General features: G+C 52.7%; 4 protein-coding genes across 4 annotated transcripts; 2 read left to right on the top strand and 2 right to left on the bottom strand.

Annotated features, from left to right (window-relative positions):
* Positions 1–6,717: 6,717 nt before the first annotated feature.
* UQCRQ (ubiquinol-cytochrome c reductase complex III subunit VII) lies at positions 6,718–7,553 on the bottom strand. The gene is made up of 2 exons (XM_080698185.1): positions 7,309–7,553; positions 6,718–6,835 (listed from the first exon to the last, which is right to left on the bottom strand). The coding sequence occupies exons 1-2, from the start codon at positions 7,460–7,462 to the stop codon at positions 6,741–6,743; spliced, it is 249 nt and encodes an 82-aa protein (XP_080554311.1). The 5' UTR covers positions 7,463–7,553; the 3' UTR covers positions 6,718–6,740.
* Positions 7,554–12,034: 4,481 nt separating this feature from the next.
* GDF9 (growth differentiation factor 9) lies at positions 12,035–15,310 on the top strand (the record flags this gene model as incomplete). The annotated part of the gene is made up of 2 exons (XM_080698179.1): positions 12,035–12,236; positions 14,373–15,310. Exons 1-2 carry the CDS (start codon positions 12,107–12,109, stop codon positions 15,308–15,310), a joined length of 1,068 nt encoding a protein of 355 aa, XP_080554305.1. The 5' UTR covers positions 12,035–12,106.
* A 22,065-nt stretch (positions 15,311–37,375) lies between these two features.
* Positions 37,376–40,491, top strand: SHROOM1 (shroom family member 1; the record flags this gene model as incomplete). Its single annotated transcript, XM_080699356.1, is given in 8 exon segments — positions 37,376–37,996; positions 38,081–38,130; positions 38,282–38,325; positions 38,328–38,544; positions 38,959–39,498; positions 39,560–39,728; positions 39,807–40,073; positions 40,159–40,491. Coding segments are annotated over 8 exon segments (2,241 nt in total).
* A 12,552-nt stretch (positions 40,492–53,043) lies between these two features.
* SOWAHA (sosondowah ankyrin repeat domain family member A) lies at positions 53,044–54,660 on the bottom strand (the record flags this gene model as incomplete). Its single annotated transcript, XM_080699357.1, has 1 exon — positions 53,044–54,660. The coding sequence occupies one exon, from the start codon at positions 54,658–54,660 to the stop codon at positions 53,044–53,046; it is 1,617 nt and encodes a 538-aa protein (XP_080555483.1).
* Positions 54,661–69,674: the final 15,014 nt, after the last annotated feature.

The raw sequence follows: 69,674 nt of genomic DNA on the forward strand, positions 1-69,674 counted from the left end.
ATATCTACACACAAGGAGGAGTCGCTGCAGGTGTCCAGGCCATGGGGAGCACGGACGTGAACCATGAGTAGTTTGGGCAGTCCTCACTTAAGTGCCCTGGGCACGGTCACCAGCCCTGTGGCCAGGCCGGAGAAGAGGAGGCTGCGATGGACCTCAGAGCCCGAGACCGGCTGGGAGTGACCCCGAGCTCTTTCCCCTGCTGGTCCTCTTGGGCCCCGGAGCTGAGCCCGGAGGGAGGGGGACACACTGTCTAAACTGTGAAACCATTGAGAAGCAGGCGTAGATACCAACCCATCTAACCTCAAGCAGAAGGGCAATCATCAAGTCAAACGGCAGACATGCTGGCGAGGATGCCGGAAATAGGAACTCTTCTTGTTCGTTTTTTCTGTGGGTCTGGGGATGGAACCCAGGGGCATTCTACCTCCGAGCTTCACCCCCTGCCCTATTTTTTATTCTTTATTTTGAAACAGGGTCTCACTGAGTTGCAGAGGCCTCACTAAGTAACCGAGGCTGAACTCTCCTACACTGCTGGTGGGATTGCAAATTTGTGCAGCCGCTATGGAGATCAGTGTGGTGAGTCCTCAGGAAACTGGGAATGGACCCAGCATAGGATCCGGCCATAGCACTCCGGGTGCCTTCCCAGAGGGGCCAGAATGAGAGCATGACAGTAACATATGCACCCCATGTTCAGGGCAGCACAGTTCACAGTGGCCAAACTATGGAACCCACCTAGGTGTCCATCAACTGTGAATTAATTACAAAATTATGGCTGTGCACACGATGGAATTCTACTCAGTAATAAGGAAGAACAAAGTTATGTCATCTGAAGGAGAATGGACGGACCTGGAGATATGTTAATGAGATGAGCCAGGCCCAGAAGGTGAAAACATGTTTTCTCATACGTGGAAGCTGGGGAGGAATCAGGATACCAGAGGGACCCCAGGTAGTGGAGAAGAAACCTATGTGGAGCCAGGGAGGTGGTCTAGCGGAATGGGGGGGCAGGACTGAGGACCAGTGAAGGAATTACCACCATCATGTGTGCCTGTGTGAAAATACCCATGTAGCCGGACGTGGTGGCGCACGCTTGTCATCCCAGCATTCGGGAGCTGAGACAGGAGGACCATGGTTTGCAGACAGCCTCAGCTACCTAGTGAGGCCCTCTGCAACTCAGTGAGACCCTGTTTCAAAATAAAGAATAAAAAATAGAGCTGAGGGTGTAGCTCAGAGGTAGAATGCCCCTGGGTTCTATCCCCAGTGCTGGGGAAAAAAAATCCAAACCCAGCTAACCGGCCCTACAAATGCAAGGCTAGTTAGCCGTCCCTCCCATCTTCCCCGAGGTTGGACATGATGACCCCGGGTAGGGGACTAACGAGGCACTTTTGCAGGATCAGGGAGAGGCTGTGCAGTGACGTAGTGGACACTGAGTAAGAACAGCAATCTATGAGATAAGCCGACTCCAGGCGTGGGTCCTGGAGCCCGCTGGGTCTGCGGCTGGGCCAGCCTGCACTTACCCAGCCAGCAGCAGCTGCAGCCCATCCAAGGACGGCTTCTACCCTCGTCCTCGCGTCTGTCTTCCTGTGCTCCAAGCCTAACTAACTAGACTCGTGAGCTTGTTTCTTTTGTGTGTGTGGCACTGGGGATGGAACCCAGGGACGTTTTACCTCCAAGCTACACCCCCAGCCCTGTTTTATTTTTTACTTGGGAACAGGGTCTCACTAAGTTGCTGAGGCCATTCGTGAACCTGGGATCCTCCGGTCTCAGCCTCCCAAGTATTGGGATTATAGGTGTGCGCCGCCATGCCTGGCTCTTTGGTGTTAATTTCCAAGCCAATATCACAATCAAGGAAAGAGCCAGAAGCCCCCATTCAGCCTCCCGGTTGCAACCTCGTGAGCCTCGGGGCTGAGATCTCTCTTCCGTGCCTAAAAGAACTGTCAGGTAGCTGGGAATCCCAGCACTTGGGAGGCGGAGACAGGAGGATTGCAGGTTTGAGGCCAGTGTGCAATCACTTAGTGAGACCCTGTTTCAGAATAAAAATGACAAGGGCTGGGGTTAGTTCGGTAGAAGCCCAAAATTCAAGCCCCAGTACCACAAACAACAACACAAAAGCCAAAAGAGGCTGGGTGTGATGCACGCTCATCATCCCAGCACTCCGGAGGCTGAGACAAGAGGATCGCGGTTCGAGGACAGACGCAGCTACTTAGGCCCTTCACAACTCAGTGAGACCCCGTTTCGAAATAAAAAATAAAAAATAGGGCTGGAGGTGTAGCTCGGAGGTCGAATGCCCCAGGGTTCCATCTCCAGTACCACAAAAACAACCAAAACAAAACAAAATAGAAAAGAAAGGTCTCTTCTGTGGGAGGAACTAGTGCTGCGGAAAGTACCCAGCACCCGTCCATAGGAAGCTGTTGCCGTCCTATTTTAACTAAACATGGACTAAAAGTCAGACGCGCTTAGCTGAAGTGACTGCAATTAGCCACAGCCAGCGGGAGACTGTGAAGGTCCATTTTCGGAGGCTAAACATGTTTTAAAGTTCATGGGAAGCCAGGTGTGGTGGCGCACGCTTGTAATCCCCGCGCTCGGGAGGCTGAGACAGGAGGATCGCACAGGTTCGAAGCCAGCCTCAGCTACTTAGTGAGGCCCTCGGCAACTTAGTGAGACCCTGTTTCCAAATAGAGTATAAAATAGGTCTGGGAGTAGAGCCCAGAGGTAGAAAGCCCCTGGGTTCCACCCCCAGTGCCACAAAAAGAAGAAGAAAAAAAAAGTTCCCGGGCTGTCTGCAATCAGATCTACTTAAATATCTATTCTGTGGAACTGGGGATGGGACCCAGGGCCTTCTACTTCTGAGCTACACCTCCATCCCTATTTTTATTTATTTATTTTTCATGTTACTAGGGGTTGAACCCAGATGCATTCTGCCTTCAACCTACACTCCCAGACCAGCTTTGTTTACTTGGAAACAGGGTCTCATTAGCTTGCTGAAAACCTCACTGAATTGCTGAGGCTGGCTGCAAACCTGCATTCCTCTTGTCTCAGTCTACCAAGAACTGGGATTACAAGGGGTGTTCCTTATTTTTTATTTATTTATTTTTTGCGGTGCTGGGAATGGAACCCAGGGGCATTCTACCTCCAAGCTACACCCCCAGCCATATTTTTTACTTTATATTTTGAAACAAGGTCTCACTGAGTTGCAAAGGGCCTCACAAGTAGCTGAGGCTGTCTTGTGAACCCGAATCCTCCTGTCTCAACTTCCCAAATGCTGGGATTACAAGCGTGCGCCAGCACTCCTGGCTTTTTTTTTTTTTAATTAAATTAAATTAAATTAAACTTTGTTTGCGGTACTTGGGGTGGAACCTTGGGGCTTTCTACTTCAGAACGACTCCCCAGCCCTATTTTTTTAAACAGGATCTCACAGTTGCAAAGGGCCTAAGTAGCGAATTAATTTAATTTTTTGAGGTGCTGGGGGTGGAACCCAGGGGCTTTCTACCTCCGAGAGCACTCCAGCCCTGTTTTTTTAAATAGGGTCTCACTGAGTTGTAAAGGGCCTCACTAAGTAGCTGAGGCTGTCTTTGAACCATGTCCTCCTGTTTCAGCCTCCCAAGCACAGGGATTACAAGCGTGCGCCACCACGCCCGGCTCCTCATTTTTTATTTTGAAACAGCGTCTTGCTAAATTGCTGAGGCTGGCTGTGAACCTGTGATTCTCCTGTCTCAGTTTCCCAAGTACTGGGGTTGCAGGTGTGTGCCACCGCACCTGGCTGCAATTAAGTATTTTGCTGAATGAACTACACACGCCTCTTCAGTGGAAAGGCCTCGGCAGCCTCCAACAGCCCCGGGCGTCCCAGCTCAGCTCTCTGGAGTGAGTGCCCGCAGGCCGGCCAGTCCCCTCTGCTTTTTTACTATGTGTTTATATATTTTTCAGTACTGGGGATGAAATCCAGGGGCATTCTACATCTGAGCTACACCCCCAGCCCTATTTTTTATTCTTTATTTTGAAACAGGGTCTCACTGAGTTGCAGAGGGCCTCACTAAGTAGCTGAGGCTGTCCTGAAGCCGCGATCCTCCTGTCTCAGCCTCCCGAATGCTGGGATTACAAGCGTGCCCACCATGGCCGGCTCCCTCTGCTTTTTGACTCTCCTTCTGCCAGGGCGGTGGCAGCTGGTCTTGGGCCTCCTGGGCACTGACATTTGGGGACACAGATGATTAAGTAGGAAAGGAGACACGGGCTTGATAGCTGAGGCCTGGTTGCTCTGGACACATGTCCCAGGGACTTCCTTCTTCTGAGCTAAGTGCCTGGGATGAAACGGGAGAGGCTGGACACTCGAGCCACTGTTTGAAATATATTCCAGGCGGAGAGGAGCGCCGCAGGCCTTGGCAGTAACTGGAAGCTTTTTTGTGGTCCCCGAGCAGGAGGTGCCTAATAAAAGATGAAAGACTTTGAAATGAAAAAACTTTTCCAGGTAAAATTTCAACAAAGGGTCAAAGTGCCTTTGCTTTTTGGCTGGCTGGCACTAGCAGGCTTCCGGGCCCGTGCTGGCAGATTGCGAAGCACCAGACAGTAGCCCGGGGAGGGGGAGCAGAGCACCCAGAGCAAGTGTGTGCCGCCGCAGGGACGGCCACGCCCGGGCTGCAAGGTCCAGCAGGTGATCCTGGGCAGGGTGATCCTGGCGATAAGTGCTGAGGTCCTCAGCAGCTGGCCCTCCTTCCTTAAAAGGCTTCAAGCCGGGTGTGGCGGTACACACCTGTCCCAGAACCTGGGAGGTGGAGACCGGAGGATCGTGGTTTGCAGCCAGCCTCAGTAACTTAGCTGAGGCCCTCTGCAAACTCAGTGAGACCCCGTTTCAAACTAAAGAATAAAAACTAGGGTTGGGAAGTGTAGCTCGGAGGTAGAATGCCCCTGGGTTCCATCCCCAGTACTAAAAAAAAAAAAAAAAAAAAAAAAAGGTCAAAAGGTCAGAGAGAAGACATCAAGAGCTGATAGACTGTGGTCGCCCGCCCACCCACGGTCAGGGTGGGCACCTACACCTGCTGCAGGCCAGGACTCCAGGACCCACGTGTGTGGCAAGACCTAGCAGCCAGAGCCGGCAGGCAGCCGGCCTGAAACACAGAGGCCAACGGGGCCTGGACCAGGTCTTCTTCACAGGCTGTGTGCTGAAGCCTGGACCACCTGGCCAGACAGGCCTGTCGCTCAGGTCACCACCACCTCAACCCAAGACTTCTTGTGAACGCTCCACCCTCTGGTGCAACGGCCAGGGCTCAGGAGCGCAGGTTGCTGGCCCACAGCACATGTCACGTGACTGGAAGGGCCTGGGCCCAGGACCATCAGACGGCCACACCGTGTCCTGCCTCAACGATTTGCCTTGTAGGGTATTTGTTGTTTAAGTAATGGTGGCTTTTTAAAAATATATATAATTTTATAACTTATTTGGAAACAGGGTCTCACTAAGTTGCTGAGAGCCTAAGTAGCAGAGGCTGGCTTCGAACCCGTGCGATCCTCCTGTCTCAGCCTCCCAAGTGCTGGGATTACAAGTGTGCGCCACCACGCCCGGCTAATGGTGGCTTTTAAAGGTCAACAGTCATCAGAAAAAGGAAAGGCCACCAGAGCCAGAATGCGAAAACTGACGAGCAGGAAATGTCTTTAGGAAGAAACAAGGAGCGGGGCCAGGACTACACAACTGCCAACCACTTACCCTATCTTCTGGCAGAGGGAAACAGCACCTGTTCTACTAAAAAGGTAACTCCCACGTCCCCCATAGAGCGATATACCCAGGTACAGTGGTGCACGCCTGTGATCCTAGTACTTGGGGGGTGGAGACAGAGGATCGCAGGACTGAGGCCAGCCCCAGCAACTCAGCAACACCCTCGGCTACTTAGTGAAGCCGTTTACATTTTTTTTTTTTTTTTTGATGGAACTGGGGACTGAACCCAGGAGCATTTTACCTCAGAGTAAACCTCTGATATTCCTGTCTCAGCTTCCAAAGTAGTGGGATTACAAGCCTGTGCCACCACACCCAGGTCAAAACTTTAAAAATGAAGCTGAGTGTGGTGGGCCACGCTTGTCATCCCAGCTCTCGGGAGGCTGAGACCGAAGGATCGCTGTTTGTGGACAGCCTCAGCTACTTGGTGAGACCCTGCTTCAAAATAATAAAAAACCGGGCTGGAGGTGTAGCTCAGAGGTAGAATGCCCCTGGGTTCCAGCCCCAGTACTGAAAACAAAACAAAACAAACACCACCACGCTGGTGCCAGACTCCACTATTCAGTGAACCTGTGTGTTTTGTCATTTGCAGAATGAACAATGACACTTAATTCAAAGGTTCCTGTGAAGCTTACAAGTTCATCTGTGTGGCTGAGACAGGTACCTGACGGTAACTGACAGTGACTAGACTTCCTGGTTTTAAGGGGAGCCGAGGACCAACACTCCCTGTAGCCCAGGACACCACTATTGTTACTGTGCGAGCAGCTGCAGGCGCTGTATTCTGTAGAGTAAGAGGTGAGTCCACTAATGCAAGAAAGCCTCAGATTAGGCAGACTGATCCCGATTCCTGCAGCCAAGGGGCGCTTCATGAACTAGAACACTAGCAGTCACACTAACGAGTGTACTCACAAAGATGTCAAGTCACAACAGTGTGGCCCATAAGAAATTTATTGCGTCGTCAAGACACTACAGGAGAGACTCCTCTCCCAGAGAAGGGTCTGCTGGAGGCAGGAGCCATTATCCAGATAAGATGATCCAGGCGAGACGCTCACTTGTCGTTCTCATAGGTGGCTGGATTCTTCCTCTTGGACTTCTCAAACTCGTCGTTCCCCCAGGTGTAGACGAGATAGAACACCACAAATGCTTTAAGAACCAAGAGTCAGAGTCAGCAGGGAGCACGATTAAGACACGGTTCTACCCCCCTGCTGCTTTCTAGCTTTTATTTTGTTGCTTTTTGCGGGTCTGGGGAGGGAACCCAGGGGCACTCTACCCCCGAGCGACAGCCCAGCCCTCGTTTTAACTCTTTATTTTGACACAGGGTCTCACTGAGTTGCAGAGGGCCCAAGGAGCGGAGGCTGGCCGCGAACCCGCGGGATGCCCCGATGACCAGCGCGCACCCCCACGCCCGGCGGCTCTCCAGCTCTTAGGCTGGCTGACCGCGGCAGGCCGCGGGCGCGCGTCCGCCCGGCCCCGCGGGAGGGGGCCCGCCATCTCCGCGCCGCACACGCGACAGATCGGAGAGCGATCGGACGGCGCCTCGGCACGCTGGCGACCCCGCCGACCGGAGGCCCGGGCCCGCGATGCGCGCGCCCACGGGTGACCTCGGGGGCACTCACGCGGCACCACGCGGAGCACGGACGCCTGGGCGCGGCGCAGCAGGTTGGGGACGCCCTTGCTGAAGAAGTGCGGGAAGGCGCGCTGCTCGAAGGGCGACAGGCCGTAGGCGATCACATGCCGCACCCGCGCCAGGTTGCCGAAGTGGCGGCCCATGGCGGCGGCCCTGCGGGACGGAGGGCGGACAGACGGCGGCTCAGCCAGGGGCGCGCGCAGCCCGCCGCAACGCTCGCCCCAGCCCGCTCCGCACCGGGTCACCTCGCGGCCCTCGGACGCGGCGCGCCGGTCGGGCGTCACTTCCGGCAGGACCGGAAGCCGCCTCCGGGGCCGTGAGGTCACTTCCGTTCTCAGAAGTGGGCGGGTCCGGTGGGCGGGCCTAGGGGCGGGGACTCGCGGAGCCTGCCGGGAGCTCTGTGGGCGCTCGCACTCTCCTCCGGCTTTGCCCTTACCCTGGTGCACCGACCGGAAGTGGCCGGTGCTGCGCGAGGGCGGGCAAAGAGGTGAAAGAAAGGGTCCGAGCTGGGGTTCCGAGCGCGCCGGATCCTGGTTCCATCCTCAGGGGTGGAAGCAGCTGACCCCGAGTCCCTCAGGCTGTGGGCAGCGCTGAGCGCCAAGTTTTCAAAAGGGGGCTCGGCTATTTTCAGCCCATCTGCCACCCCATCCAAAGTCAAGGACTGCAGCTGGGCCCGGTGGCATACGCCTGTAATCCCAGTACTTGAGGGGCTGAGAATGGAGGATCTCAGGTTCGAGGCCAGCCTCAGCAATCTAGAGAGGCCCTCTGCAACTTAGTTAAGACCCACTTTAAAAATTTAAAAACATAGCCAGGCATGGTGCCCCTCGCTTGTAATCCCAGAATTTGGGAGGTTGAGACAGAAAGATCAGAGGTTTACGGCCACCCTTAGATACTTAGTGAGACCCTCTGCAAATTAGTGAGACCCTAAATTCAATCCCCAGTATCGCAAAATAATAAAATAGGGAGGGGGGTGTAGCTCAGAAAAAAAATAACGAGGGTTCAACCCCTAGTACCACACACACAAATCCGGGGCTCAGATCTAGGACTTCTCCTGGTGGCCTCTGCTTTAGGACCCACTTTTAGACTGTAAACTTCCAAGATATAATCGTTTCTTCAGCTTTAGTCACAAAATTCATCAAATAATCATCTGGCAGTTGGAAGGGAAAGGAGAGCCGGCCTGGCCTCCTCCAGGTGGTCTGGCGGGACAGGTATGTTCTGATGGATGGTAGTTTGTTTTCCTGAGGTGTATTCCTGCAGGGCTCGCTGACTGTTGCACTCTGTCGGTGCCTGTAAATGTTTTGTTAAGCCACTGCTGGCCTGGGTCACCTGGGAGGAAGCTCTCCAACAGTTTGGTTGTGTGTTATAACCGTGTTCAAGCCCCGTATGATGGCGCACACTTGTAATCGCAGTACTTGGGAGGCTGAGACAGGAGGATCGAGGCTCACGGCCAGCCTCAGTTACTTAGCGAGGCCCTCCGCAACTCAGTGAGACCCTGTTTCAAAATAAAGAACAAAAAATAGGGCTGAGGGTGTAACTTGGAGATAGAATGCCCCTGGGTTCCATCTCCAGTACTGCAAAATAATAATAATAATAATAATAATAATAATAATAATAATAAATACTGTAATGAACTCTACTACCATTGGATAACTAATAAGAAATAAAACGTTAGCCAGGCGTGGTGGTGCATGCCCATAATCCCAGTTCCTGGGAGGTTCAGACAGGAGGATCACGGGTTCAAGACCAGGCTCAGCAATATAGGGAGATTCTCAGAAACTTAGTGAGGCCTAGTTTCAAGACAAAAAACAAAACTGATCTGTGGGTAGAGCTCAGAGTTAGAATGCCCCTGGGTTCAAGCCCAGTAAAACACACACACACACGCACGCACGCACGCACGCACGCACGCACGCACACACACACACACACACACGCACGCACCAAAACCCTTTATTTATTAAAAACATCTCAAGACATTTTCTCCAAAATCAATACAGACGAATAAGCAGACCAAAGTAAAGAGATCAAGGTGCTGTTTTTTAAAACTGGTCAAGGCCAGCCGGGCGTGGTGGCGCACGCTTGTCATCCCCGCGCTCGGGAGGCAGAGACAGGAGGATCGCGCAGGTTCGAAGCCAGCCGCGCGCGCTGGCTTAGGAGACCCTGTTTCCAAATAAAAATGTAAAAATGGGTCTGGGAGTGTAGCCCGGAGGTAGAAGGGCTTCCAGGAACCCCAGTACCACCAAAAAAAAAAAAAAAAAAAAAAAAAAAACTGGTCAAAGTTAAAGGAGGCATTCTCTTAAAACACATTGCAGAGCCGGGTGTGGTGAGCACGCTGATCATCCCAGCATTTGGGAGGCTGAGACCAGAGGATCACGGTTCGCGGACAGCCTCAGCTACTTAGTGAGGCCCTCTGCAACTCAGTGAGACCCAGTTTCAAAATAAAGAATAAAAATTAGGTCAGGGGGTGTAGTTCGGAGGTCCAATGCCCCTGGGTTCCATCCCCAGACCCGCAAAAAAAAAATGTGTGTGTGTGTGTGTGTGTGTAGTAGGTGTGGAGGTGTAGCACGGAGGTAGAAGGTCCCTGGGTTCCATCCCCAGTACCACAAAAATAAATAAATAAAACAAAATAAAACACGTTGCAAATACAGTTGCACTATGCCAAGTACATGTCTTAAGCTAAGCCACCTGGGAGGATGGTTCATTTTGTTCTGGGGTTTCTATGTCAACTGTGATTTTCTTCACCCTCAAGACGCAGGACTTATTCCAGGAAGTGGCACAAGTGAATCAAGAGAGTGAGCCAAACTGTGTCGGCAGATCTGAGCATCATCATGAATAATTGGCCTTGTGTGTGCGTGCGGTACCGGGAGGAACCCAGGGCCTTTCCACCACTGGACTACACTCCTAGACCTAGTTTATTTTTTATTTGAAAACAGAGGTCTCACTAAATAGCTGAGGCTGGCCACGAACTTGCAATCCTCCTGTCTCTGCCTCCCAAGTATTGGGATTACAAGTGTGTGCCACCACGCCTGTTTAATTAGCTTTCCTGATATGCCTTTGGAATTTCAACAACACATAAACAATTCTTTTTTTTTTTTTTGGTCCTGGGTATTGGGTTTTGAACCACGTGGCCTTTGTACCTTCAAGCTACACCCCCAGAGCCGTCTTTTTTTTTTTTTTTTTGAAACAGGGTCTTGTCAAGTGTGGTGGTGCAAACCTGTAATCCCAGTACTTGGGAGGCTGAAACAGGAGGATCGCAGGTTTGAGGATAGCCTCAGCAAGTAGTGAGACTCTCATCAACCTAGGGAGATCCTATTTCAAACTAAACATAAAATAGGGCTAAGTTGTAGCTCAGAGGTAGAATTCCTCTGGACTCAATGCTCAGTACCACAAAAATAAAATAAAACAGGGTCTCTCTTTAATTGCTGAGGGCTACCAGGGCATAGAGGTGCACACTTGTAATCCCAGGACTTGGAAGGCTGAGACAGGAGAATTAAGGATTCATGTCCAGCCTCAACTACTTAGTGAGACCCTGTTTCAACATAAAGAATAGAGCTGGGTGTGGCGGCACATGCTTGTAATCCCAGCATTTGGAGGCTGTGATGGGAGGATCGCAGTTCACGGACAGCCTCAGCTACTTATTTAGGCCCTTTGCAACTCAGTGAGACCCGTTTCAAAATAAAGAATAAAAATAGGGCAGGGGTTGCAGCTCAGAGGTAGAATGCCCCTAGGTTCCATCTTCAGTACCACCAAATAAATAAATAAATAACAGGGCTGGGAGAGCCAGGTGTGGTGGCTCACGCTTATAATCCAAGGACTTGGGAGGCTGAGACAGAAGGATCACAGTTCACAAACAGCCTCAGCTACTTGGTGAGGTCCTTTGCAACTCAGTGAGACCTTGTTTCAAAATAAAGAATAAAAATTAGCCGGGCGTGGTGGCGTAATGCTCGCGCTGGGGAGGCTGAGACAGGAGGATCGCACAGGTTCGAAGCCAGCCTCAGCTACTTAGTGAGGCTCTCAGCAATTTAGACCCTGTTTCCAAATAAAATAGAAAATAGGTCTGGGAGTGTAGCCCGGAGGTAGAAAGCCTCTGGGTTCCACCCCCAGTACCACCAAAACAAACAAACAAACAAAAAAGCTAAATAAATAGCTGAGGGCTTCACTCCGTTCCTGGCCTTGCACTTGAGATCCCCCTGTCTCAGTGCCCCAAGTTCCTGGGCTTAAAGGTCTACACCACTACAGTCAGCGACAGAACACTGAGAGGGTTCGTTTTATGACAACGCCTCGGTTTCCCTTGGTGTGCGGCTGTATATAGCTCAGGGTTAGCATAGCGGAAACCCCACAGGTTTGGAGGAAAGGCCAGGAAAGGAGCGTTGGAAGCTAAACAACCAGGAGGTAAGCCTGTGCCTAATGAGGACAGACGGAGACCAGGATGGTACCAGCTGGTCGCTATCGAGCTGGTGAGAATGGCCTTCAGCCAGGCATCCTTGAGAACTGATTGCACAAGCCACGCCGTTCGCCACGCACCTAAAATTTATTTAAGAGTCGAAGCGAGGGGCTTCCTGGCCTTTGGGAGGAGGACGGCGCGGGGAGATGTTTTCCCCCTCGGCCCAGCCATGGCACTTCCCGGCAAATTCCTCCTTTGGCTTTGCTGCGTGGCTTGGCGGTGTTCTGCCGAGCCCTGGCCTGGGCCGCGCGCTCTAGACGGGCACGGCCTGCCCCCGCTCTTCAAAGTACTGTCGGGGCGCGGCCGGGCCCCCAGGCTGCAGCCGGACTCCAGGGCCTTGCACTACATGAAGAGGCTCTATGAGACCTACGCCACGGAGGAGGGCATCCCCAAGGCCCGGCGGAGCCACCTCTACAACACCGTGCGGCTCTTCACCCCCAGCTCCCCGCGCAGGCCGGCTGCGGGCCCCGCGGCAGGTAGGGTGCGGGCTCGCCTGGGGAGGGCCCGGAACGCCGCCTGCCAGTGGCCAGGGGCTGGCTGCTCCCCACACCACTTTTTAATTTTTTTCTTTTGCTATATCCAGTGCTCTGGGTGTGCCAGGCAAAGTGCTCTCTACCACTAAGATACATCCCTACTTCTAATATATATATTTTTTTCTCTTGGTACTGGGGATGGAACCCAGGGGCATTCTACCTCCAAGCCACATCCCCAGCCCGATTTTTTAGTCTTTTTATTTTTATTTTATTTATTTTTTGCAGTACTGGGGTGGAACACAGGGGCTTTTTGACCTCTGGGCTATACTCCCAGATCTATTTTATATTTTATTTAGAAACAGGGTCTCACTAAGTTGCTGAGAGCCTCACTAAGTAGCTGAGGCTGGCTTCAAACCTGCGCAATCCTCCTGTCTCAGCCTCCCGAGCGGGGGTATTACAAACATGCCACCACGCCCAGCTCTGGTCTTTTTATTTTTATTTTATTTTTGAAACAGGGCCTCACTGAGTTGCCGAGGGCCTCGCTAAGTAGCTCAGGCTAAGTAGCTCCCGTCTCCGCCTCCCGAATGCTGGGGTTACAAGCGTGCGCCTGCCTCTTGAATTGCGGTTTATTTTGCACGAGACTGGATAGCCATTGAAACAGACTTGGAACTTGATCCCGTTTCTTTCCGATGCCCTCATTAGTTCCGGTGGACTAATTCGATAGGATTTTAGAGCTGAGGCTTACTGGCCTTAACAGCTGAGGAAAGTGTTGGAGGGGGTTCGTCAGTTTTTCTTCTAAGGAGCTGTTGGAATGTGCGCTGCCCAAGGGTGGGCAGGGCAGGACATCTCTCCCTCACAGGTTGCCTGGAGAGGGCGCTGCTGAAGTTCCCACTTGGTGCAGCAGGTCCCTGCGAGAATAAACTGTTAAGGCCGGATTATAGCTCAGTGCTAGAGCACTTGCGTGCATAAAGTCTTGCAAAAAATAAAACAGCCTCCTAAGTTTTAGTCAACAATTGAAGCAGCTTGATGTCTTGCATGTGTGAGAAAAGCCGTGGTTTTTTTGGTAGTGGTACTAGGATGAAACCCAGGGGCATTCTACCTCCAAGCTCCACCCCCAGCCCTATTTGTTTTTTATTTTGAGACAAGATCTCAGAGTTGCAAAGGGCCTCACTAAATAGCTGAGGCTGGCCGCGAACCGCAATCCTCCTGTGTCAGCCTCCCAAATGCTGGGATTACAAGCGTGCGCCACCACACCTGGCTTGAGAAGCAGCGATTTAAAAAACTACATTCACTAGTTCATTGTGTACAGAGAATCATTCTACCCAAAAGGGGCTGTTGTGGCTGTTGAGGCCCATCTTCCTTCCTGTGTCCTCTTTCACTCTAATGGCCTTGGAGCTTCTGTTTCCAGCCACGAGTATTCTAAATTAACTTGGGCAGTCAAGTGTTTTTAATTGACTTCATGCATGAGGGCCCGAATTTCTTTTTAACAAGCCTGGTGAGTGTTTTAAGTTACTGTGATCCCCCCCCCCCCCCGTAGAGATTCTCAAAAAAAAAAAAAAATACTACTTTCTTTCTTAGCTTCCTTTGGGTTGGGAACAAGTTGTTAAGACTGAAACTTCAGAATGTAAGGATTTCCCATGGCTTTAATTCACCATCAAAGCTGTTCTGACATTCTGGAGATAAGATGCCCAATTGTGGTTTCTGGGAATTAATTATGGTACCAACAACCTTTTCTATACTTTATTTATTTATTTATTTATTTATTTATTTATTTATTTATTTTTGTGGTACTTGGGATGGAACCCAGGGGTATCCTACCTCCAAGCTACACCCCCAGCCCTATTTTTTTTCTTTGTTTTAAAACAGGGTCTCACCGAGTTGCAAAGGGCCTCACTACGTAGCTGAAGCTGGCAGTGAACTAAGATCCTCCAGTCTCAGCCTCCCAAGTGCTGGCATTACAAGTGTGCCCTCCATGCCCGGCTCCTATACTTTTTTGTTTGTTTCTTCCCCCAACCCATTGTTTGTCTTGGGGAAGAGGGGTGGGGAGACGGCATCCTATGGAGTACCAATTCTGGGTCCGACGTCCTGTTCTGTGGGGTCAGTGTGCGAGCACTGCTGGTAAACTGTGTATCTTCTCAGGAGTCCTTCAGCCCCTGGACCTGCTGTTCCGCCTGGATCGCGTGACTGCCGTCGAGCGCTTACTCAAGTCGGTCCTGCTCTACACCGTCAACAGTTCCGTCTCCGTCCCCTCTGCTGCGGCCTGTGTGTGCCACCTGGTGATCACGGAGCCTCCGCCTCCCAGCAAGACTCTCCCGGGAGCGCCTGGCTCCCTGAGATTTAACTTGCCGTTCAGACTCAGGAAGAACCAGCCGTGGCTTGAGGTGGACGTGACCTCCCTCCTCCGGCCTCTGGTGGCTTCCAGCGAGAGAAGCCTTCACCTGTCGGTGAACTTCACCTGCCTGCAGGGCCAGCTGCAATCCGTGTGGGCGCAGGCGGGGGCCTCCCCCGGGCCTCTGCCCTCGCTCATCCTGTATCTCAACGACACCAGTGCCCAGGCGTATCACAGGTGGTACCGTCTTCGCTCCAGCGGGAGGCCTTCACAGGGCTCTGAGCAGGACAGGGCCGCAGATGCCCACGCGGGGCGAGCGGAGCCGTCCCGCCAGCGGACAGGCAGGGAAGCCGCCAGCTCCAAACTGAAGAAGCCGCTGGCTCCGGCTTCCCTCAATCTGAGTGAATACTTCAAACAATTTCTTTTCCCCCAGGATGAGTGTGAGCTGCACGACTTCCGGCTCAGCTTCAGTCAGCTCAAGTGGGACAACTGGATCGTGGCCCCGCACAGATACAACCCTCGCTACTGTAAAGGCGACTGTCCGCGGGCAGTCGGGCACCGCTACGGCTCCCCGGTCCACGCCATGGTGCAGAACATCATCTACGAGAAGGTGGACTCCTCGGTGCCCAGGCCCTCGTGTGTGCCGGCCAAGTACAGCCCGCTGAGCGTGCTGACCATCGAGCCCGACGGCTCCATCGCCTACAAAGAGTACGAGGACATGATCGCCACGCGGTGCACCTGTCGCTGACGGCCCTCTCAGCCAAGCCCGGCAGCGCGCAGAGCAGCGTGGGTGCCCGGGCCTCTGCCCCAAGGGGAAGCGCCACAGTCAACGCTGCAGGGTGCCCGGTGCGCCAGGGAGCCTGCGGACCCCCCAGCACACCCCGCAGCTCATCGGCTGTGCCTACTGCACCTTTTTTTTTTTTTTTTTTTTTTTTAATTTCCAAATGTAATTGCTCTGGAGAGGCCTGATTTTTTCTTTTCACGGGAGTCTTGTTTCGGGTGGAAAAAATTCTTAGTATAAATGTGGGTTGGACTCGCAGCTATAGACAGAGTGCTTTAGTCTTAGTGAAAGAATAAATTCTTGTTGGTGGCATAAATCATGTGTGTTTCATTAAGTAAAGATTACTCCTCGCCAGGCGTGGTGGCGCACGCTTGTAATCCCAGCATTTGGGAGGCTGAGACAGGATCGTAGTTCGAGGACAGCCTCAGCTACTTAGGGGCTTTGCAATTCATTGAGACCCTGTTTCAAAATATAAAGAATAAAAAATTAGGGCTGGGGGTGTAGCTTAGAGGTAGAATGGCCCTGGGTTTCATCCCCAGCACTGGAAAAAAGAAAAGATTATTCCTATAGGATGATCTGGGAGAGAAAGAAGACTCTGCCTGAAGCTGGCCTTGGCTCAGCGTTGGCGCCCTCCCCCTCAGGTGAAAGGGAGGCTGATTTCTTTCCTGAATCCTGATAAAGCGATATTCATTAGGGTCAGAGTATTGAGTATAACCTATTTCTGTTGTCTTAGTATGCTTGGTATACAGTATGCTAATCCTGTTCATTAACTGGTTTATGCAAGTCAGTTGACTCACATAAAACAATACAATATTTGTCCCATTTATTTAAAGGAAATTGCCCTGCTGATTATCCCAAGAAAAGCAATGTTCAAGATTTAAGGTTTTTTCCCTTCATAGATTTAAAACTTCTGACCTTATAGAAGGAAGCCAAGAAAGGTGTGTGTGTGTGTGTGTGTGTGTGTGTGTGTGTGTGTGTGTACGCGCGCATGTTGGGAGTATTTATTTGCTTATTGTCTACTTCCGTCACTCTGCCCCCAGGACTTTCCAGGTAGATTTAGCTTGGATCCACTAAAGCACGCTGGCAGCGACTGTCCTTTTTCACTGGGAGGGCGTATGTGGATCCTATAGCTCTCTGGTTTTTCTTTTTTCTGGTACTGGGGATTGAACCCACGAGCAATCTACCTCCAGGCTACACCCCCCAGCCCTATTTTCTTATCTGAAAACAGGATCTTGCCAAGGTGTGGAGGGCCTTGCTAAGTTTCTGAGGTTGGCCTCGAACCTGTAGCCCTCCTGTCTCAGCCTCCCAAGTACTGGAGTTACAAGTGTGCGCCACCATGCCCGGCTTCTGCGTGGGTTTTCAATATGTCTCCCTAGAGAACCCTAGAGGTAGAGTTAGGTCTGATGTAGTGATTTTTGTGTTAGTTTCCAAAACCCTAATCTACAAACCAAAAGTAATTCCAGGATGCAAGAAGTACTTCTCACTTTTGTAAACAACCTCTTTTTGGTGCTGATTTTAGCTTGGTGAGATGTAATTCCCCCGTTATAACTTAGAGTGACTCTGTGACTCGTAGTACATTCACAAATAGGGCGACTACATCACCACTATTAAACTCACTATACTTTGATCTCAAAAGAAACCCTGTTATCTTCCTTTTTTTTTTTTTTTTTGTGGTACTGGGGTTCCTTCTACCTCCGGGCTACACTCCCAGACCTATTTTATATTTTTTTTTGGAAACAGGGACTCTTAGGCCAGCGCGGCTGGCTTTGAACCTGCGCGATCCTCCTGTCTCCACCTCCCAGGCTCGGGGATTACAAGCGTGCGCCACCACGCCCGGCTTCCTGTTATCTTCTTTAAATTAAAAAAAAAATTCTTTTTGTAGTACTGGGGATGGAACCCAGGGGCATTGTACCTCTGAGCTACACCCCCAGACTTATTTTTTATTTTGAAACAGGGTCTCACTAAGTTGCGGAGGGCCTCACTAAGTAGCTGAGGCTGGTCGTAAGCCCGGATCCTCCTCTCTCAGCCTCCCAAATGCTGGGATCACAAGCGTGGCCACCACGCCCGGCCGAAACCCTGTATCTTTCATTACCCTTGTTCCTTCCGTATCCTGACCACTCCCAGGCCTCAAGCCCAGCCTACCTCTCCAGTTGTTTCTGAAATTTAGCGCACATGGAATCACGTGTGGTCTTTGACTAGCCTCTCGTTTGCAAAGTTCACTTAGGTTGCCGCGTGTGTCGGTGCTTCGTTTCTAGTGTCTGAGTCATGTCCATGTGTAAGGCAGACCCGATCCGTCCATCCACTCACTGACAATACCAACAGATGCGAGCTCTCTCACCTTGGAGTGGAATTGCTGGTAACGTGGGGACTCTGGCTGGTCCCCTGGGGGCCGTGGCGGTTCCCCCAGCAGCGGCTCCGTTTCCTGTCCCACCCACAGCGCTCAGGTTCTGCTCCCCCCACGTCCTCTTCACACCTACCTGGCTTCTGGCCGTCCAGTGCTCGGAAGCGATCCCATCGTGTTCTGATTCGTCCCCTTTGATGACTAATGATGAACGTGTTTTTGTGTGCATATCAGCCATTTGCATTATTTTTTTTCAACCCTGGGGATAGAACCCACGGGCGTTCTACCTCTGAGCTACACCCCCAGCCCTATTTCTTATTTATTTGGAAACAGGGTCTAAGTGGCAGAGGGCCTCACTCAGTAGCTGAGGCTGCGAATCTGCGGTCCTCCTCTCTCAGCCTCCCAAGTACTGGGATTACAAGCGTGCGCCACCATGCCAGGCTAGTATTGCCATTTATTTTATTTTATTTTATTTTTGCAGTACTGGGGATGGAGCCCAGAGGCATTCTATCTTCGAGCTACATCCCCAGCCCTATTTTTTATTCTTTATTTTGAAACAGGATCTCAGTGAGTTGCAAAGGGCCTCACTAAGTAGCTGAGGCTGTCCTCAACGGTGATATTCCGGTCTCAGCCTCCCGAATGCTGGGATTACGAGGGTGTGACACCATGTTTTACTTAGTATTGTGTGTGTGTGTGTGTGTGTGTGTGTGTGTGTGTGGTACTGGGGGTGGAACCCAGGGGCTTTTCTACCTCCGGGCTATACTCCCAGACCTATTTTTATACTTTATTTGGAAACAGAGTCTCACTAAATAGCTGAGGCTGGCTTTGGACCTGTGTAATCCTCCTGTCTCAGCCTCCCGAGTACTGGAATTCCAAGCCAGCGCCACCATGCCTGGTTAATAGTGTCATTTTAATGTCTTCCAATCCATGGGATATTTTCATTTTAGTTTTTTTTTTTTTTTTTTGTACTAGGCACTAAACCCAAGGGCATTCTACCTCTAAGTTACACCACGGTCCTTTTTATGTCTTATGTTTTGATATAGGTTCTTGTCAAATTGCTGAGGGTCCTGTCCAGTTCCTGAGGCTGGGCTCAAACCTGTCTCCCAAGTACTGGGATCACAGGTGTCACCAGTACCGTTGGCACTTGACTGAATGAATCAAAGGTAACCTCCCACCAGGTGTGGTGGGTAATCCCAAGAACTGGAGCTGAAGCAGGAGGTTTGGAAGTTTGAGAAAACCCTGAGCGTCCAAGGGGCCCTCAAACATGAGAGACTCTTCTCCAACTGAAATGGTTGGGGATATAGCTCCGGGAGGGCACCCCTGGACTCCATCTTTGGTACTCCCACCACCACCAAAAGTAACTCCTCTTAAACATGGATGCTTCCAAGTGGAACACTTAAAAGATTCATCTCCTGACTACTATAACATTATTTTCTGAGAATAAGAATTTGTTTTATTTGTATGTGTTGTTTGGTACTGTGAACGGAACCCAGGGCATTCTACCTCCCAGCTATACCCCCAGCCCCATTTTTTTTTTTTCAGGTCTGGGGATGGGGATGGGACCCAGGGGCATTCTATCTCCAAGTTACACCCTCAGCCCTATTTTTTGTTCTTTATTTCGAAACAGGGTCTCACTGAGTTGCAAAGGGCCTCACTAAGTAGCTGAGGCTGTCCGCAAACTGTGATCCTCCTGTCTCAGCTCCCAAATGCTGGGATTACAAGCCTGTGCTGCCACACCTGGCATTGGCCCTATATTTTTATTTTGGAACAGGGTCTCACTGAGTTGCAAAGGGCCTCATTATGTTGTCCGCGAATCAGAATCCTCCTGTCTCAGCCTCCCAAATGCTGGGATTTCAAGCGTGCGCCACCAGGCCCGTCTGTGTTGTATGTTTTGAGACTGGGTCTTCTAGGTTGTCCGGGATGGTCGGGGCTTCAAGAGACTCTTCCACCTCAGCCTCATGAGCAGCTAGAATCTTAGTCATGCATCATCATGCCCCAATATTTTAATTAAAAATTTTTTTTTGGTGGTACTAGAGTTTCTGGAAACCCTTCTACCTCCGGGCTACTCTCCCAGACATACATATATATATATATTTTTTTTTTTTTTTTTTTTTTAATTTGGAAACAGGGTCTCTTAAGCCAGCGAGGCTGGCTTCGAACCTGCGCGATCCTCCTGTCTCTGCCTCCCAACAAGCGTTTGCCACCACGCCTGACTTTATTTTAGTTTTTTTGTGTAGCCTAGTTCTGTGGCTGAGCACGATGTGATGTGAAGGTTTCTGAAAGACGATAATGAAGGAATGAAGGTGTAGGTTTGGTTAAAGTTAAGTATTATCGATATCAAAGTTTAGGAGCAGAAAAATAGTTGGTTATTGTATATAAGTTCTAAAACTTTTTTCTAAGCTTTTTCTACAGTGTTTTGATAGCTTGAACCATAATGTCATCATTCAATTGTTCTTAAGGAATTCTTGAGCCGGGCGTGGTGGCGCATGCTTGTAATCCCAGCATTCAGGAGGCGGAAACAGGAGGACGGAGGTGGAGGTTCGCAAACAGCCTCAGCTAGTTACACCCTCCGCAACTCAGTGAGACCCTGTTTCAAAATAAAGAATAAACAATTGGGCAGGGGGTGGAGCTCGGAGGTCAAACGCCTCTGGGTTCCATCCCAAGACCCGCAAAAAAAAAAAAGCTTCAATGTAGCCTCACTCAGAGGACACGGTTAACACTCAGTTTTTACACACCTGCTCACTTTGCCCTTGGGATGCTCTTGCACACTACTGCACACTACTGCGGAGGGCACGCGCGTCTCCCGACTGCTGCCTCCATAGGAAACCTCCTTCAGTTACTCTAACAAAAGCCGCCACTTTAGAAAATAAACGGGAAAGGACAGCAGTGATTTGAATCTGGGAACTCAAGGATAGCCCTGCATCTGCCTTAAATAGATGCATTCAGCTCTGGTATTTAGTCCAGATGAGATAGGCGGTCAGGCGGTGCGAGGAGGGCCGGCATGCCCGGGAACAAGGGCCCGTCCGAGCGGCCTTTGCCTGCAGCTCCCAGTTTCCTGTTCCTTATCGATCTAGATCAAGTCCCGTGTTGTGTTGAATACTTTGTGTTTTACTAATTGGCTTAGAGCAGACTTTAGACAGTCTCTGGGAAAAAACAAAGTTGCTCTTCCGTAGGGAAAAGAAGTATTTTTGGCTGCATAAAGGGAACCATGAAGCTAGAACTTGCTTTCTATAAAAGTTTTAGCAGGCAATTTTAATTTAAGGTGTAGCTCAGAGATGGAATACCACTGGGTGGTTCAATCCCCAGTGAACACACACACACACACACACACACACACACACACACACACACGGTGCTGCTTTACCCTTTATTCTCCAAATTCAATGTAAAAATGAAGTGGGGACTACAGACACCCCTTTACCAAGCCAGTAGAGTCTCTTCATGGGGTAAGTACTTCTTGGTGCAACTGCCCCCCCATCATCCGTGGGAAACATATTTCAATACTGCTGGGCACCTGAAGCCACATAATACTGAACCCTACATGTACTAAGTTTTTCCTAGGTATGATAAAGTGCCATTTAGCCAGGTGTGGAGGCGCACGCTTCTAATCCCAGTTACTTGGAAGGCTGAGACAGGAGGATTGAAGGTTTGAGGCCAGCCTGGGCAACTTAGCTCTCATCTCAAAAAGGACGGAAATAAGCTGGGCGTGGTGGGCACGCTTGTCATTCCAGGATTCGAGAGGCTGAGACAGGATCACGGTTCGCGGACAGCCTCAGCTGCGTATGCCCTTTGCAACTTAGTGAGACCCTGTTTCAAAATAAAGATTAAAAAATAGGGCTGGGGGTGTAGCTGGGAGGTCGGATGCCCTGGGTTCCGTCCCCTGGACCACACACACACACACAAGGCTTGACATAGTGTTTCTTTGTCCCACCTTCGTATGTGGTACAATTTGTACCAAAGAATTGAGTAATTCTGTAGGTGGACTAGGGCCAGCTGTAGGTTTTGAGCCACATGTTAACTCAGAAGCCTCTGCGATCAGCTGAGTGGTGGGGAAGCCTGACGGGTGCGGGTGCGCTCTCTTTGCGCGCTACACGGCAGCGTTACTCCTCGCGGCCTGGGCCTGGTGTTCCTTGGGCCTTCTCAGAAACAATGATCTCACCGAATAAATTTGTATTGAGCACTGACTGTGGGCCAGGCGCCATGTGTGCTTAAGAACAGATGTTCTCTGCTCCAGTAAAAAATGTCGCCCACCTAAGGGCGGACTTCCTCTCTCACCCGGGTGAGAAGTGAGTGCTCTGGGGAGGGACACACTTCAGGGTGGACCTCGTGAGCGGCTCAATGGAACCAAGAAACTTACCTTTAGGTTTCAAGTGTTTATTTATTTTGCGGTACTGAGGATGGAACCCACTGGCATTCTGCCTCCGAGCTACACCACCAGCCCTATTTTTTAATCTTTATTTTTGAAACCAGGTCTCGCTAAGTTGTGGAGAGCCTCACTAAGTAGCTCAGGCTGGCCGCGAATTGCGATCCTCCTGTCTCAGCCTCCCGAGTGCTGGGATGAAAACCGTGCGCCCCCACGCCCGGCTCCTTTTTATTTTGAAACAGAGTCTAAGTTGCTGAGGGGCTTGCTAAATTGCTGAGGCTGGCCTTGAACTGTGATCCTCCCTTCTCAGCAGCCTCCCAAGGACCAGTATACTGGGCATGGGCCACCACACCTGGCAAGGAGGAGTATTTCTAGGGCAGGAGGACATCAGTATTTGGACAGTATCCCATATTTACATAAAAGGGTACTTCATTAGATAGTACTGACCAGCAGGACTAAGCTACTTGTCAATAGGTCATCCGAAGTATTGTCTAAATGTAGAAAAACTGAGTTTGATCGGACCTTTAGAAACAGGGCAAACAGGTTTACTGGTGTGTGAATCAGAGGGAAAGGTTAGCAGGCGTCCATTGCATCATCCTCCAGGAAAATCGGAGCTGCACACCTGGAGATGGCTGCGTGACGGGGAAGCGCCCGGCCGGGCACGTTCTCACAGTGCTGGTGCCTTGACCGCGGCCAGTTTTGTGAACTGTGTGTAAGGGACTGGAGCGGGGCCGGGAGAGGAAGGAATGTTGGGATTTACTGAGTTGCTGTGTGTGTCCAGTGCTTCCGGGATCTGAAGGGTTCTGACTGCATCTTATCAGACCCTTTTCCAATAATGCACATGCAAATAAAGTAAAATCTGTTCCCAGCAAAGCAGCACTTGGTCTACAGCCGTGTGTGTGTGTGTGTGTGTGTGTGTGTGTGTGTGTGTGTGTGTGTGTGATTATTGGGGTTTGAACCCAGCGGGTTCCATACCACTACACCCTCAGCCCTTTTTCTTTTGAAGCAGGGTCTTGCAAAGTTGCTGATTTATTTCATAATTTTTTTTTTTTTTTGCGGTACCAGGAATTGGACTCAAGGGCATTCTACCTCCAATTTACACCCCCAACACTATTTTTTCTTCTTTATTTTGAAACAGGGTCTCACTAAGTTGCAGAGGGTCTCACTAAGTACTGAGGCTGGCCACAAACCTGTGATCCTCCCGTCTCAGCCTCCCAAGTACTGGGATGACAGGCATGCAATACCACACCAGGCCTTTTTATGTTTGTGAGATAGGGTTTCACTAAATTGCTGAGAGTCTCAAGAAGTTACTGAGGCTGGCCTCAAAACTAGGATTCTCCTGTCTCAGCCTCCCAGGTATTAGGATTACAGTGTGTGCCACCACGCCTGGCTCTTCAGCATATTAAGATGTCTACTCTAATGTAGACAACGCACTTGCTGCTCCAGGAAGACCAGAAGCTTATCGTTTGGTTTTATTTTTAATCCTTTTTGGCATGTATCAAGTTTTTGAAAAGAGTACTTGTTCACTGAGGAGCTGTAAACCAGGACCTCCGGCCAACCGGAATCCAAGTTATTAACCCGATCTCAGGTAAGGAGGCGCATTTGGAAGTCCCAGAGAGCTCTCCTGCAAATCCTCACTTCCCTCGAGGCCAGCGGCTCCCTCGCCCTCCCGGCTGCCGTGCTGGGGCCCAGCCAGGGCCTGGAGCCATCTGTGGCTTCTTCGGTGTCCGTAAGTCGCCTCCTCCTGCTAAAAGCACCAAAAGGAGAGAGTGAAGCAGGAATTGTGAAGACCTGAAGAAAAGGACCAGTCCGGGACCAAAGACTGCTTTAGAGGTCAGTTCCCCGGGGGTGACGGGAGCCCCAGGCCCGCCCGAGTGGCTGACCCAGGACAGAGCGGCCCCCAGCCTCGGCTCTCAGCAAGAGGAAGGCGCCGCCTACTTCCTTCCATAGGAAGGTGTCCTACGCGTCTCCCCTTGAGTATGGGACAGGTGGTGCGTGTGTGCTCAGCAGTTTCCTACTCATAAGTGATTTTCTGTAACCCTCTTCAACGGAGCTGAGTTCTTGAGATGGAGCCGTGGGTCCTTGTTCTTAGCTAGTTTCGAAAAAATAGCCAGAACTATACTGCTTTAAGCTTAAGCAAATTTTAATATTACAAAGGTAGAAAGAAGGGACAGAATAATAAAACACTACATCAGGGGAATGCAGCGGAGTGCCTCGAAAATAAGACACTGCAGTTTTTCAGCACACAACAGTTTTTATAAGGATTCACTGTCTCCCCATCCTGCTTAGCCAACAGTCTTTCTATCTGCCCACTTGATGCAGGTACGGCCCGCCCATCACCTCAGGTGCAAGCCTTTGGTATGATTATGAAAATTCACTATCCCACCCTGCTTAACCAAAAGCCTTTTTATCTCTCTCTATCTGCTAGAAGTTATTTATTATGCTAATTTGTCTTTAAAACATGAAGGCCTTGGGCTACAACTCTTTTGTGTACTTGGTAATCATTTTTGGTAACCGCAGACTCCCCTCCCTGCCTGAGTGTCAGCACAGCACCCAGGCCCTGACTACTTTTTTACATTTTGAAATTAATACCAAAGCCATTTTCCCAAACAGGCACATTCCCATCACCTTCCTTTCCACTCAGAGCCTAAAATACTGTTTTTGTTTTGTTTTGTCTTGGTACTGGGGTCTGAATTTTTTTTGTGTGTGTGGTACTGGGGTTCCTGAAAGCCCTTCTACCTCCGGGCTACACTCCCAGACCTATTTTTTTTTTTTTTGAAACAGGGTCTCTTAAGCCAGCGCGGCTGGCTTTGAACCTGCGCGATCCTCCAGTCTCTGCCTCCCAAGCACGGGGATTACAAGCGTACATCACCACGCCCAGCTTATTATTTATTTATTATTATTATTATTATTATTATTTTTTTTTTTTTTGGTGGTACTGGGGTTCCTGGAAGCCCTTCTACACAGGGTCTCCTAAGCCAGCGCGTGCGGCTGGCTTCAAACCTGCACGATCCTCCTGTCTCCGCCTCCCAAGAGTAGGGATTACAAGCGTGCGCCACCACGCCCGGCTTATTTTTTATTTTAAAACAGGTTCTCGCTATGTTGCTATGGCTGGCCTCAAACCTGTGAACCTCCTGTCCCAGCCTCCCAAGTGCTGGGATGACAGGCGTGTGTTTCTGTGCCTGACTCTAAAATGCTGCTGGACTGAACGTACGCTCAGCTCCCACCGCGGCACACAAAGCCGCGCACATCCCGCCGCCGAGTCCTGAGGCCAGGGCCATCTCACAGCATTCTTCACAAGTGTGAGCTTGCAGAGTGGAGGGGTGACTCGACTCTGCTGTTCACACGGAATGGGGCTCCCCACACAGCCATTCAACAAGCACCACATTCCGACGAAGCCTGGTCGTGCAGGCGTGGCCCTGTCCCTCAAAGCGCTGGATCTCTGAAGGGGCGGACAGACATCTAAGTGACCGGGATCCGGTGGAGCAAGGAATCGTGAGCTCTACTCGGGAGTCCTGAGGCTTCACCAAGGAGGTAGTACTTGGCCCGGGGCCTTGAGACTCAGAGTCTCCAGGGGTCCTTACTGGGGACATTTGCTTGTAGGACAGGGAAGAAAAAGGAGACGTCAGCTCTCGCCCGTCCTCCTGCGAGGAGGCAGCTGTGGGGCAGACGTCTCTAGCCCTGGGCATCCGGACAGGCCCACCTGCCTGGCACCAGCTGGGCATCTGGTCCACAGAAAGGGTGGCTAGAGATCCAGGCATGGTGGCGCGCTTGTAATCCCAACCTTTGGGAGGCTGAGACAGGAGGATCACAGTTCACCGCCAGCCTCAGCTATTTAGTGAGGTCCTTTGCAACTCAGTGAGACCCGGTTTCAAAATAAAGAATAAAAAATAGGGCTGGGGTGTAGCTTAGAGGTAGGATGCCCCTGGGTTCCATCCCTAGTACTGCAAATAAATAAATAAATAAATAAATAATAAAAAAAGAGCTGGGCCTGATGGCACATGCTCATAATTATCCCAGCTTATCTCGGTTCACAGCCAGCCCCAGCCACCTAGTGAGGCCCTTTCAAAATAAAGAATAAAAAATAGGGCTGGGGGTATAGCTGGGAGGTAGAATGCCTCTAAATTCTATCCCCAGTACCACAAAAAAAAAAAAAAAGAAAAAAAAGAAAGAAAGAATCTGGGCGAACCCTCTCCTTAGAACAGGAATAGGAAAAAACAACCCAAAGCGACATTTTCTTGCCTTTGAGTGTATGTTTATCAAGGGAAATCTTGTTTTCATTTTTACAGCAAATATTTATGACTTTGAACCAGGAACCTGTGGCCTTGCGATTCTCCTGTTTCCTGAGTTTCTACTTTGGAGATTAGGGGTTTTATGAGGGCTCCCAGCCACATCAAAGGGCAGGGACTGCCCCCCCCAGCCCCAGGGCGTGATGGGAGATCTCTCTTGCCCCCTTGCCTGGTGGCTGCTTCTCTCAGGGAGAGAGTAGCTCTGAAGACCCAGTTCTGGCTTGACTTCCTCAGCCCATCCCAGCCTTAAAAGCCACCTTGGTTCCACATTAGAAACATCCTACTTTCAAGCAATAGCAACCAGCTCTGCCTAACCCTTCACAAAGGTAATGTACTGGAAGATCTGCCTCGCAGAGTTGACCAGGAGGCTGGAGAATCAGGCCATGAAGACAGACAAGAGCCAGAGCGGGCGGGTGGCACGGGCCTCGAATTCCAGTCCTGGGGAGGCTGAGACCAGAGGATCACAGGTTAGAGGCAGCCTCAGCAATTTAGTGAGACCCTGACTCAAAACTAAAAGGGCTAGGGTATAGTTTGGAGGTAGAATGCTCCTGAGTTCAGTCCCTAGAACTAAAACCCAAACAAAGACAAGAACCAAAGAGGAGGAGGAAGATGACTGTCATTGGACCCCTGAATTTTTTTTTTTTTTTTTTTTTTTGGTGTGTGTGTGTGTATGGCACTGGGGATGGAACTCAGGGGCCTTCTACCTCCAGGTTACACTCTCAGACCTATTTTATATTTTATTTGGAAAGGGTCTCACTAAGTTGCTAAGAGCCTCGCTAAGCAGCTGATGCTGGCTTCGAACCTGTGCGATCCTCCTGTCTCAGCCTCCCAGGCACTGGGATCACAAGGGTGCGCCACCACGCCAGGCGGGCTTAGACCCTGGGCTCTGGATGGGCTCACCCACCCCCCACCCGTCACACCAGAGCCCAGGTTTCTTAGATTGGCAAAGTCTGCGGCTCAGCCCGGTGCTGGCGCCGTGGATGGGCTGGCTCCCTCTCACTACGCTGGCTTCCCTGCCCGGCATCCACCCGATTGCACAACACCTTGTCCCTGTTCCCTCGTAAGAAATCGAAGTGGGCCTGTGTGTGCTGCTCCGCCGTGAGCCGTCTCTGCCACGTCCAGGCTGTCCACTGCCCTTTGCCCAGCATTCCCTCGGTGTTCCTCAGGTGATAGGCGCCCCACCCTTCAGCGTGCTGGGTCATCTACCAGAAGGGTCTGTTATCACTGTTTTTTTTACTTGTCTTTTACACCCTCTTCCCCCCTTTCCCATTGGGTACCAGGGATGGAACCCAGGGACGTTCTACTTCCAAACTCTACTCCCAGACCTATTTTTTTATTCTTTATATTTATTTGTTTATTCATTTATTGTTTTAATTTTTGGGGGGGTGTGCTGGGGGTGGAACTCAGGGGCTTTTCTACCTCTGGGCTATATTCCCAGACCTATTTTATGCTTTATTTGGAAACAGGGTCTCACTAAGTTGCTGAGAGCCTCACTAAGTAGCTGAGGCTGGCTTTGAATCTGTGCGATCCTCCTGTCTCAGCCTCCCAAGCGCGGGGATTACAGATGTGCACCATCACGCCTAGCTTATTTATTTATTGCAATACCTGGGATGGAACCCAGGGGCATTCTACCTCAGAGCTACACCCCCAGCCCTATTTTTTATTCTTGATTTTGAAACAGGGTCTCACTGGGTTGCAAAGGGCTTCACTAACTAGTAAGCTGAGGCTGTCCACGAACCACGATCCTCCTGTCTCAGCATCCCAAATGCTGGGATTACAAGTGTGTGCCACCACGCCTGGCTTATTCTTTATTTTGAATCAGGATCGCACTAAGTGGCAGAGGGCCCCACTAAGTAGCCGACGCTAGCTGGGAACCTGTGATCCTCCTGTCTCAGCCTCCCAAGTCCTGGGATTACCACCACATACAGCCTTGCACTCTGTTTTTGGTACTGGGGATTGAACCCAGGCACATTCTACCTCTGAGCCACACCCTCAGCCCTTTCTCTTTTTTAATTTTGAAGCAGAGCCTTGAGTTGCTGAGGCTGGCCTTGAGCCTGTGATCCGGCTGTCTCAGCCTCCCCAGTGCCGGGATGACAAGGTCCACCACCATGCCTTGCTTATAGTAGAAAGAGCTGCTGCTAACGTGTGTGTGTGTGTGTGTGTGTGTGTGTGTGTGTGTGTGTGTGTGTTCACATTCACCCAGCAGGGGCCTGAAAACAATGTATGGACCATGAGGGGTGCTCGGCGTTCACCCTGCGCCTAGAGCAGCCTCTTCTGCCCGAGTAACTGGGCGGCGCCACCAGCGAAGGTCAGGAAGGTCTCCGAGGCGGACGTGAGGGCGGCGTTTCCTGTCCCCATCCGTAGGACTCATCCCACACACGTGTGGCGTGCTGCGATCCTGCTTGGCCGAGCCCGGTATGCGGCCTTGCTGGGTAACCTTGGGCCCAGAGCTCTGGATCCTTCTCCACGTGACATGCTGACCTGGTCACTCCGGCGGCAGAGCTGCGGGAGGTGTGCCTTAGAGGAGCCCTTTGGAGTGAGGGGCTTGGCAGAGACCATCCCATCCCCTCTCAGAGTCTGAGCATGGAGGGGCAGCACAGCCACTGAGGAGGCTGTTACCGGGTGGGGTGCTGTTTGGGGCTAGTTCAGAGATGGAGTTAGCTTCCATTCTGTGTGTGTGTGTGTGTGTGTGTGTGTGTGTGTGTGTGTGTATCTGGGAATGGAACCCAGGGGCATTTTTTACCTTCAAGCTACACCCCAGCCCTTTTATTTATTTTTATTTTTTTTTATTTTTTGCACAACTGGGGATTGAACCCAGAGGCATTCTACATTCAAGCTACTGAGCTACAGCCCCATAAAAAATTAAAAATGGGACTGAGATATAGCTCGGAGTTAGAATGCTCCTCGTTTCAATCCCCAGTATGACACTCACAAAAGTTTGATAATACACTCTATTACTGAGGATATGGGAAAAATGGAATTTTTTTTGTGTGTGGTACTGGGGATGGAAGCCAAGGGCATTCTACCTCTGAGCTATATATACCCCTAGTCCTATTTTTTTTTTTTTTTTTTTTTTGGTGGTACTGGGGATGGAACCCAGGGGCTTTCTACCCCTGGGCTATACTCCCAGACCTATTTTATATTTTATTTGGAAACAGGGTCTCACTAAGTTGCGGAGAGCCTCACTAAGTAGCTGAGGCTGGCTTCAAACCTGTGCGATCCTCCTGTCTCGGAGTGCTGGGATTCCAAGCGTGCTCACCACACCCGGCTTGTTCATAATCTTTTGTCTCAGACCTCTGGGTCTCTCAGATGGTTTGCATTTCTCATAGCATAATGGTCTCAGTGCAGATGCAGAGGGGCTACCAGGACTTCTGTTATAATCTTTTGATTGAAAAAATTACTGTCGGCCAACCTCATATCTAAGGGGGAGAGGGATTTCATCTCTTCTGGTGAAGCAGTGGCAAAGTCGCACTAAACAACCTCAACTGTGCGCAGTGGTGCGTGACTGTAATCCCGGTACTTGGGGGGCTGAGAGAGGAGGCTCACAGCTTAGAGGACAGTGCACAGTAACTTGGGAAGACCTTGTTTCAAAATAAAAAATAAAAAGGTCTGGGAGGCTGGGTGGAGTGGCACACGCTTGTAATACCACATTTGGGAGGCTGAGACAGGAGGATCGCAGTTTGTGGCCAGCTTCAGCTACTTAGTGAGGCCCTGTTTCAAAATAAAGACTAAAAAATCGGGCAGGGGTGTAGCACAGAGGTAGAGTGCCCCTGGGTTCCATCCCCAGTACTGCACACACGCACACACACACTCACGTACTTATACACATTCGTGTGCGCACACACATACATACAAGGGCTTACAGGAGTGTGTTTGTGTTAGAGACTGTCAGAGGGTTAGGGATAAGCTGGGCATGGTGGCCATGCCTGTCACCCAGTACTTGGGAGGCTGACAGGAGGACAGCCTCAGGAAATAGTGCGATTCTCATCAACCTAGTGAGACCCTGTTTCAAAATAAAAATAAAATATAGGCTGAGGGTGTAGCTCAGAGGTAGAATGACCCCTGGATTCTATCCCCAGTACCACCAAAAAAAAAACCAAAATGCCGGGCGTGGTGGTGCACATTTGTAATCCCAGCATTGGGGAGGCTGAGAACTGGAGGACTGCGGTTTGCAGACAGTCTTAGCTACTTAGTGAAGTCCTCTGCAGCTCAGTGAGACCCTGTTTCAAAATAAAGAATAAAAAATGGGGCTGGGAGGCAGGCGTGGTGGTTCACGCTTATAATCCTTGCGCTTGGGAGGTGGAGACAGGAGGATCGCGCAGGTTCGAAGCCAGCCATGCGCACTGGCTTAAAGGACCCTGTTTCCAAATAAAAAAGTATATTAAAAAAGATAGGTCTGGGAGTGTAGCCCGGAGGTAGAAGGGTTTCCAGGAACCCCAGTACCACACACACAAAAAAAAATTGGGCTGGGAGAGTAGTTAGAGGTTGAATACCCCTGGGATCCATTCCGGGTACCACACACACACACACACACACACACACACACACACACAGACACAAGATGCAGGAGTTTTCTGCGTTGGGTGCTCAGAGAGCAAGAGTGATTCGACTGGATAGGTTACTACATATTTTCTAGAAAGAGCAGCGAGTAGAAAACGGCCAAAGCTACAGTTGGTAAGAACAGGAGCCGAAGGCGCTCTTTGGCTATGATGGGGATACTTGTTTTTGTGACGTGGATGAATGTGCAGGTTGTCGAGTGCGGCAGACTGGCTAGGGTGCACGCGCTTCCCGGTTCCAGGCGGCCCCTGTGGCCCTGTCCTCTGGGGGCTTGAGCTCAGCAGGACACCAGGGCCTGGCTCTGGGTCCGCTCAGCAACATGTTGCCAGGCTCGCGTTGCCAGGCCTGCTTCCAGACCCTGGGGCTGTCCTTCTCTTTCTCGCATGAGAAGGGGGTGGGGGTGGCCTCAGTTTCCTTAAGACCTGGGCAGAGATTTGCAGTGTATATGTAAGAAAACTAAAAGGTCAGGCGGGTGGCGTGGAGTAATAATTGCTGCGGACAGCCAGACACCGTGGGTTACATGACACGTGCCTGTGTCCCAGCTACTCGGGAGGCCGAGGCAGGGCTCCCAAGTGTGAGGCCAGCCTGGCAGTGTAGGAGGCCCTGACTCCAGTCAGTCAGCTGCCGACCATCGGCCTGCGGGTGCAGCTCATCGTAAAGTGCTTCTGGGCCCAAGCTCCCGTATGGGAGCAACAGAAATAATAAAAAAGGGTTGTTCTAAATGTGTCCTCTTTCTAGTTTTCAAGAAATGTAAGTAAAATGCTTGAGCCATTTTTTTTGTTTTTTGTTTTGGTACTGGGGATGGAACCCAGGGGCATTCAACCTCCGAGCTACACCCTCGGCACTGTTTTTTTTTTTTTTTTTTTTGAAACCGGGTCTCACTGAGTTGCAGAGGGCCTCACTAAGAAGCTGAGGCTGTCTGCGCACCGCGATCCTCCTGTCTCAGCCTCCAGAATGCTGGGATGACAAGCGTGCGCCACCACGCCAGGCAGCCCTATTATTTTTCTTTATTTTGAAACCGGGTCTCACTGAGTTGCGGAGGGCCTCACTAAGTAGCTGAGGCTGTCCGCGCACCGAGATCCTCCTGTCTCAGCCTCCCAGATGGTGGGATGACAAGCGTGCGCCACGCTGGCTCCCTTGGGCTGTTTTTAAGTGGCCTTGTGGTTGTCGGCCTGTTTCTGTTACTGTGATACTGCTCTGACACCACTGAACGGGAGGGGCAGAAGGGCCACTCTCCAAGCAAGAGGTTCTAGGCTCCATCTGAGAGCCAGCGTTCCGGCTCCCGCTGAGGCTGGGCGGGGGTCTGAAGGAGGAACCTAGCTAGGAGAGCATCGCCCTTAGGTGCCAGCTTCAGGTGTCCACTTGGAGACCCAGGGAGGCAGAGGGCCTCTGGCTCCCAGTGTCCCGGCAAGTGGCAGCCTTAACTCCTGGCCAGAGATCTGGGCCCTGCTTAATCACCACGAACCAACCTTTATCAGCCAGGGATGCCGGGATGGAGGACACGTCCCTGTCTCAGACAGGCTGGGCCTGGGAGAGGAGAGGGGCAGAGAGGCCGGGGCTGGAAGGAAGGGCTCTAGCGGCTCTCGGGAATGGAGAGGATAACTGGCAGGAGATGAGAGGGGCTTAGAGGGCAGAGGGGCCGGAGGGAGTGGCAAGGACCGGAGCTCAGGGCAGATCCAGGCACAGCGGGCTTTGGGCATGGAGGCCCGGCAAGGAGAGGCCCTGGAGCCAGCACTGCAGACATATGTGCACGTGTCTCGCACCCCAAAGCCCCACTTCGCTCCCATCGCCCTTGGGGAGCCAGGCTGGGGGCCTGGACCCTGCTGGGGGGCAGGCGCAGAGGGAAGGCAGGCGGTACGCGGCGGCCGTGGTCGCCCTCGCCCTGGCCCGGGTCTCCGCCCGAGCTTTGGGGGCCCTGGGCCCGGCGGGGCGCAGACCCCAGGAGGGGCGGCGGCTCGGCCGCGCTCCCCCCCCCGCCCCCGCCCGGCTCGGCGCCTCCCCCGGAGCCCGGAGGGGGGGTCGAGCGGCGGGGCTCTGATGTCACCGCGGCCCAGCCCGGAGCGGCCCGGCGAGCCCAGGTAGGGGCGGGGGCGGCGGCGGCCCCACCCTCGGGCCGCGGGCGGGCAGCTGGGCCGGGGTCAGCCCGCGCCCCATCCCATCGCAGGCTGCGGGCCCGCCCGCCCCGTCCCGCGCTCCGCCCGCGGCCCCACAGGAAGGCGCCCCGAGGGCCCGCGCAAGCCTCTGCCGCCCCCTGCGGCCGCCCGCGCCATCGCCGCCCCCAGCTCGAGCCAGGTAGGTGCCGCAGCACGCGCCGCGCCGGCTCCGGGGCTCCCGGGGGGCGCGAGACCCCCGAGCCGCCGAGCTCCGACGCCCGCAGGGGCTGCGGAGGCCGGGAAGGGCCCGGGCAGAGAAGTGGCCAGAAGCGCAGCCCGGGTGCTGGGGGGGGGCAGCGCCCGGACCCGAGCTCAGTGTGTCCGGGAGACTGCAGGGCGCTCTGCGAGGGCCAGCCAGGCGGGGAGGCCTGGTGGGAAGTGGCCTTGGAGGGGGCGGTTTAACTCCTTATCTCTTGCCGTCTTTGCCAGCCTCCCTTGGCCTCTGGTGTGATTTTTTACCTCTTAAGAAGCTGTCCCCTTCTACTTTTTCAGCAACCTCTGACAGCCTGGGTTGGCCTGCCCGGCTGGCCCACCCTCCGTGCCGGCTCACACCCAACCACCACCAGCCTTGCCACAGACACCTAACAGTCCAGGGGCCGCGCCCCGCCTCCTGCTTCCCTACCGGTCCCCCCACCCCAGAGCCCGGCTCCGAGTTCTGCCCTGCTCCTTCATCTGGGTGACAGGTGTAGAGTTCCCAGGGCCCTCCGACAGTCGCGGCAAGGTGGCAGGCACTGGCTCCTAGCCCGCTGACACCAGTGCCTACCGGGCCCGGCATGGCTCCCCTGAGCCCAGCCACAGGGGCTGGCTGCGGTGCAGGAGGCCCCTCCATGCAGCCAGAGGAGATGAAAACTCCTCTGTGCTAAGCCCCAAACACACCCCAGTGCGCTAGGCTCTGGTGACGGAGCAGGTTGTGCCAAGGGCTTAGTGTGAGCGCCCTCTTGGGCATTGGCCTTCTGGGACCACCAGTGCAAAAGCATCCTTGAGACAAGTTAGGGTTGCCGAGTGTAAACATTTTTATTGTCAATTCGAGCTAGTTTTAGCTAATGAATTTGGAATCCTTTGTGAACACAGTAACTCACAAGTGATTTGTGTGTGTGTGTGTGTGTGTGTGTGTGTGTGTGTGGTACTAGAGATTGTACCTAGGGACATTCTACCTCCAAGCTATACCCCCAGCTCTATTTTTATTTTTGTTTTGAAACAGGATCTAGTTAAGTTGATGATAATTTCACTACTTGCTGAGGCTGTCCTCAAACTGGGATCCTCCTGTCTCAGCCTCCCAAGTGCTGGGATTATAGGCATGCTCCACGCCTGGCTCATAAAGTAGATTTCTATGACCTCTTCTTTTTCTTTTCTTTTTTCCTTCTCTCTTTCTTTTCTGTGGCATTGGGAATTGAACCCAGAGGCATTCTATCTATGAGCTACATTCCAGATCTATTTTATTTTTTATTTGGAACAAGGTCTGGCTAAGTTGCTAAGAGCCTCTCTAAGCTGCTGACGCTGATCAAACCTGTGATCCTCCTTTCTCAGTCTCCCTAGTACTGGGATTACAGGCACTGTCACCACACCCAGTTTCATAGCCTCTTTTGAGAAAGTTTATTTTTGTTTTTGTTTTGCAGTACTGGGGATGGACTCCGGGGGCATTTTTACCTCTAAGCTACACCCCCAGCCCTATTTTTATTCTTTATTTTGAAACAAGGTCTCACTAAGTCGCAGAGGGCCTCACTGAGTAGCTGAGGCTGTCCAACAAACTGCGATCCTGTCTCAGCCTCCCAGGTGGTGGGGGTACAAGCCAATGCCACCACTCCTGACTTCGTTAGCCCTATTTTATTTTTGAAGCAGGGTCTCACTAAGTTGCTGAGGCTGGCATTGAACCTATGATCCTCCTGTCGCAGTGTCCAAAGTACTGGAATTAAAAGCATGGGCTAGCACGCCCAACTAAGGAAGCATTTTCGTATTCAGTCACCCAGCCTGTTGGCAGGCCAGGATGGGCAGGCATGCGTGGACAAGTCTGGTGTCTGGGCAGCCAGCTGGGGACTGCTTAGCGTAGGTGACTGCCCTCCTAGAAGCCGCCACTCAGGCGATTTCCTGTCCTCAGGAAGTCTAGACAGTGGGGACATTTTGCAAAAGAGGCTCCCAAGCCTGATTGTGAGGCCCAGCCTGCAGGGCTGGGTTTAGTGGGCGTGAAGATGCTCAGGTGGGTGACGTCAGACACTGCGGCCCCAAGTCTGCTGAAAAGCCTCCCTGGGGTGTTGCAGACACTGCCTCTCCCTTTCAGGAACCCCCAGTCCCCCCCACACTGACCGCCCTCCCCACTCTGCCCAGCAGACTGTAGCAGCCTGGGCTCCAGGGAATTGGCTAGAGGGTGACAGAATCATTCCACAAGGTGCCTGGGAGGCTCACTAACATGCATTTGGTCCAGCTGGGGGTCACCCTAACCTCTGCACTCCCCACCAAGCAGCTCAGGAAAGACAAGCTCCCCCAGACATCGGGAGCCCCAGGCTCTGCAGCCTGAAGGCTGCTGACCCCTGACCCAGGGCACCTACCGACCTCGACCTCGTCCCGGTGCCGCTCTGGGGAGGTATCGATTTCCAGCCTGTCCTCTCTGCCTGCTCCTCTTGTCCTAATAATGCATGAGTAACATGGTCAGTGTCCAGGGTGGCAGATGCCTCGCCCACTCTGTCCCCTTCCCAGAAAAAGACTGCCAGGAAAAGAAGACGGGTAGGCCGGCCCTAAGGCGCCCTCCTCCTCTCTACCAGAGCAGCCCGCATCGACTCTCAGCAGTCCGTCCCTTCCCATGCCATTCAGATATTTATTTACCACTGACTGCAGGCCAGGCCCCAGTCAGAGCAGAGGCAGCGTCTGTCCTCAGGAAGCTCAGCGGGACCCGGAGTGGGGAGCTGCAGGCAGGGCATGCAGGGGGATGGGGGAAACTCTGGACCTGGTGGGGGGTCCCCAAAACACTAGGAGACATCTGAGTCCTCTAGGAGAAGGAAGAGGGGCAGGGCAAAGAGGGGGTGTCCGCACATCATTTCCAGACAAAAGGCAGAGTCTCCCAGCTCGAGAGTACATTCTGGAACCTTCTGATAGTGTGTGGGGAGGCCACACATCCCAGAGGGAGTCTGCTGGAGGATTCCGGCAGTTGGAGGAAGGTACAGGCTAAACTGGTCTCCAGCAGGGTTCTCCTCTAGGAAACCCATTCTGGCTGCAGTTTGGAGGCATGCCCGGATTTCGGTCAGGGCTCGGGCTTAGCAGCTGTGTGCCCCTGGACAGATCCCCCACCCCTTGGAAACCCAGGGTCCTCATCTTTAAAATGCAGATAGCAAGCCGGGCATGATGGCGCACGCTTGTAATCCCAGTACTTGGGAGGCTGAGACAGGAGGATCGCAGGTTCGCGGCCAGCCTCTGCTACTTAGTAATGCCCTCCGAAACTTAGGGAGACCCTGTTTCAAAATAAAGAGTAAAATAGGGCTGGGGATGTAACTCGGAGGCAGAGCACTCCTGGGTTCAATCCTCAGTACCACCACCCAAAATAAGTAATAAATAAAGCAAATAAAAAATACGGCTAGGGAACCAGGTGTCAAGGCACATGCTTGTAACCCCGGTACTTGGGAGACAGACAGGAAAGGAGAATCACAAGTTCGTGCCCAGCCTCAGCAGCTTAGGCCCCTTCACAATTTAGTGAGACCTTATTTCCAAATAAAATCAAAAATAGGGCTGGGGGTGCCGCTTAGTGGTAGAATGCCCCTCGGTTCAATGCCTGGTAGCACGCACACAGCGGCTGTGAGGGTCTCGCTGAGGATTTACACGAAGCCCTTAGAACGCAGCAGGCAGAGGTGGTGGGGAGGCGGGGAGGCTGCCCCTGCCCCTGCCCCTGCCCCTGCCCCTGCCCCTGCCCCTGCCCCTGCCCCCGCCTCCTTTCTTAGCCTCTCTGTGATCTTGGAACATTCTCAACCATTGTTTACCAGGGGAGAGCTCCCACGAAGCTGCTAACCAAGGGGCCAGGAAGCCGCCTGGTGGGACGGGGCTGGAGCAGGGCCGCAGGGGCAGTGCCAGGGTCGAGGCCGCAGTCAGCAGACCCCCGCCCACAACTGCGTCCTCTGAGCAGGACCCTCGCTCCGGAGCGCTTGAACGGTTCTACGGCCCATGCCCTGGCCTTGACCAGGCAAGGTTGCATGCCCCAGTGGGGGAGGGATGGACGGCGGCGGGGGCAGTGAACGCCTGGCTCCCCGCGGCGGAGGGCCAGCGGGCGTCCTCACCTGCCTGGAACAACTCGCCACCGCCCCGTCTAGGTTCTCCCAGGACCGGAGCCAGCCAGCCCCCAGCACAGGCATGGAGGCCCTGGGGCCAGAGGCCGGCGGCGCCTCCCCGGCCTCGTCCACCGGGAGCCGGGACCCGCGGCGGCTGTCGGCCCGCTCCTCCCCGGCGGCCTCGGGCGCCGCCCTGCCCTACCTGGACCCGGGCTACGTGCGCGCGGGGCGGGGCGGCCCGGCCCCTGCCCGGCCCCCGCCGCTGCCCGCGCTGGCCGCCCAGGCCCGGGCCGGGGCGCCGGCCGTCGAGCCGCCCAGCCCGCCCGCCGCGCGGGCCGCCTACCGCCGGCGGCTGCAGGGCGCGCAGCGGCGGGTGCTGCGGGAGACGTCCTTCCAGCGCCGGGAGCTGCGCACCAGCCTGCCCGCCCGCCTGCGGCCCGCCTCGCTCGGCCTCCCCGCGAGCTCGGAGCCCGCAGAGCTGGCTCTCCCGGGCCGGGGCGGCCGGCAGTCGGGGGGACGCCGCGGCAAGGCCGCCCCCAGCTCTGAGCCCCGGGAGCTGCAGCGCGGGGCGCCCGCCACCCAGCCCCGGAGCGCCGCCACCGAGCGGGACTCCAGGCTCGCCAGGCTCGGAAACAGGCCTGCCAGCTGCAGCCGCAGCGCTGCAGGGGAGGCCGCGGGCCCCGGGAGAGGGGCTGCTGTCCAGGTACGGCAGCTACCGCGTACCGGTGGGTGGGGCAGGCCGCATCTGGGACCTGGCCACAGCTCCGGACCCTGCTGGCTTTTGCAGGCCGGTCCCCAGGGACCAGAAAACCCCAGGTCATGGCGCAAGCTTCTCAGGTGAGAGACACGGGGCCCCTGCGGTGGTTGGGGAGGTCGCCTTCGCAGCTCTTGCTGGAGCAAGGCGCCAGCCGGGCCTCCTCCTACGCCCCCGTGCCCCGCGGGACCCTCTTGTAACCTGCACGCCCTGCTGCCTCCCTCCCCGGTGCAGCACAGATACCTCCACTGCAGGGCACGGGGGTCAGTGTGCGGTCCCTCCTCCAGGTTCTTGTCTCAGAAGGATGCTGCACTGGCCCAGCCTGTGGAGGTCCCCCCGAGCGGCCCAGCCGGCGGTGAGCAGAGGGTCCCAGAGACCTGCACAGTATCCGCCCGGCCCCCCTGCCTTCCTGATGACAGTGTGCTCCTGGAAGAGCCCCTGCTGGTCAGGATGAGGTCACTGCCAGGCTCCCAAGCCCCCCGGGGGCTCCCCACCAGGTGAATCCCCTCTGGCTCCCATGCAGAGCCAGACACCCCACTCACTTAGAAAATGCCCCAGGGAACCCGAGTGTGATGGCCCACGCTTGCCATCCCAGCACTTGGGAGGCTGAGACAGGAGGATCACAGTTCGAAGCCAGCCTCTGCTATTTAGTGAGGCCCTTTGCAACTCAGTGAGACCCTGTTTCAAAATAAACAATAAAAAATAGGGCTGAGTGTATCTTAGAGGTAGAATGCCCCTGGGTTCCATCCACAGGACTGGAAAAAAAAAAAAAAAAGCCCCAGGGGCAGAGAACCCTCTCCTAGCTGGAGCCCAGAAGCCCAGCCCAAGGGGGTGGGAGCAGGTGGCCTTTGAGGGTCACCACCTGTCTGTGGCCAGAGCTTTCTCTGATTCAATGTCTCTTCTATTTTTAGCACCCGTGCCTGTGACCAGCAGTGCGGAACAGATTCAGGCCAAAGGGCTGGCCAGGTTACAGCGCCCCCAGAAGCCCCCCTCCACAAGTATCCAGGGACTGCAGGGACAGATGACCACTGGCAGGGGGTGAACGGTTCTGTGGGTGTCTCCAGGCCCGTGAGCTGTAGCTCCCTCGGGGCTGCAAATGGTGACACCCCATCTGTTGACCCCCCTGGCCCGCTGACCACTGATCACACAGTAGCTGCTGAGAATGAGGCCCCCAGCCCTCCCCCAGCGGGTGCCCCGGAGCCTTCAGGTGGGGATACGCCAGGGTCTCCTCCGGACACGGGCCAGCCTGGTTCCAGGCCAACACGGCCAGGTCAGCGTCTCGAGGAGCTGGTTCAGGAGCTGGCCAAACTGGACCCCTCTCTGAGTGACACTCTGGCCTCCCAGCCTAGCCCTCAGCTGGCCCTGGGCCTGCTGGATGGGCTGATCCCTTTAACGGAGGTCGGGGCTGATCTGAAGCTGGCCGGTGGGGCCGCGGGGGCTCTGGCACCAGGGTGAGTTGGCTGGCGGGCCTTGGGGTTCTGTGCCCCCGCAGCGTGGGCCAGGACATCCCAGGAGCTCTGGCTTCATCCCTAGGTCCTGTCAGTTGAGCTTTTCCCAGCTCCTGCCGCCTTCTCAGGAGGACTCAAGGCCTGAGAAGCCCACCCCCCACCCTGGGCCTGACCAGCCAAGTGGCCAGCGGCATCCTGAGCCAACCCACAGCATCCAGGCCAAGAAAGTGAGTGTGGGGGCCGCGGAGGGCTCAGGCCCAGGGGCCGCCCAGGTGGAGTCTTGAGTACCCAGGGCCTCCCTGCAGGCGCAGCTCGCGGGCCTTCTCCAGGAGATGCTGTGGGACCTTCAGGCCCAGCAGGAGCGGCTGCAGACCGCTGCCCAGGAGTGGGCCTGGCGCATGGAGACCCTGGAGGCCATGGTGGGCCGGGCCTGCGCACCCCGGGAGCTAGAGCGGCTCTGCAGGTTCATGGCCGACCTAGAGCGCGTCTTTGGCCTCCTGCTGCTGCTGGGCAGTCGCCTGGCTCGAGTACACCGCGCCTTGGCCCAGGCGGGCCCCGAGGGCAACCCCGAGGAGCGGGTAAGGGGGTTCCCTGCGGGCGAGCCAGGCGGGCGGGCTGGGAGGCGCCATCCCTGCGGCTCAGGGGCACTCTCCCTGGCTCCAGGCCTCTCTGCTGCAGCGACTCCGGCTTCTGCAGCGGCAGGAGGAGGACGCCAAGGAGCTGAAGGAGCACGTGGCCCGACGGGAGCGGGCCCTGCGCGCAGTGCTGGCGCGGGCGCTGCCAGCCGAAGGGCTGCACTGCTACGACGACCTGCTGGCGGCTAAGGCCTCAGTCCTGGCCCAGCAGCGCAGCCTGGATGAGCGCGTCCGGCTCCTCCAGGACCACCTGGACGCCGTCAGGAGTGACCTCGGCCATTCTCTGGCTTCTCCCAGGCTTTCCTGGCCCCCAGGGACCTGTCCTCCCGAGAGGCCGCCCTCTCCTCCACCCCCCATCTAGCAGCGGGTAGGGTGGGCGCAGCTGCCGCCATGCCAGCCATTGGGTCCCTTCCCTGGAGCGGCGGGAGGACCCCGCGGAGCCCTCCCCAGGCTACTCTCCAGCGTTCTCATGTGGCCTTGCCCGCGTCTGGGGGTTATTTAGGAATTAATTTATGGATCTTAAAAATTGCAGTATTCCCCCCTTTTTGTGATGGGAGACCCTGTGATGGTTCGTTGGGAAAAGAGGAGGCGAGGTCAGAAGGACTCAATGTAAGATGCAAAATGGCCTTTTATTTTTTCAATAAAAAATTCTAAGAGAAGGTGTGTGTGTGTGTGTGTGCACGCAAGCAGATGAGGGAAAGAGCAGAGGGGTCTTTTTTTCTTTTTGCAGTACTGGGGATGGAACCCAGGGGCATTCTACCTCCGAGCTACACCCCCAGCCCTGTTTTTTATTCTTTATTTGGAAACAGGGTCTCACTAAGTAGCTGAGGCTGGCCTCGAACCATGGTTTTTCTGCTTCAGCCTCCCGAATGCTGAGATTACAATTGTGTACCACCACGCCCGGCCAGAGGGATCTTATTTACAAACTGCAGATACCACGGAATCAAGGGTGGGAGAGGCCTGGAATCCCAGCCCGTAATCACAGTTACTTAGGAGAATAAGGCAGGATTGCAAGTTTCAGAGGAGGCAACTGTATTTAAAAAAAAAAAAAAAAAAAAAAAAAAGCTGGAGCCAGGTGTGGTGGTGCAGGCGGATCACAGGTTTGAGGATAGCTTCACCAAGCAGTTAGACTCTCAGCAACTCATCAAGACCCTGTGTCAAAACAAAACATAAAAGCCGGGCGTGGCGGCACACGCTTGTCATCCCTGCGCTTGGGAGGCTGAGACAGGAGGATCGTGCAGGTTCGAAGCCAGCCTCAGCTGGATTAAGAGACCCTGTTTCCAAATAAAATATAAAATGGGTCTGGGAGTGTAGCCCGGAGGTAGAAGGACCCTGGGTTCCATCCCCAGTACCACCAAAAACAAAACAAAACATAAAGAGGGCTGGGGGTGGAGCTCAAGGGTAGACTTCCTGAGTTCAATCCCCAGCATCACAAAATATAAATAAGTAAATGAATGAGAGCTGGGGTGTAGCTGGGTGGGAGAGTGCTTGCCCAGCATGTGTGAGGAATGGAGAGAGCCCGGGAGCCCGCCAAGTGCTGTGTGCAAGTGTGTCAGTCACCACGAACTGCCTTATGATGTGACACTAGCAGGCACCGATAAATAAAATAGGGCTGGGGGTAGCTCAGGGTAGAATGCCCCTGAGTTCAGTCTCCAGCATCATAAACAAACAAAAAAGGAAACAAAAATAAAATGGGGGGGGGGTTGCATGGAGGCAGAACGTGTTGGTAAATATCATGTGTGGTAAATGCCGGGACGAGGAGTGCACAGCCCGACAGCAGGAACAGGTTTATTTGTGGATAAATCTGGGAGGAGGCCCCTGACCGGGACAGCCTTACAGACTAGGGGCTTTTTATGGGGGATTAGGAGGAGGGATAGTTACAGGGTCCTGGCTTCCCCCCACTGGTGGTCTTTAGAGGGAGCTGGGCAGGTAGGTTTATGGGCTGGGGGCAGGGAGATGGTTAGGGCCATTTCCCCGCCACTGTTGGAATTCTTTGTTCTCCTCCTCTGGCCAGGCCTCACAGTGGCCACAGAGCACCCCGAATTCAGTATGTAAGACAGGACAGCAATCTCCTGTCCAGGTTACCAGATCATTTAGAGCCGGGCAGGTCCCTACTCTGTAACTGTAGCATACTGTCCATTTTGTAACTTTGTACCTATGTCTGTCCCTCCAGGAGGTATTAGTTTCCTATTTCTCCTTCTGTAAAATCTGCCCAGGGAAATCAGCCCAAAAAAAGCCGGGCGTGGTGGCGCATGCTTGTAATCGCAGCATGTGGGAGGCTGAGACAGGAGGATCACAGTTCAAGGACAGCCTCAGCTACTTAGGCCCTTTGCAACTCTGTGAGACCCTGTTTCAAAATAAAGAATAAAAAATAGGGCTGGTGGTGGTGTTCTGAGGTAGAAGACCCCTGGGTTCCATCCCTGTTACCACAAAAAAAAAAAAAAAAAAAGAAGAAGAAGAAGAAGAAAAGGAAAGAAAAGCAGCCAACTGGATTAGACTACGAAGTCTTCCCCGGCCAATGAGGAATGGCGCACGGGCCTCTGTGTGAGGGGATAAAAGGCTGAGTGGTCTGCCTGCTGCTGAGTGGATCGCCGCTTAGTGTGCGAGCACCCTCCTGCACGGAAGGAAATTGCCAGGTGGACACTCGGCCCTCTTCTCCACCGCCACTGGTAATTCACAGCTGCTTCGGTGACCGCGCCGCTACCGCAAAAGCCTCGGTCTGAGCCGAGGCGCCCAGGCCTCCTCTTGACTACTGTTTTGTTTTGCGGTCTTGGGGATGGAACCCAGGGGCACTCTTCCTCTGAGATGCATCCCCGGTCCTATTTTTTAGTCTATATTTTTTGCAACAGGGTCTCACTGAATTGCGAAGGGCTTCGCCAAGTAGCTGAAGCTGGTCAAGACCCCTGATCCTCTGGTCTCTGCCTCCTGAATGCTGGGATTACGAGTGTGCGCTGTCACGCCTGGCCTGGCCTCCTTGGCTAGTTTTAACCAAACCCCGACTTCAGTTTGGAAGTGAAGTTACCGCCTCCTTTCAAGACTCAGAGCGTAGGTGATTCCCCCAGACTGAAAACAAGCCCAGATGTCTTGCTGTCTAAAAGCCCTGACAGATGTTCAGCACATGTAGACATGTGGGGACATTCATTCCAAGACTCAGAAACAACTTTTATTCCTCTTCAAATTACATTATAAAACCTGAGTTTAGCCAGGTGGGGTGGCGCACGCTTGTGATCCCAGTACTTGGGAGGCTGAGACAGGAGGATCGCAGGTTCACAGCCAGACTCAGCAGCTTAGTGAGACCCTTGACAACTTAGACCCTGTTTCAAAATAAAAACATAAAATAGGGCTGGGGTGTAGCTCAGAGGTCAAATGCCCCTGGGTTTAACCCCCAGTACCATTAAAAAAAAAAAAAAAAAAAACAGCCCGGGATGGTGGCACATACTTGTGATCCCCACACTTGGGAAGCTGAGACAGGAGGATCACGCAGGTTCAAAGCCAGCCTTGGCTACTTAGTGAGGCTCTCAGCGACTTAGTGAGACCCTGTTTCCAAATAAAATATAAAATGGGTCTGGGAGTATAGCCCGGAGGTAGAAGACCCCTGGGTTCCACCCCTAGTACCACAAAAAAAAAAAAAAAAAATGGAGTTTAAGCTGGCTGTGATGGCAAAGATGTAATCCTAGTACTTGGGAGGCTGAGATAAGAGGATCACGGGTTGCAGGGAGTGGTGGCTTGTAATCCCAGCACTTGGGAGGCTGAGACAGGAGGATCGCACAAGTTCGGAGCCAGCCTCAGCTACTTAGTGAGGCTCTCAGCAACTTAGTGAGACCCTGTTTCCAAATAAAGTATAAAATAGGTCTGGGAGTGTAGCCCGGAAGTAGAAGGCCCCTGGGTTCCATCCCCAGTACCACACACAAAGAGAATCATAGGTTCAAGGACAGCCTCAGCAAGTAGTGAGACTTTCATCAAACTAGTGAGATTCTGTTTCAAAATAAAAAAGAAAATAGGGCTGGGGATGTAGTTTGGAGGTGAAATACTTCTGGGTTCAATCTCTAGTAACACACACACACACACACACACACACACACACACACACACGCAGGGCACCATGTTTCTTACCTCTAGTCCCAGCACTTGGGAGGCTGAGGTGAGAGGAACTTTTATTTTCAGCATGTGGGCATTCCACGTCTGAGTCATTCCTCCAGCGCTTTTTATTTCTTATTTTGAAAACAGTTCTTACTAAGTTGCCGAGGGTTTCTCTGCGCTCCTCCTGTCTCAGCCTCTCAAATCCTGGGATCACAGGTACGCAGCACCCATTGTGGGCCACGTAGCCAGACTCCATCACAACAAACGAGACTCAAGTTGCCCACGCCGTGCGCGGTGGCCACGCTTGTGATTCGGGAGGCTGAGACAGGAGGGCCGTGGTTCACGGCCAGCCTCAGCTACTTAGTGAGGCCCTTTGCAACTCAGTGAGACCCTGTTTCAAAATGAACAATAAAAAATAGGGTTGGGGATGTAGGTTAGAGGAAGAATGCCCCTGGGTTTGACCCTCGGACCCACAAAAACAAAACAAAACAAAACAAAACTGAGCTTGGCTAGCTCTCCTGCAGATGCGACCAGGCATCCAGGCCCAAGGAGGGCAGCTGAGGCGGAAAGCAGAAGGCGCACCGGAGACCCACGAAGCAGAAAGTGAGAAGGCCCACTGGAACCAACGTGGCGGCTGAGGGCTTGGAGGGGCAGCTGCGGTTGGTCAGAAACTCATCTTAGCCGGGCTGGGGCGGGGTGGTAACACAGACCCACCTCCCCTCCGTTTCCGCACCAGGCCTGTGCACACAGGTTCAGGTGTGTGGGTCTCCAGGTGACGACCATCGGCTTCAGTATTATAGCTGTGAACGCCCAGGACAAGAATATTGTTCTGAAAAGGGTTAAGGTATTTGGGGGAAGCTGGGGACACTAGAAGGCGTGCATATGTGTATCGAAAGCCAGCTGACCCCCAAGTGAGAAAGCTCTGCGCCTGGGCTTGTTTCCTGACAGGCACTGTCACGGGATTGTAAATGGCTGTATTCATACCCAAAGCATCAGTTAAACAGCCGAGCTATTGAGCACAGAACAAAGCTCAAGTTGTTCCTTTTACATACAAATATATAAAGCATACGGGGCTCCTGCGGAGCCACGGAGGCTCTAACATTCTGCTATGCCTCTGGCCTTTGAACTGGTCGGTGGGGCCTCTGCTCCAAGGTCCTGGGCCCCCAGCTGCAGAGGGAGCGAGTTCCTGCCTGGAGCCACTAACTCCTGCCTGTTGTCTCTTGCAGTCTCCTGCTGCATTCGCCCATTATGATGTTCTTAGAAGCGCGTTTAATTTTGTCACGTAAGTCGGCGGAGGTCGTATGTTTTACACAGAGCAGCTCCACTCGGGTAGGCGTGGGTGCGGGGAGTGGGGGGCGCCCGCCTTCTTCCTGTTAGACTGAACTTTGGCTTTGTGCTGGGCTTTTCCGCGGGGGATTCGAAGCTCCAGGGCTCTCCCCGGCCAGAGCAGCTCAGTCCCCGGACCAGGGCCACTTTCTGCGCCCGGCCTTGTCTGTCTCCTTCCAGCCCGGGTTCTTTCCCTCCCGTAGAGTTATCCCTTCCAAGAGCAAGAACGAGCCTGTCTAAGAGGTTCTGGAGCAAGGATGGTGTGGCCGCCTGCCATCCCAGGACCGGGGAAGCCGAGACAGTAACAACCCCAAGTTCAAAGCCAGCGCCAGCCACTCAGAGACACTCTCAACAATGTAGTGATACTCCAAATTGAAAGAAAAAGGCCTGGGGGTGTAGGTCGAAGGTAAAATACCCCTGGGTTCAATTCCCAGCAACACACACACACACACACACACACGCACACGCACACGCACACACACGCACACACGCACACAGCTCTGTAAACCAGATGTGGTGGCGCATGCCTGTAATTCCAGGACTTGGGAGGCCTGCAGGTTTGAGAACAAACCTCAGCGATTTAGTGAGACTGTCTCAAACGAAAAAGGGCTGGGGGTGCAGCTTGGCGGAAGGACATTTGTGGGTTCAACCTTCATTATCAAAATGAATGAAGCCAGTGTGGTGGTGCAGCCTGTAATCCCAGCATTCAGGAGGCTGAGACAGGAGGAGCGTGGTTCCCAGACAGCCTCAGCTACTTAGTGAGGCCCTTTGCAATTTAGTGAGACTCTGTTTCAAGATAAAGAATAAAAATTAGGCCGGGGTGGTGGCCACGCTTGTAATTCCCGTGCTTGGGAGGCAGAGACAGGAGTATCGTGCAGGTTCGAAACCAGCCTTGCTGGCTTAAGAGACCCTGTTTCCAAATAAAATATAAAATATATTGGTCTGGGAGTGTAGCCCGGAGGTAGAAGGGTTCCATCCCCAGTACCACCAAAAAATTAATTAATTAATTAAAAATTAAATAATATAGCACCGGGCGTGGTGTCGCACGCTTGTAATCCCCACGCTTGGGAGGCAGAGACAGGAGGATTGCGCAGGTTCGAAGCCAGCCGCGCGCGCTGGCTTAGGAGACCCTGTTTCCAAATAAAAATGTAAAAATAGGTCTGGGAGTGTAGCCCGGAGGTAGAGGGCTTCCAGGAACCACCAAAAAAATAAAAAAAAAATAAGAAATTAAATAAAAATTAAAAGTAAACATTAAAAAATAGAGCTGAGGGTGTAGCTTGGAGGTAGAATGCCCCTGGGTTCCATCCCCAGTACCAAAAAAAAAAAAAAAGTTCCGTGTGGCCACCACTGGCTTCAAGTCCTGGGCCCAGAACCCGGGCGACTTGGCCCTCCAGGGCACTGCCAGCAGGGGGCACTGTTCTCCTTACGGTGACAGCTTCCACCCACACGGGCCACCCTCGGCCTCCGCAGCCCGCAGCCCTCTGGACCAGCCCGCGGGACGGAGGGGCCCAAAGCAGCCGAGCCTTTGGCCTCCGTGGGGAGCACAGTCGGGCCGGCCGGGCGGGACAGGCTGGCTCGCCAGGCCTGGTGGGGAAGCTGCTGGCTGTGGGGATGGGGGGCGCGGCGCGGGCGTGGACCCGAGCATCGCGGGCTCGCGGATTCCAGGTCGGGGGAGAGCCTGAGCGGCCCCACCGGGCCCCGCCACCCGCGGCCCGGCCTTGGGGGGGCTCGGGCTCTGCTGGGGCGGTTGCTGGGCAACAGGAGGCGGCGCCTGCCGGCTCGCCTCCTCCTGCCCCCGCGGCTCCTAATAAGGGCTCAATAAGTGCACGTCTCTTATTCTTTATTTTTTAACCTTCAGACTGTAAATTGGAAGCAGGATGACAAAGTAGCCTTCTGCAGTGCTCCGAGCCAGCACGCGACTGTCTCCATACTGGGCTCAGCACAAAGCGTCCCTTCCCCCAACCCCCTCTCGCCTGGGGGAACTTGGGAGGAGGCTCCCGGAAACAAATTGCGGGGTTCTCGGTTCAAAAGTAAATCGGAAGCTGAAGGGGAACCGGCATGGTGGCCCGCACTTGTCATCCCAGCATTGGGGAGGCTGAGACAGGAGGGTCGCAGGTTTGTGGCCAGCTCAGCTACTGGTGAGGCCTCTGCAACTTAGTGAGACCCCGTTTCAAAATAAAGAATAAAAAATAGGTCTGGGGGTGTAGCTCAGAAGCCATATGCCCCTGGGGTTCAATCCCAAGTACAGAAAGAAAGAAAGAAAGAAAGAAAGAAAGAAAGAAAGAAAAGGAGGAGGAGGAGGAAGAGGAGGAGGAGGAGGAGGAGGAGGAGGAGGAGGAGGAGGAGGAGGAGGAAATTTAGTTATAGTTGAGGATGGCGGAGGAGGAGGTGAGGAGTTCGGCCATGGGGAGGCTCTGGAGGGAGGGCAATTGCTCCAAACACACCCTCTGTGGACTAGCTACAGCTTAGGTCACAGAAAGCGTTTTATCTGTTGTCTTTGAAATTTATTAGGTTTTTTGTACTGGGGATTAAACCCGAGGGCATTCTGCTTTGACCTACACCCAAGTCCTTATTCTTTCGAAACAGTATCTCACTAAGTTGCCGAGGGTCTCACTAAGTTGTTGAGGCTGGCCTGGAACTTGCAATCTTCCTGTCTCAGCCTCCCAAAAGTGGGATGGGCTTGTCTCTGATATTTTGATCAGCACGTATTCCCTATTAACAGGAAAAATTTTTTCCAACCTAGGAGAGCTCCCAATCTCTGAGTTCCTCTCTCCTTCCTCCTGTTTTAAGGCTCACTTAGGCCATCCATGCCCCACCTGTCCAAGTCCAAGATGTGGCAGCCCCCAGGAGTGAGCTCAGCTTAGGGCAAAGGGTATCTGTGGAGCCGTAGAGAATATGCCCACGAGACCATTCAGATGGTCAAAGGATTTCTTCCAGGAAAAGTCCCCCAAAAGGGGAATATGGTTCTGGGCGGGCCTAGCTTTACGTTCAAGGGAGCGTGGGGGTGCAGGGTAGGCAGTGGGTTAGGTTTCAAAGGTGGGTTGGGATGCAGGCTAAGAATGAGATTATTGATCGTTTTTTTCGTGTGTGTGTGTGTGTGTGTGTGTGTGTGTGTGTGTGTGCGCGTGCCCAGGAGCATTCTACCTCTGAGCTACACCTCCAGCCCTAAATTACAGGGCACTGGTGTCCCACCTGCAATCCTCCTGTCTCAGCTTCCCAAGTACTGGGATGGCAGCGTCACACTCACTGCTTCTTCTGTTTTAACTCAAGTGATAATCACATACAGAACATGAGATAATATTCCTTGTGTGGGAGTGCGTCTCTCCGGGGACAGTGAGTTACTTATGTATGCGAATACTAATACGGTGAGAGGATGGTGATGGCATCGGGGTGCTCCACCGGCCGGTGCCACGTGGTTTTGGACCGTAGCCATATGCCTCCTGGAACCCTGGGGACGTCTCGGCTTTCTCAGGAGCCTGCGCAGTCCACACGCGCCGCCCCACAGCCCACGAATAGGCGCTGCATCGAATGTCCCGCAGAGGAAGAAGGAGCGAGACCACCTGCTCCCAGAGATGGACAAAGCAGTGGGGGAGAGCCCGGAGGCCGTCCCAGCTCTGCAGGGACAAGGGCCCGCCACTCCTCCAGGCTCCAGCTCCCACACTTTCTTTCCTTCCTTTCTCTCTCTCTTTCTCTCTCTCTTATTTTTGCAGTACTGGGGATGGAACCCAGGGGCGTTCTACTTCCAAGCTACACCCCCAGCCCTACTTTTTATTCTTTATTTTTGAAACAGGGTCTAAGTTGGGGAGGTCCTCATTAAGTAGCTGAGGCTGTCCACGAACCGTGATCCTCCAGTCTCAGCCTCCCGAGTGCTGGGATTACCAGCGTGCGCCGCCACGCCTGGCTCCCTCCCTTTAAAGATACTAAGATCCTATGGTTAATAACTGCAGAGTGTGTGAACTGTGCCTGGCACTAAGTAAACACAGCTTCTGTGCGAATTACTTATACCCAAGTCACCCCCGAGGTAAGTGAAGCTTATTCAAGAATGAAAATGCAAGACTTTAGGAAAGTGCTCCGTGGCTCTGACTCACAGACGTCTAGGTCAACAGTTAACTTCCCTTCCATTAGAAAGAGCCGTTCTCCTCCCCGTGACAATCTTACCAAGCCCACTGCTGAGCAATGTATGCTCGTTTGGGGGGGGGCATCAACAACTGTGTCCATGCATCTGACATTCTGTACCCCAATATTATGGAAAATTGCAACACATCAAATTTTTAAAAAATTGCTTTTTTGTTGTTGTTTTTGTGGTATTGGGGATGGAACCCAGGAGCATTCTACCTCCAAGGTACACCTCCAGCCTGGTTGTTTATTTTTTACTTTGAAAGAGGGTCTTACTAGCCGGACGTGGTGGCGCACGCTTGTAATCCCCGCGCTTGGGAGGCGGAGACAGGAGGATCGCACAGGTTCAAAGCCAGCCTCAGCTATTTGGTGAGGCTCTCAGCAACTTAGTGAGACCCTGTTTCCAAATAAAATAGAAAATAGGTCTGGGAGTATAGCCCGGAGGTAGAAAGCCTCTGGGTTCCACCCCTAGTACCACCAAAAAAATGAAAGAAAGAGGGTCTCACTGAGTTGCAAAGGGCCTCACTAAGTAGCTGAGGCTGTCTGCAAACCATGATCCTTCTGTCCCAGCCTCCCGAATGCTGGCATTCCTCTGAGCTACAACCCCAGACTGATTTTATTTGGTTTTGGGTTTTTTTGTTTTTTGTTTTTTGTTTTTTTTTTGGGAGTCTGGGGATGAAACCCAGGGGCATTCAACCTCCAAGCTACACCCTTTGCCCTATTTTTTTTATTCTTTATTTTGAACCAGGGTCTCCCTAAGTTGCAGAGGGCCTCACTAAGTAGCTGAGGCTGTCTGCGAACCATGATCCTCTTGGTCTCAGCCTCCCAAATGCTGGGATGACAAGCGTGCGCCACCACGCCCGGCTCTGATCTTATTTGGAAACAGGGTCTCACTAGGTACCTTATAATTCTAGGAAGTCTTTGCCTGGGAGGAAGTAGCAGTGGTTCCAATACTGGGACCTTTGCAGGCCACCCTTCAGAAGCAAAGACTCTTCTGACAGGTCAAATAGTAAATACTTTTCTAATATAGGAATACAGTAAATACTTATCAATATTGTTACTTTGTTAGAGTGTGTCTTTCTCAAGGAAGGTGATATCTGTGTATGTGACCTGTGTTACATCGTCTCAGTCAGGACTGTTCTTTATCATAGAAAAATCTTTTTTTTTTTTTTTTTTTGGTGGTACTGGTGTTCCTGGAAGCCCTTCTACCTCCGGTCTACACTCCCAGACCTATATTTATATTTTTATTTGAAAACAGGGTCTCTTAAGCCAGAGAGGCTGGCTTTGAACCTGCGCGATCCTCCTGTCTCTGCCTCCCAAGCGTGGGGATGACAAGCGTGCGCCACCAGCTCGGCTTAAAATCTTTTAATATTTCATTCTGTGTCCTAGATCTTCTGCTAGTCAATTTGCTATGATTATTGCCTCCCACAGACTTTCTGCAGAGGCAGAAGGCTTCATTTGCACTTTAAAATAACTTATGCCGACCAGCTAGAGTTCCAGGCAGAGAAGGTAGGAAAGTCAGGGGCCCTTCGCCTCTCTCTCTCTCTCCCTCTCTCTCTCTTTCTCTCTCTCTGTTTGGTTCTTTTATTTTCCACAGAAACCCAAACTCTTTCGATAATAGAATGCTTGAAAGAGGCAGAAGAATGAGGAGGAAAGGGAACAATGAAGGAGATAAAAAGAAAAGAAAAAGATAGTAGCAAGAGCTGAGCAATGTCTACGGGAGTACAGCTCACAGAGACAGGGACCGAACGGAGGACTATTTATTTTGTTGCTTAAGTCAAAACATTCCATGACCAATTGCCTTGAATAACTCCAGAGGCTTCAGTGATACACCGTGGGGAGGACAGAAGCCCGCCACCCCCATGCCGCGAAAGCCACAAGGTACGACATGCAAATAGAACCTGCAAGGCGCCGCCATCACAATATGGCGGAGAAAAGCTGGTGGAGCAAAGGCATTGCACACTTTTGGGGGGTTTTGTTTTGGTGGCACTGGGGGTGGACCCCAGGGGCCTTCTACCTCTGAGCTACACTCCCAGTCCTATTTTATTTTTATTTTGAAACAGGGTCTCGCTAGGTCGTTGAAAGTCTCCTTACTTGCAGAGGCTGTCTTAATACCTGCAATCATCCTGTCTCAGCCTCCCAAGTAGTGGAATGACAGGCATCTGCTACCATGTCTGGCTTTAGATGGCCTTTTTAAGTGGATATCACAAACTTTTTGTTTGTTCAGAACTTTTACCTAAGAGTTTTTGGTTTTTCCCCACTGAGTTGCAGAGGGCCTCACTAAGTAGCTGAGGCTGGCCGCAAATTGTGATCCTCCTGTCTCAGCCTCCCGAGTGCTGGGATTATAACTGTGTGCTACCACACCTGGATAAGCGTTCCTTTTTAATGGCATCAATGACTACTTAATAAGTTGTTTTTCTGATGTAATGCTATATAACTTGATTTTTCTTTGACTAGTCACCCATTCACTGGAAGCCACAGATGCAGGAACATGGTGCAAAGGTACAATTCAGAAAGAAATCACAATGCTAAAAAACCAGTGTTCATGCGAAATCCAACAGCCATCCATTGGTGCCAAACACACATTTGCATTTCACAGCAGCTGAAAAGTACTTGCCAAAATGTCTCTTCTCTCCCTCTTCAATCACTTTCACTACTAAGATGGGCTTGCTTCCTAATACTTAACATTCAGTCTCCTTGAAACCAGTTCCATCCATGTGGGTCCCACTCTGCGCTCAAGACTCTAGAGTCTTGATTGTATAAGACGAGGTAGATAAACTTTTAAGAGTTGTCTTCGTTGGGATTAATTTCCTTTAGATCTTGATAAACTCTCTTTCTCTTTTAAACAGAATTCCAAAATATTTAGCAAAAGGTTGAAAATGAGCAATCTGCCTAAAAATGGAAAATATATAGTTTCAAAAGGTTATTAGGAAAGTTGCTTTACCTCATTTCAATTTAAAAACAGAATAAAAGCATCAGATTGCAAAACCACTACATATCTTAAAGCTGACAAATAACCCGCCGTCCCTCACACATTTAAAGAGGCCCTCGCTGCGGTCTGGCCTGGGAGACCGCGGATGCGGAGGCTTCTGGTGATCGCATTCAGGGCTCAGACCAGCTGCAGCCCCTTAACCTCTGACCCTAACCGGCAAGTCTCTCCCAGAATTCAGGCCCAACAGCGCGTTTCTCCCCAGGAGCCTCTCAGCGATCCCCAGTCACATCTCTGGAGAGAGATCGGGCGTCGGACAGAAGCTGGAGGTGCAGGTCCAACCGGGTGACCCGGCGGCGCAGTGGACAAAGCTGGTCGGGCCGCAGGTGTCGCCCGGCCTGGGCCGGCTTAGACTCTGCAAGGCAGGCCCCGTGAGCGCAGCCAGCCAAAGCCCCGGGCCTTTCAGGTGGTGGGGGGCAGGCTGGGCACGAGGCCAGCTAAAGGCCCCGACGTGGATCGGCGGGGGATTTCCGGGAAGGCCGGCAGGCCACCACGGACCCTGGTCTTCTTGCGCGGAGCCATGGGCGAGGCGCCCAGGAACTTGCTGAACGAGCTGGACTTCCTCAGGCCGCGGGCCAGGTCCTGGAGCATCAGGTCGTCGGCCAGGACGCCCAGAAACGCGCTGGTGGTGGAGCCCAGGATGGTGGCGGCCACCTGCACGGGGTGGCGGGCCACCAGGCTACCGCTCGCAGCACCCGAGGCCTCGGGCTCCGGCGGCTCGCGCAGGCTCGGGTCCCCGAGCAGGCGGCGCAGGGCGCAGGAGGCGCCGGGCCGCAGGTACTGGTAGGCGCGCCGGCCGCTGTGGTCGCGGACGTGCACCTGGGCGCCCAGGCGCACCACCAGCAGCACGGCGGCGTCCTCGTGGCCGTGCAGGGCGGCCAGGTGCAGCGGCGTGTAGCCCCCGTGCGAGCGCGCGTTCACGTCCACCGGGGCGCCCCCGCGCCGCGCCAGCTCCACCAGCTGCAGCGCCATCTCGCGGTCGCCGCTCTTGGCCGCCCAGTGCAGCGCGGTGAAGCCCGACATGAAGTCGCGCTTGGCGGCCAGGCCGCCGTCGCGCAGCAGCAGCCCGTGCAGCTGGGGCGTCCAGCGGCCGCCGGCCGTGCGCACCAGCCACTCGTGCTCGGCGGGCTCCAGCGGCACGGCGGCCGGCGGCGGCGCGGGCGGCGCCTCCTCCACGTCGGGGCTCAGCAGGCGCGGCCCGGCGCGCGACAGGCGCCGCAGGTGCGGCGAGCGCCCGGGGCCGGCGTGGAGGCCCAGGCCGGCCTCCTCCACCGACAGCCTCCGCACGAGCCGCGGGGAGCCGCGGGGGCTCGGCTCCTCCGACAGCTGGCGGCGCAGGCCCTGCTCCTCGGCGCGGAGCCGCAGCGCGGCGGGGCCGGGGGCGCAGCGCACCGGCAGCATGCAGGGCTTGGGGGCGGCGGAGCCCCGCGGGGCCCGGGCCGCCTCCGCCGGCGCCTCCCGGGGCGGGGCGAGCTGGGCGGCGGGGTCCCGGGGCGGCGGGGCCGGGGCCCCGGGGGCGCGCACGGGCTGGGATGGCGCATCCTGGGGCGCATCCCCGGGAGGATCCCCGGGCGCATCCTGGGGCGCATCCTGGGGAGCATCCTCGGGCGCATCCTCCGACACATCCCCGGGCGCATCCTCGAGAGCATCCTCGGGCGCATCCCTGGGCGCATCCCCGGGCGCATCCTCGAGAGCATCCCCGGGCGCATCCCCGGGCGCATCCTCGGGCGCATCCTCCGACGCATCCCCGGGCGCAGGTGCCGGGGGCGCGGGGGGCTCCCGCAGCACCACGAACTTGACGCCGTCCAGCTCCTCCACCACCGCCACGTCGCTGACGAAGCGCTGGAAGCGGCGGCGGCGGGCGGCGCGGCCGCGCGGGTCCCCGGCCTCCAGCAGCGGCTGGAAGCGGCGCAGCAGCTCGGCGCTGCGCACCTGGCCGCCGCGCTCCCGCAGGAAGCCCAGCACGGCCGCCTGGCTCACCCCGGCCGCGGCGGCGGCGGCGGCGGCGGCCAGCGCCATGGCGGGCGCCCTCACCGCGAGGCTCGGCCCCCGCCGCCCGCGTCCCGGCCGCGCAGCCGCCCCGCGGAGTCGCCGGGCGAGGGGCGCGGGGGGCCGCGCCGCGGGGCCCGCAGGTGTGGGCCGTGGGGTTCCGCGCGAGGGGCGCCGGCCTCCATCCCGGCCGGGCCGCGCAGGTGACAGCCACCGCCGCCCGGCGGAAATCCCCCCGCGCCCCCACCCCAAGCCCGATTTAAAGGCGCCGCGGCTCGCTCGCGTTGCTAGGTGGGCGTGCTCCCCAGGGCGGTGGCGTGGAGGGGAGGCAGGGGGTGCTTCTCCCTTAAGGAATATTTCAGCGCCACAAGAGGAAAGCGGTCCCCCCTCTTGGTGGAACGACCATCCATACCTCCCCGATTTTAGATTGCATTGCATACAGGAAAACGGCTTTATGCAATCTACATCAAAACACGATTGCCTGTGTGGCGCTGTGCGTTGGTTGCTAGAGGTTTAGAACAGACATTTTAAAAAGCAAGCAATCCTTCCTTTGACTGGGGATTTAACCCAGGGGTATTCTACCTCCGAGCGTCACCTTCAGCCTCATTTTATTCTTTATTTTGAAACAGGGTCTCACTAAGCTGCAGAGGCCCCACAAGTTGCTGGGGCTGGCCCCGAACCTGCGATCCTCCTGTCTCAGCCTCCCCAAGTACTGGGATTACAGGCATGCACACACGCCCGGCTGATGACACTTTTTTTTTTTTTTACATAGAATTTTGGGAATAAATCCACCAAACAAGATGAAAAAAAAATCGCCTGAGATCACCATTAGCATTTTGAGGTGTCCCCCACCTACCTGAGTGTACAGGTTTCTTCTTTATGAAAGCAAAGTTGAGTCACTGTTGTGGGGCTGGGATTGGACCAGGGCCTCCGGCCTGCGCCAACCCTGACACCGAGCCACACCCCACTCCTGGGTGCTGTTAAAACTTCATCTGGGGCAGAGTGCAGGCGGTGTCTGTGTGAGGCCCTGCTGCCGATTCCCAGCACCAAACAGAGAAACGTCACTTCTGCCGCGGTGGGGCGCACACCTGTAATCCCAGTACTCGGGAGGCTGAGACCGGAGGATCACAGGTTCCAGGACAGACTCAGCAAGCAGTGAGACAGCAACCTAGGGAGACCCTGCTTCAAAATAAAAATACGGATAAAATAGAGCTGGGGTGTAGCTTGACTGAATGCCCCGGCTTCCATCCCCAGTACCACCACCAGAACAAACAAAAAGCAAGTAAATAAACTTAATTTATTCCACAGATGTGTGTGTGTGTGTGTGTGTGTGTGTGTGTGTGTGTTGCTGGGGATCGAACCCAGGCGCATTCTACCTCTGAATTACACCCCCAGCCCGATTCTTAATTCTTTATTTTGAAACAGGGTCTCACTCAGTAGCTGAGGCTGTATGAGAACCGGGATCCTCCTGTCTCAGCTTCCCAAGTACTGGGATTACAAGCGTGCGCCACCACGCCCACCTTTATTCCAGAGATATTTACTGAGCACCTAGTTAGTTCAAGGTCTCTTCAGGCATGTAAACATGTCAGCAGAGATAGGAAAACCCTGACTTAGTGGAGCTCATTGATTGGGAGGGAACAGAATGGTGAATCTGAAAGCTATACCTTATGGAAGATAAGATGGGGAAAAAACACAGCCTGGTAAAACAAGAGGCATGGGCTGCAATCTTTGTGATCTTGGGTGTTGAACCCAGGGACATTCTGCCTCTGTGCTATATCCCCAGCCCTATATTATTATTTTTAAATTTTTAAGCCTCACTTAGGTTTCAGAGGGCCTCGCTAAGTTGCTGAGGCTGGCCTTGAACCTGCGATCCTTCTTTCTCAGCCTCCCCAGTACTAGGATTATAGGCATGCACCCCCACACCTGGCACAGCTTACAATCTTGAATTGGGTGGTTGGGATAAGACTAAACGGAGGAGAGCTTTCCCGGAGGAGGGAGCCGTGGGGCAAAGGTGGGGTGAGTTTCTCAACTCACCAGCTCAGGACTGTAAGTATCCAACTAATGTGTAGCGAGGGGCAGCCAGCTGTCGCACTTAGCAAGGACAAGCGTCCAGAGGCAGAATCCCGACAGCATCCTGGCTGTACTCGCAGCAAGTCGCTCCGCCTCCCCGTCTCAGTTTCCACATTTGCAAAGGAGGAGGAGTGGAGATAGTCCTTAGGTCACTTTGCTGTGGATATTAGGTGAGAAATAGATACTTAGAACACGTTGGGGGGCCGGGATGTAGCTCAGAGGCAAAGTGCCTGCTTTGCAGGTGCAGTCCTCTGGGATCGATCCCTGGTTCCAAAAAGACAAAAAACAAAACAAAACAAAAACAATGGAACCCCTGAAAAAATATAAGCTAAGAACATGTTTGATTTACAGCAGTCACTCAAATTATTATTAGTAGTATAGCCATACTGAATAGAGAGAGAGCCTAGTAAAACATACAGGGTCCCTCTTTCTCCAACCCCCGGCCCCAGGGACGGTGTTCTGCTCTCTAGCCCTGTCTCCAGAATCCATGAGATTTAAAATTCCCTCTTTTAATATTACACTGTGAGCATTTCCCCCCAGTTATAATAACTGTTCTTCAAAAAAGACACGATTTAAAGCCGGGCATGGTGGCCCACATTTGTGATCCCAGGACTTGGGAGGCTGAGACAGGAGGATCCCAGGCTCGCAGCCAGCCTCAGCTACTTAGTGAGGCTCTCTGCAACTTAGACCCTATTTCAAAATAAAAAATAAAAAAAAAAGAGCTGGAACCCTATTTTAAAAAAAAAGACATGATTTAGGGTCTAAAGGCACAGCTTAGTGGTAGTGTCTTTTCTTGGTGCCATGGATTGAACCAATGACATTCTATCTCCGAGATACACCCCCCAGCCCTACTTTATTCTTTATTTTGTAACAGGGCCTCAGTTACAGAGGGCCTCACAAGTTGCTGAGGCTGGCCAGGAACCTGCACCTGCGGTCCTCCTGTCTCAGCCCCCCAAGTACTGAGATTACAAGCTTGGGCCACTTGCCCAGCTAGCATAGTTCATTTTTAGTTGTAAATATTCCATGCTTTTTGCTTATGAATGTAAATGCAAAATAAGAAGGGATTTCTCTTATTTAGAGGACTTCTGCTGGGGGAGCAGAGCGACACAGGCCTAAAGTCCTGCAGTTGGGAGCTCGAGACTGGCAGATTGCAGGGTCAGTGCCAGCACGTGACAATTTAGCAAGACCCTGTTTCAAAATAAAACTGTAGCCAGGCATGCTTGTAATTTCAATATCTGGGAAGCTGAGACAGGAAGATCGCAGGTTCGAAGCCAGTGTCCACAATTTAGTGAGGCTCTCAGTAATTTAGTGAGAGTCTTGTTTTAAAATAAAAGTAATGAGGGGCTGGGATGTAGCTCAGTGGAAAAGCAGCTGCTTTGCGGGTGTGGCGCTCTAGGTTCAATCCCCGGTTCCAAAAAGACAAAAAACAAAAACAAAACAAAACAAAAAACACCTTTAAAATAAAAATAATGAAATAGAGCTGGTGGTGTAGGGCGGGGGTTGAAGTCCTCTGGATTCAATCCTTAACACTACACACACACACACACACACACACACACACACACACACACACACGAGGTGTAGAAAGCCGGGCTTGGTGGGCACGCTTGTACTCCCAGCATTCGGGAGGCTGAGACCTGGAGGATCACAGTTCGCGGACAGCCTCAGCTACTTAGTGAGGCCCTCTGCAACTCAGTGAGACCCGGTTTCAAAATAAAGAATAAAAAATAGGACAGGGGGTGTAGCTCAGAGCTAAAATGCCCCTGAGTTCCATCCCCAGACCCGCAAAAAAAAAAAAAAAAAAAAGGAGGTGTAGAATACCCCTGGGTTCAACCCCCCAGCACCACAATAAATAAATATAAATAAAGGGCAAGTTTCGGGACCAGTATACCCTCTAGTATTAAGCAATCAACACTAGGGTGATAACGGTGAAAGGCGATGATTTTGGAAGAAGTCCTTGCGTTCTCAGCGTAGGACGATGTGCTCAGTTACAGTTTCTGTCTAAACAGCGCCCCTCTTTAAACCCAGCTCAAGCGTCACCCTGTAAAGCCGGGGCGCCGGCGTCAGGCTCTTTTCCGGGGACCTCCGGGCGCAAGGCAGAGCCAGCCCGGTCCTCTGGGAAGGCTGGAGGAGCTTAGCGCTCTGGTGAGCAGAGCAAAGCGTGCAAGGAAGAGCGCTGTCTGACCCCACGAGGGGATGTGGGTGCCCCGAGGGTCCCTGGACAGCCTCAGGAGGCAGGCGGAGGACCCGATGGTCATGGCTGGAAGAGGGGCTGCGCGGGCTGGAGTCAGGGCATAGAGTGCCTGCTGTGTTTGCAGTTTAGGGTGTGGGCCGGAGATGCAGGAGGAGACAATGTTGGAAAAGTAATCAGGTCATGGGTGGAGGACTTTAAATGCTAGTTTGAACTTTATCCTGTTGACAGTAGAATTCCATTGTACTCCTGAGCTATACCTCCAGTCCTAGTTTTTTATTTTGAAATAGGGTTTCACTAAGTTGTTAAGGGCCTCACTAAGTTGTTGAGGCTGTCCTCAAACTTGCTATCCTCCTGTCTCAGCCTCCCAAGTAGCTGGATTATAAGCATGTAATACCACATCTGGCTTTAAAGAAGTAGCTTTAATTATTTTGTGATTATACCATTAACTGTGATGTTTTTCCAATGCTCAACAGGTTCCAAAATATAAAAGGAAACTTTAAAATTGGGCTGGAAGGCTGGGTGTGGTGGCGCACGCTTGTAATCCCTGCGCTTGGGAGGCTGAGACAGGAGGATCACACAGGTTCGAAGCCAGCCTCAGCTACTTAGTGAGGCTCTCAGCAACTTAGTGAGACCCTGTTTTCAAATAAAATATAAAATAGATCTGAGAGTGTAGCCTGGAGGTAGAAAGCCCCTGGGTTCCACCCCCAGTACCACACACACACAAAAAAAAATTGGGCTGGGAGAGTTGGGCATGGTGGCTTGTAATTCCAGTACTTAAGGATCACAAGTTCAAGGCCAGCCTCAGCATCTTAGCAAAGCAGCAATTTAGCGAGACCCTGTTTCAAATAAAATAAAATATGTAGTAAGACTCTCATCAACCTAGTGAGATCCTGTTTCAAAATTAAAATAGGGTGGGGCCAGGCGTGGTGGCGCATGTTTGTAATCTCCGTTCTTGGGAGGCGGAGACAGGAGCATCACGCAGGTTCAAAGCCAGCCTCGCTGACTTGAGACCCTGTTTCCAAATAAAAATATAAAAAATAGGCCTGGCAGTGTAGCCTGGAGGTAGAAGGGTTTCCAGGAACCCCAGCACCACCAAAAAAAAAAAAAAAAAAATTAAAATAGGGTGGGGCTGTAGCTCAGGGTTAGAATGTGTACGGGTTCAGTCCCTACTACAAATAAGTGTGTGTGTGTGTGAAGAACAGATCACATCTTACAGACCCACTCCTAATTGTTTGTGATCTGTATGGTGTTTTTCTCTATGTATCCATGGGTATCTATACACACAATAGCCGTCCGGCCCATTTTAAGTTTTTATTGGTGCACTGCAGCCCACATCACAACGTGGGCGATGCTGACGTGCGCACCGTCCTTGGTGCCCCCATTCTCGTGGTGGGTGGGACCACACAGCACCTCTGCCCTGCCTGCCTGACCAGGGCTGGTGCGGGCAGTGGGGGCGGCCCTGGGAGGGTAATGGGGGTCATCCAGTGGGCTAGGTACCGAGGATATTTCTGAAGCAGGATTTGTGTTACACTAACTTGTTCCCCCCCCCCCCCCCAGTACTGGGGATGGAACCCAGGGGCTCTCTACCTCCGACCTACACCCCCAGCCCTATTTTTATTCTTTATTTTGAAACCGGGTCTCACTGAGTTGCAAAGGGCCTCGCTAAGTAGAAGCTGAGGCTGGCCGTGAACCACGATCCTCCTGTCTCAGCCTCCCGAGTGCTGGGATTACAAGCGTGTGCCACCACGCCCGCCCCTTGCTTTCCATTTTAAAATCACAATCCCCTTGTTTCATTTCAATGGCTACTTTTCATGGTTTATTTTTCTTGGCTTTTTGGGGCAAGATTTCTCCAGGGGGAACCTTGAGAATCTTTTCCCGTGATCTCAGGGGTAGTAGAGCCTATTATCCTGGACTTTGTTAATGCTCTGTCTCTAGAGGAGGGGGGCTCCCCTGCTGGAGACCTGCACTGACTTACATGTTTTGAACTCAGTTTGACCATGATCACCCGAACAGACAGGGGATTACATTCTGATTGAACAGGAATCGCTGGTACAAGCAAAGCTTATTGACAGCGCTTAAAGGCTGCAGGCCCTGAGCTGTACAAAGACACTTGCCAAGGTCACGGTTAACGGTTGGCTGAGCTCAGACCAGAACCCTGGGCTCTGCCCGCCGCTCATTCACCCTGCAGTTAGACTACCAATTACCCCCATCAATGTCTCCAGTGCTTAATAAAGTAGGGAAAACTCCCAAAAATCGAGCTTAAGTTCTTTTGCGTGCCCATCTGCACGTGCTTGACTTTCTTACTTTACGCGATTCGTTTCTGGTCCGAGCAGACTTTGGGGCAGGAATGCCAATGACATCCTGTCCCCCAGGGTGTTGTTTAATTTTGGTGTCCCACTGCCAGAGAGGCCATGGAATCAATTCTCCCAGTGACCCAGCGGTTTGCCCTTAGACATTAGGAAAATCAAATAAAAATGTATATTTATAGCGAGGATAAAATTCCAGAGTGTGTTTTGAATCTGGAGAAGGCAACAGAGGGCTATTTGTTTTTTAACCCAGTAGCTTAAATTTGGAGGTCAGGGTGGAAGGCTTTTTGTAGTTGTTCAAGCCATATTGTAAGCTGGGCACGGTGGCACATGCTTAATACTACTTGGGAGGCTGAGAAAGGAGGATCGCGGTTCATGGGCAGCCTCAGCTACTTAGTGAGACCCTCTGTAATTTAGTGAGACCCTGTTTCAAAATAAAGAATAAAAAACAGGGCTGGGGGTATAGCTCGGAGGTAGAATGCCCCTGGGTTCAATCTCCAGTACTGAAAATAAACAAAAAGTCACATTATTAAATAAATATTAGAAAAAAAGAAAACTGGAGCCAGGTGGGGTTGCATACACTTGTAATCCCAGCATTCTGGAGGCTGAAACAGGAGGGTCATGGCTCCTGGACAGCCTCGGCTACTTAGTGAGGCCCTTTGCAACTCAGTGAGATCCTATTTCAAGAATAAAGAATAGGATGTGAGGGAGATCTGGCTGCGACATCTGTCACCCCATTGGTCGCCAGGGTTGATTCGACTGATCTGGCTGGCTAGGCGGCGTCCCCTTCCTTCCTCACTGATCCATGTGCGTCCCTCCTGAAGCTGCGCGCTCCGTCGAAGAGGACGACCTTCTCCGAATAGAGGAGGACCGGTCTGAGGTCAAGGGCATAGGAGTAGCTGCGCTCCTCTGCTAGAACCTCCAAACAAGCTCTCAGGGTCCATTTGTAGGAGAACGTAGGGTACTCAAGCTTCCAAGACTCCAGACACACCCAAATGAGGCGCCGCACGTGGCAATCTGCCTTTCTTAAAAAAAAAAAAAAAGAATAAAAAATAGGGTTGGGGGTGTAGCTCGGACGTAGAACGTCCCTGGGTTCCATCCCCAGTATCTCAGGGGAAAAAAAAAGCTGGGTCTAGTGGTATACATACACCTGTAACCCCAATGCTTGGGAGGCCGAGACAGGAGGTTGGCAGGTTTGAGAGCAGCCTCAGAAACTTAGCGTGACTTTCAGCAATTTAATGAGACCCTATTTCTAAATCAATCAATCAATCAATCAATCAAAGGCTGGGGAGGTAGAATGCCCCTGTGTTCAATCCCCAGTACCACAAACAAAATAACTGTAATCACGTTACACCGTCTGGTGTCTGTTCAACGCACATCCCGCTCTGAGCCTTAGTGGCTGCGTTTCGATGGTGCCTGTCTTGTCCCCCCCATGGCAGTGCCCATTCTCCTGCGCTGGTCTGCCAGTCTGCCCTAGCCCCTCGGCCTGGCCAGGCATTAGCGGCAGAGCAGAGGCCGGGCTCCGAGGGAGGCTGGAGCAGCGGTGGCGCTGAGGGGCTGGGCACCGGGCCCTGGCTGCAGAGGACTCTGCCCAGATAGGAGGCTTTTGTGGCCACGACTTCCTTCCGGAACAAATCGTGTTTTGTTCTTATTCAGCAGCCCGGGGGAAGCCAGAGGGGCCTCTCTGCTCTCCGGCCGGCAGCTTGTTAAGGCCAGGGCTCTGCCAGGTCCGGGGACTTAGGAGGCTGGCAGATCGTAGGCCTGGGTTGGAAGCGGAGTTTGGGCTGGGGGTGTGACCCTTCGAGGCTGTGTCCGGGCTAGGTGAACCTCCACAGCCAGCCGTTGCCACCCTGAGTTCAGCCCCTCCTTCTTGGCTATTGTGTTCTAAGATTCTACCCCCCGCGCCCCACCCAGGGACATTTTTGAGCTCAGCTCTTCTTTCTTTTTTTTGGGTATTCGACCTCTGAGCCACACCCTTACCCCTTTTTATTTTTTATTTTGAAATGAGATCTCAGTAGGTTGTTGAGGGTCTCATTAAATTGCTGAGGCTGGTATTGAACCCATGATCCTCCCTTTTCAGCCTCCCAAGTCCTGGGATCACAGGCACGTGCCACCACACCCAGCTTCGGTTTTTTGTTTTTTTTCACATGGGTCAGAGTCTTAATGAGGAAGGGCTTGGTTAGAAAGAAAGGCTTCGAAGTGCTGTTCAGCCATGTCTTTGTGAAATGTAGTTTCTGCTCGGTCAGGCTGTGTGAACCAGCAACCCAGGGGCCAGATTTCCATCTTACCCCGGCTCCCCATTCAAACAGGCTTGGAGATTACGGTACCTGGGCTAGCACAAGACCCACCACCAGCCTTCAGCCTTGAGACCAACCTGTCCTGGCTGTAAAGATAGACAGGTGGCTGGGCATGGTGGCGCACACTTATAATCCCAGCAGTTGGGAGGCTGAAACAGGAGGATCACACAGGTTGGAGGCCAGCCTCGGCTACTTAGTGAGGCTCTCAGCAACTCAGTGAGACCCTGTTTCCAAAAAAAGTGTCACATGCTGGTGAGTCATTATTTTTATTCATTTTATTTTTGTACAGGGGATTGAACCCAGGGGTATACTATCTCTGAGCTATTTTTCCAGTCCTTTATATTTTTTTTTGAAAAAAGGTCTTATTAGCTGGGCATGGTGGCACCCACTTGTAATCCCAGCATTTGGGAGGCTGAGACAGGAGGATTGCGGTTCACGGACAGCCTCAGCTACTTAGTGAGGTCCTCCGCAACTTAGTCAGACTCTGTTTCAAAAATAAAGAATAAAAAAAAATAGGGCAGGGAGTGTAGCTCAGATGTTGAATGCCCCTGGGTTCCATCCCCAGACCCGCAAAAAAAAAAAAAAAAAAAAAAAAAAAGTCTTATTAAGTTGTTGGGGATCCTGCTAAATTGCTGAGGCCGGCTTTGAACCTGTGATCCTCCTGTCTCACCTTCCCAAGTACTAGGATCACAGGTAAGTGCCACCATGCCCGGCTGATTTTTCTGTTTCAAGATGGGGTCAGAGGGGATTGTCTACACACCTGCCTATCATCGTGGGCCGAGCGTCAGTAAACAACTTGGTGAAAGTGGGTCAAGCCACGTAATTTCAGGAGCTAGAAGGGGAGAAGGATGCTTTTCTGGAACTCCCCTGAATGTTAGCTTCTGTTTACCCTCTCAGATATTGTCCGAGTGAATGCGGGCACAAAAGTCCACACCAACCCCGCAGGGGTTTGATTCCAGATAGAATCACAGCAAGGATCAGACAAACAAAACCCGCAGATGGTGTGCGTGTGGGGTGTACCCAGGAGGAAGGGCTTTACTGGCCCCCTTTGGCGTCTGAAACCCAAACTCCCAGGGGCTTCTCCCTCCAAAGGAGGCCGGAGGCCAGCTTAGCTGTTTATGCATGGCCCCGTCTCTTCTTCTCTTCTTCCTTCTCCGATCTTTTATTCTTCCTTAGTAATGACTGTTGAATTTCCTGGGAAAAAGAATTCTTTCTTTTTTAACTGGAAAATTTTGGCACACTGTTACAATGTCCCAGTGTCCTAAAAGCTCAACATACTGGGCCTTAGAGACTTTCTGGGGGAGAGACAATAGACCACAGTGTGCGCAGAGCCTTCTGTGTGCGGTGACGGCCAGGGCAGAACACAACCATGTCAATGTTGTTTACTAGACTGGGCTGTTTTTCTCTTCTGCTTCTTCATGGTAGTTTTTTAAATTTTATTTATTTATTTATTTATTTATTTATTTATTCATTTATTTATTTTGTGGGTCTGGGGATGAAACCCAGAGGCATTTGACCTCTGAGCTACACCCCCTACCCAATTTTTTATTCTTTTATTTTGAAACAGGGTCTCACTGAGTTGCGGAGGGCCTCACTAAGTAGCTGAGGCTGGCCGTGAACCATGATCCTCAGGTCTCAGCCTCCCAAATGCTGAGATATGTCTTTTCTTTTCTTTCTTGCTTTGTGGTACTGGGGATGGAACTCAGGGGCTTTCTACCCCCGGGCTATACTCCTAGATCTGTTTAATATTTTATTTGGAAACAGTGTCTCACCAGGCTGCTGAGAGCCTCACTAAGTAGTTAAGGATGGCTTGGAACCTGCAGGATCCTCCTGTCTCAGCCCAAGTGCTGGGATTACAAATGTGTGCCACCACGCCTGGCTCTGCAGAGACTTTTCTGTAGTTTTTACGTTACCCAGCTTGTGGCAACGTGTGAAGGCAGCCACATAAGTAAACAAACATAAAGCGTGTATTTATCCAGATATCGCTGGAACGGGCGATCTTATCCTGAAATAGGAGTAGTGTCCCCAGGCCCGTGCGACTCAGAGGGCCCAAGACTGAGAAGCGAACTGGCCCAGGCGCGTTTCAACTAAGAGCTGTGGCTGTGGCCGGCGTGTTTAAAGAGTCCTGATAGAGGCACCCAATTTGGGGAGCTAAAATCTTCCTACAGTTTAAAGGTTTCCAGACCCCAAGAAAAGCTCCTAGTACTAAGAGGTGGTTTTGGGGATGAGATGGAGGCCAGCGGTGGCTTTGTGTGGCCCTTGTGAAGGGTGTTTGCCGACCTCCCGTCCCGGCTCTCACCTGACGCTCTCATCCCAGCACCCTGCGCTGTCTGCACCGCATCCCTGTGGAAGCATCGTAGTGCCGCACTCCAGGTAGACATCAGCAAACTGACAGCGTTGATAAACAGATGGAATAACTTTCTATTTTAGCTTTAGGAGATAAACGTACAGGAGAAGTACGTGTCTGTTCCTGTCTTTTGTAAAACACAGGATCCTCCTGTCTCAGCCCAAGTGCTGGGATTACAAATGTGTGCCACCATGCCTGGCTCTGCAGAGACTTTTCTCTTGTTTTTACAGATCCGTCCTTGGTGGCGCATGCTTGTCATCCCAGCATTCGGGAGGCTGAGACTGGAGGATCACAGTTTGTGGACAGCCTCAGCTACTTAGTGAGGCCCTCTGCAACTCAGTGAGACCCGGTTTCAAAATAAAGAATAAAAAATAGGGCTGGGGGTGTAGCTCAGAGGTAGAGCGCCCCTGGGTTCCATCCCCAGTGCCACAAAATAAATAAATAAATAAATAAATAAATAAATAAATAAATAATAGGGCTGGGGTATAACTTGGAGGTAGAATGCTGCTGTGTTCCATCCCCAGTACTGAAAAACAAACACACACACACACACACACACACACACACACACACACACACACACACCATAAGAGAGACCTAGACACAGATGGGTGGAGCGTGTACTCGGGGAGGGCGAGGCAGCCACCTGAGAGCGGCTGGGCGCCTGCAGGAGGGCTTCTCCTTGAGGGTCTGCCGGCCTCCTGAGCAGATGCAACGCTGGGCACACAAGGACCAGGACCGCTGCAGGCCGAGAGGGGCAGAGAGCGTTCTCAGCGGAGGCGCTGCCACCCGCAAGCAGAGGTGTGTCGCGCCGTTTGTGGAGGAGCAGGAGGCTCGAGGTGGCAGAGCTGGGGTGCGGAGGGGGAGCTGAGCCAGACACAGGCTGGAGCGGTGGTGCTCCAGACCACTCCGAGCCTCGCTGCACTGCACAGGCTGCCCCTGGACTTGCGATCTTCCTGTCTCAGCTTCCCAAACAACTGAGAATACAGGCATGCGCTAGTCTCAGCCTCCCAAGTACTGCGATTGCAGGCATGCATTACCTTCCCTGGCTCCTATTTTATTTTTTATTTTGAAACTCTGTTTCAAAATAAAAAATAAAATAAAGTACTGAGGGCCTTGCTAAAGTACTGAGGGCCTTGCTAAGTTGCTGAGGCTGGCCTTGAACCCGCGCTTCTTCTGCCTTAGCCCCACAAGTGCTGGGATTTCGGGAGTGCACCACCGTACTAGTTTCACATCATTTTATCTGGTTTTTCTGACCTTCTGGCTATAAATTGGGTTTCTCATAATCTGTTTCTCAGGTTTGATTAATTTTCTTGAGTGGTTCACAGAATCCAGGGAAATACTTATATTTACTGATTTATTTTCATTTTACTTTTAAAAATTATGGCAATGGGGTTGAGCCTGGGAGTATTCTACCTCCAAGCTATACCCCTCAGCCCTATTTTATTATTTTTATTTTGAAACAGGGTCTCACTAGGTTGATGAGAGTCTCACAACTTGCTGAGGTTGGCCTCCAACCTGTGGTCCTCCCGTCTCAGCCTCCCACATCCTAGGATTACAAGTGTGCACACCACGCCAGGTATGTTTACTGGCTTACTGAGGCCATAGAGGGCGAGGTGAAGGAGAAGGGGCCTGGAGCTCTGTGCGCTCTCTGGGCACACCGCCCTGCAGGAACTTCAGTGTGTCATCTTTCCAGAAGCTCTGGGAACCCCTGTTCTTTGGGGGTTTAAAGAGAGTGCATTGCCTAGGCGTGACTAAAGCATGGCCACTGTGTTGAAATGTGGAGGAAAATGGTCTAACGCTGATAGACTAATAGGTGTGAGCTAATGCTTTGAGACTGGTTTGGGAAACCCAGCAAGGCCGGTCTGTTCAGATTCTTCCGCATTCCTTCCACGCAGATATGGGGCAAGACCCTTTCTGAAATGGGAGGCTTATCGTCTACTATCAGACCAGACCGATAAGTCAGAGAATTTCTTCATATCCAGCTCCAGTGCAGGAGTGGGCGGGGGATGAGAGTGCGGAGTAGAGTTCCTATGGTCTACCTTGGGGAGGGAGATATGAGCCAGGAGCCATGGATCAAAATGATATATATTATCATATCACAGAGGGCAGCTTTTAATGTTTTTACTATGGGAACCTTCCAACATGTAGAACAGGATGACAATACTATAAAGAGCCCTTGTATGCCAGTCAGCTGGACCCAGTGTTTATTGACGCGTGGCTAACCTTAGCTCACCTACACTCCCGGCCGTGGCTTACCACTCCTGGATTATTCTGAAGCAAGTTCCAGATAGCATATCATGAGAAAATATTTAAGTATATCTGAGAAAGATAAGGGTTTAAAAAAAAAAAAACACAGCCAGGCGTGGTGGCGCATGCTTGTAATCCCAGCATTTTGGAGGCTGAGACAGGAGGATCAGGGTTTGAGGACAGCCTGAGCTACTACTACTTAGGCCCTTTGCAACTCAGTGAGACCCTGTTTCAAAATAAAGAATAAAAAAATAGGCTGGGGGTGAGGCTGGGAGGTAGAATGCCCCTGGGTTCTATCCCCAGTACCTAAATACACACACACACACACACACACACACACACACATTATCATTAACATGCCTATAAATTATCAATAATTTTTTTTATTTTTTTGTAGTACTGGGGATTGAACCCAGGAGCGTTCTATCTCAGAGCTAGAAGGTGTAGCTAAGAGATAGAATGCCCCTGGGTTTTATCCCCAGTACTGCAAAAACAAAACAAAACAAAAAAACAGGGTCTTGCTAGGTTGCTGAAAGGCTCACTAAATTGTTAAGGCAGGATTTGAACCTGTGATCCTCCTGTCTCAGCCTCCCAAGGGCTGGGATTACAGGCGTGCGCCACCATGATAATGTCTTAATGTATCCGTGAACCCAAACAGTATTCAGATTCCCCTGCTACATATACATATTTGCTTGTTCAACTTGTACCCAGTTGTGGTTGAGGTGTCTCCTGGGCCCCTTTCCACCCATCAACAGTTACCCCAGCTCCCTTTTTCCTTGCAGTTTATTCGTTGGGGGAAAACATAACACCCGACCTTTGTTGGGTGTGGGGGTCCGGGACGTGTACTGTGTGAAGTGCACACGGTCTGAAGGCTGCTCCTGGCTCTGCTGTGACGTCCGGCGCGTCCTCCCGTCCCCGGGGCTCCTGTGCTCTGGTCATTTCACCTGGTGTCTCTGTCAGACTCAGCCTCCTTATTTTGGAGGTTCCCTCGTAGGTGGCCACGTGTGTGTGCTTCCAAAAATAAAGGCACATCGTGTGTCGACTGGCTTCTCCCCCGAGGAGTGGAGCGGGATGACCCGCACGAAGGCCCACTGTCCTTGGGATGATAACAGGTTGGTGCCGCGTTGAGCCCACCATCCCGCACTTGTTAGCTGGACTGTTTCTCTGTTAGCGAGAAATTTCTTATCTAGTATTTAGTTACTCTCAGGTTCCCCTAGGAGAGGTAGGTTAAATCTTTAATTTTTTCCTTGTATTTAACATTTAAAAAACCACGAGTCCTAAGTCGGACGTGGTGGCGCACACTTGTCATCCCAGCATTCGGGAGGCCGAGACAGGAGGATCACAGTCTGCGGACAGCCGCGGCTACTTAGGCCCTCTGCAACTCAGTGAGACCCTGTTTCAAAATAAAGAATAAAAAATAGGGGTGGGGGTGTAGCTCGGAGGTAGAATGCCCCTGGGTTCCATCCACAGCACCCCCCCACACACACACATCCTGTCCTTATCATCTCCTAAAATAAAACTATGAGATTTGTTTATTTTGTGTGTGTGTGTGTGTGTGTGTGTGTGTGTGTGGTACTAGG

Source organism: Muscardinus avellanarius, assembly GCF_963383645.1.
Source record: "Muscardinus avellanarius genome assembly, chromosome: 7".
NCBI lineage: Eukaryota > Metazoa > Chordata > Mammalia > Rodentia > Gliridae > Muscardinus > Muscardinus avellanarius.

Excerpts from the sequence above, each read along its gene's own strand:
- UQCRQ (XM_080698185.1), bottom strand. The coding sequence starts at position 7,462 with ATGGGCCGCCACTTCGGCAACCTGGCGCGGGTGCGGCATGTGATCGCC. Across the intron at positions 6,836-7,308 it reads CGTGCTCCGCGTGGTGCCGC|CATTTGTGGTGTTCTATCTC; the intron begins GTGAGTGCCCCC and ends TGGTTCTTAAAG.